This window comes from Etheostoma spectabile, unplaced genomic scaffold, assembly GCF_008692095.1.
Source record: "Etheostoma spectabile isolate EspeVRDwgs_2016 unplaced genomic scaffold, UIUC_Espe_1.0 scaffold00018820, whole genome shotgun sequence".
In the NCBI taxonomy this organism is placed as follows: Eukaryota; Metazoa; Chordata; class Actinopteri; order Perciformes; family Percidae; genus Etheostoma; species Etheostoma spectabile.
Window position 1 is genome coordinate 1 of NW_022604495.1, and position 52,484 is coordinate 52,484.

The 52,484-nt window shown below is 41.7% G+C and overlaps 1 protein-coding gene, 1 long non-coding RNA gene, 5 other non-coding genes and 1 pseudogene across 7 annotated transcripts; 6 read left to right on the forward strand and 2 right to left on the reverse strand.

Moving 5' to 3' along the window:
* Positions 1-1,035: 1,035 nt before the first annotated feature.
* On the forward strand, positions 1,036-1,109 carry trnat-agu (transfer RNA threonine (anticodon AGU)). The gene has a single exon. It is a non-coding gene; the product is annotated as a tRNA-Thr (tRNA).
* An 803-nt stretch (positions 1,110-1,912) lies between these two features.
* trnas-cga (transfer RNA serine (anticodon CGA)) lies at positions 1,913-1,994 on the forward strand. Its single transcript has one exon. It is a non-coding gene; the product is annotated as a tRNA-Ser (tRNA).
* A 1,240-nt stretch (positions 1,995-3,234) lies between these two features.
* Positions 3,235-3,308, forward strand: trnat-agu (transfer RNA threonine (anticodon AGU)). Its single transcript has one exon. It is a non-coding gene; the product is annotated as a tRNA-Thr (tRNA).
* A 5,818-nt stretch (positions 3,309-9,126) lies between these two features.
* trnak-cuu (transfer RNA lysine (anticodon CUU)) lies at positions 9,127-9,199 on the reverse strand. Its single transcript has one exon. It is a non-coding gene; the product is annotated as a tRNA-Lys (tRNA).
* A 244-nt stretch (positions 9,200-9,443) lies between these two features.
* LOC116682632 (uncharacterized) lies at positions 9,444-12,660 on the reverse strand. The gene is given in 4 exon segments (XM_032509740.1): positions 9,444-9,721; positions 9,724-9,834; positions 9,837-10,852; positions 12,029-12,660. Coding segments are annotated over 4 exon segments (2,037 nt in total).
* Positions 12,661-14,398: 1,738 nt separating this feature from the next.
* On the forward strand, positions 14,399-17,821 carry LOC116682634 (uncharacterized). Its single transcript, XR_004330455.1, has 4 exons — positions 14,399-14,736; positions 16,185-16,249; positions 16,638-16,797; positions 17,433-17,821. It is a non-coding gene; the product is annotated as an uncharacterized LOC116682634 (long non-coding RNA).
* Positions 17,822-37,087: 19,266 nt separating this feature from the next.
* Positions 37,088-39,941, forward strand: LOC116682633 (uncharacterized; annotated as a pseudogene).
* An 11,367-nt stretch (positions 39,942-51,308) lies between these two features.
* Positions 51,309-51,381, forward strand: trnaa-agc (transfer RNA alanine (anticodon AGC)). Its single transcript has one exon. It is a non-coding gene; the product is annotated as a tRNA-Ala (tRNA).
* Positions 51,382-52,484: the final 1,103 nt, after the last annotated feature.

The window sequence follows — 52,484 nt, forward strand, 5'->3', positions numbered from 1 at the left end:
ATACATAAGTCCAAAGTTGTGACGCCTCTGGTGTGGCAATTAACATACGGTGAAGGTGGGGAGAGCAGAGGACAGGGAAGCATGATTGAAGTCCCAAGAGATGAGGAGAAGGGAATGGGGGTGCTGGTTTTGAAGTTGAGCCACAACAGTATGAATCTGATCTGTAGCAGCAGCAGCGACCGCCGAGGGGGGGATGTACACGGTCACAGCGATAACCTGTGAGAACTCCCTCGGGAGGTAATATGGCCTAATACTGACTGCTAACAGCTCCAAGTCTCTGGTACAGAGTTGCTCCTTCACACTGATGTGTCCCGGGTGGACCCCTATCGTTCACAAACACAGCGATCCCCCCTCCCTTCTTCTTACCGCTCTCCGTTGCTTTCCTGTCCGCTCGTAAAAGTTTAAAACCGTCCAGGGTGACGGGGCGTCGGGAGAAAGTTCACACAGCCAACGTCTCGGTGAAACACATGAGGCTGCATTCCCGGTACTCTCTCTGCAGTCGGGTCAGCGCCGTCAGCTCTTCCATCTTGTTAGACAGAGATCTAACGTTGCCCATGATGACAGACGGTAAACATGGTTTATACCGTCTTTTTTTCCGCTTCACTGCGCCCTGCGCTCACACCCGCTCTGCTCCCTCTCCTTCTTCTCCGTAACTCCTTCGGAATCTCCTGCCGCTCCGCGCAGAGAGGGGGTGTGTGGCGCAGGGCTAACAGCTGATCCCGGGTGTAGAACAATGGGACCGTCGTTGAGTGGGGTGCTTTGTGGATGAGTTTCCATTTGCTGTGCCAAAAGTTCCAAAAACAGCAAGAGACAAGCTACGAACGTAACAATATGAACATCCATAGTGCCCACTTGCTTAAAGTGTCGGTAGTGACAAAGAAAACTAACAAAAAAGACAAAAACACCGTAAAAACACTAAAAAGATGTATCAAACTGCAGAGTACTGTAACAAGCTGCCACTCAGCGGCGCCATTTTGCAACTCCTGAACTGAATGAGAGTAAGTTTGTTGTTTGTTTGTGAGTAGTACTCATGGGGGTGCTGTGGCTTAGCTGGTTAAAGTACCTGTCTAGTAAACAGGAGATCCAGGGTTCAAATCCCTGCAGCACCTTGTTGTTGCAGTCAACCTCTGTTTGCATCCCATCATCATGTCTACCCAATCCCCATGCTACTCATTAAGCCTGGTAGCAAATGAAAAAAGCATGTTACATTTACACAAAAACACTACATCAACACAGACTTAAGATGATACATGAAAACACATGAAATTTAGAGCAATGCAAGTTTAAGTTAGTTCATTCATCAGGTTGTGGTGGTTGTTTATACAAACTACATCCTTTATATCGCGTGGTCATACATGAATTACGAGATCCCGTGGGTCCTTGTGACTTCAGTGGTCCGTCATGGCCTGCAACAAATCCGGACCAGGTGGGTGTTGACAGACTGCGGATCACGGAGCAGACACAAAGCAGAGTGGATCCGCAGTTGGTGGAAGTCGAGGTAAGGCCTCCTGCCCACTGCCTGTGTGATGTGAGCATGGCATTTCTGTTGCGTGGCATTTTCTTGGTCTTTGCACACCAGAAATGTTTCTGATGCGGCGCTGTTACTGCTAGCCTTGTCTGTACACATGTATGTTTCTCATTGACTTGTGATTCAATAACTTGTTAATTGTTAATCTGGACTGGTTCGGAAATAATCAGATCATCTAAAGGGGGTGGATTAACTACCCACATTACACCTGAAATACCCACAAGATTTGAATGATCCTTTGGAACTGAAGTGCTGGGAATCCCATCATTCATTTAGATTTGCCCAAGGTACTTGTGAGATAGGCTCTATCTTTGTCTGATTGGTCTGAATGGAGTCTGTCAGGCCTCAGGGGTTCTCCGCTGTAAAAACAAGAGCTTATTTACAGCTGTGATGGCCGAGTGGTTAAGGCGTTGGACTCGAAATCCAATGGGGTCTCCCTGCGCAGGTTCAAACCCTGCTCACAGCGATTTCTAACTACAGAATAATTAAGAATTCAGGGACATATAGGGGAGGAAGATATTTGAGAAATTACAGTTTATTGGTGGTGCAGATCCCTACGAGTTGGCTCCCTCTTCTTAGATCTATGAAGACACAGTGATTCTTCTTTTAGTTGCATATCGCGATATAGTCAACTTATATAAATAATCAATGTATTAATTTTCATTCCAGCAGCACTGAAGACGTTAAAATCAGGCAGTCAGTGCCCAAAGTGCCTTGGTCGGTAAAGTTCATGTTTATTTCACCTCTGACCTCATTTAGCATCAAACACCTGAAACCCCACCTGACAGTGATGTCACAGGGTCCTGGTGTACACCTGGCCACGTTCAGCCCCAACAAAACAAGGTTTTGAAAGCATTAAAAAATGGGTCCAATCCATTTCCCTTCAGATATGTATTGCCCCTCAACAGGCCACAACTGGGCAAAATTAAATAATGCTTGTTAAGCACTATAGCAAAAATAAATAACAAATATATACACTCTTTGTAGTGCTGATAACTAAAGTATTAACTAATTATCAGGCACTGTTGGATTTGGATCCAGGATCTCCTGTTTACAAGACAGGTGATTTAACCACTAAGCTACAGCGCCTACTAAACGTTTGTCTGTCATGCAAGATTACAATGAGCTAGTGAACAGGGTTCCAACCATCCATCTTTGTCAAGCAGCTCCAGCAGGGGACCCCAAACTTCCCTTTTCCGAGCAACTGGGTGATCTCGAGGCGTTCCCAGGCCAGGTTGGAGATATAATCCCTCCACCTAGTCCTGGGTCTTACCCAAGACCTCCAGGTGGACGTGCCTGGACTACCTCCCTAGGGAGGCCCCCACGAGGCATCTTGGCCTGGTCACCATTTCTCATTTTGTATTGCAGCACACCCAGCTGCTAGAGTTCTCAACGATCTGGAAGAGTGCTGGGCCCTGAAACGTCCCCCCCAGTCTGGTTCAAATGGTGACTGGTCCACCTGGTGGACTGAGCTTCACTGTCTCTAGTTTAATGTTTGTGTTTGTTGTTGTTTAAACAAGTATAATATTACTGAAATGTAATTGGTAATATGTTATATTACTGTGTTAAAGCAAAAAGGAATACATTACTTTATTTGCGTTACTTTTGTAACCCGTTACTCCCAATACTGCCAGTCAGTATACTGTATGTTTAGCTTATTCTAGGTAAAAGAGAAATTAAGACTTAACATTACACCTATTCATGGAGGTGCTGTGGCTTAGTTGGTTAAAGTGCCTGTCTAGTAAACAGGAGATCCTGGGTTCAATTCCCAGCAGCACCTTGTTGTTGCCGAGATTACTTCAGTTTGCATACCATCATCATGTCCACCCAATCCCCCGGCTACAGATCACTTTGCATTCAGTCTCGTAATCACCATAAAAATTAGGTATCACTGAAATTTGAACTTGTGTTGCTGCAGTCAGAGTATACAGTGCTCATCCTGAGTGGGCCAGTATAGTGCATCAGAACTGCTTGTTGAATGGTCTATTAGCTTTGAAACCCCCCTTTCCCCACAGCTTTCAATTGTAAATTGTGCACTCTTGGGGTCATAGCATGGATCAGGAACCAAAACGGACACACCTGGACTCAATGTGGGCGTTGGCCGGCAATATTTGACATGTTCAGACCATGAAGACAGTTATCAGTTAATTTCCCATCTGGCAGGTATACTTGTGGACTCAGTTGGACATTTTGAAGATAATTGCACAATTTTGACCCAACTGTCAGTCTATTGCCCATCTGGCAGGGACATTTCTGGATTCAGGTGGACATTGTGGACAGAAACATTGATGGATCTTGATTCCCACCATGGGATTTAGCCTGTATTGCATTTTGGGGTACAAGGTCAATAAGATGCCATTAACATCCCGCGCAATGTATTGCTATTGTCAAGCAAATTGCCACCCTAGTGACTTTCTTCCATGTCTCCATGAACGCCCATATGTTTGGGCTGACAATTACAAGAGCAGCCGAAAACCCTAGTCGACCCAGTCCAAACCATCGCGGTAAGCCTCACTGGGTGTCCAAACTAAAATGATAAGAGGCAACTTGGTAGACTCCTTACTGATGTTTATATCTGTACTCACAATGCCCTGTTTTTAAAACACCAGAAAATCACAAGTGTTACATGTGAATAATCAATGTGTTAGTAATCAGGAAGCTCACATAAAAGATAGTTGCAAGGTCTACCAAATGTTTAACTTTCCAACCCGTGAGCGGTTGGAACCTAGGTTGCCAACTTCCATCAAAATGTGAATCACAGACCTGGGTAGAAATTCCAGAGCAGAGTGGCGCTTTCTCGCTCAGAATCGTCTGTTCTATTTCCAATCTTGACAGCTAATCACGTTCGGTCATGTCCAATGTGAAATTCACCCCCGTCCAGTCACGTAGCGGGATGACAATGGATCTAGCCAATCATAACGCTGATAAATTGGAAAGATTGGATGACGCACCGTACATGACGCTGACGTCCCAAGCGTCATAGGATGACGTTCACGTACATGACGCCCCCAGCGTGCCTAGTAACGGTTTGTTGTCATCGCACTTAAGCTGACAGTGAGATAAACTTCAATGGTAAGTAACCATTAACATGCGTTTCCTTCTTAAATAGGCCTATACAGTTTATTTAATACCTTCACACAAAGTGTTCTGATAATTTTGCCAGGTGTTACATTGTTATATGGCCGTAGCATTATAGCTAACAATCGCTAATGCTAACTGTAGCGGTAGGCTAGCTAATATGATCATTTGTGTCATGTGAAATGTAAACTAACTGACATTAACGTTACTATTGATAAACGTAACTTGTGAAATATTAATATAAATAGAAAAAGCCATGTAACTACTATGTTGTTACTATTCTTAGTTAACCACCTGCACCTGGGTAAATTGCAATCTGTAGCTAAATTAACTACTGTATTATGGCTAGTTTGTGTCATGTAAACAAACTAATGTTACGATCTACATATTATTCTCAATATTACTGTGAATAGAGAAACAATATGTAGCTAACTTGCTATGACATAGCCTACTCTATGCTAATCATCCAGGTAGATTACTACCCATTTAAAAGTAACTTGATTGATTTTGATAATGCAGCTGTCATACTAGGTGTGCGTTTGTGCTGTAGTGTCACAGTGTATTGTCCAAAGGATGCTCATTGTATATTGTTGTCCATATTCATGTTGCCTTTAGATGAGCAATAAGCCTAAAAGCAACAAGTCCATGGGGGAAGGAGAGTGGATGGCGAGGTTGAGGGCGTATGCCCGCTCAGGGGTTTGGCCTTCTGGAGGCAAAGGACCAGCCCCTAAGCAGCGGAAGTGGCATGACCTCTATCAGAAGGTAAAATATAGCAATATATAATGATAACTTCAAAAAATATACCATACAATAGTGCAGATGCTATGAATAAAACAAATTACTGTACACCCCAGTCTAAACATGGTTGTGATTGTTTCAGATTGAGAAATGTCCCATGCAGGCCCGTGGACAGACCACTCTGTTTGGAGGGTCAGTGGCCTGTAATTGTGGATTTCACTGCACTAAGGTGATCTGTTTTAAATTGATGTATCATTATGTTTAATCTCACATCTCATGTCTGCTGCAGTGTTGTTGCTGTTACATCACGCATCACAATGCTGTTGCTTTAGCAGCCCACCACTCAGCCTCCTGCAGCAGCCTCGCAGTCTGCTGCTCTGGTCTCGACCGCTGGTGCAACGGCTGCTGTGCCACCATCTTTCCGGCAGGTCCAGCTGGTTATATACATATATATATATATATATATATCCCTTCTCCGTCTTCTGTGAGGACTCCCAGTCCCCCTACTAAGTGTGTCAATGGTGAATAATTCATTAAATAACTCTTATTTCATATATATATATATATATATATATATATATATATATATAGTGGTTTTGTGTTTGTTACATAATCAAATTAATATTGTTTGTCTTTTCAGTTCAGGCAAACAGGAGGGACCTCATGGAGGTGCCACTGCTGGACCAGGTGCGCATGGAGCACATCTGGCGTGTGCAGCAACGCCACGTCAAGTGCATCCAGGACCTGCCTGGTGTGCAGCTTCATACAGAGACGAGTACCACCAAGAAGGGGGGTGTTGTCCTGAGTATCGCTGTGCCAGAGGGTCCACGTCTCTGGAATCATTTCATTGACACCTGAACACGTTCATTCCAGGTGGGTGTCTTCCTTACAGTACATCATAAACACCCAGTATAGTCTTTTATGAAAAGAATCATTAGATTGGAAAGCCAGACCTTTTTAATGGACTATTAATATTTTATTTTTTTGTCAGGAACTAGTGCAAATGCGCTGAATTTCCATCTTTACCTCCTGGAAGGCCTGAACAGGTGGAACCAGGATCGGGGGAGTGCGGCGGTGACCAGTAGGCCATCGTCTCTGCTCACCTACGCCGGGCATGTGACCCAGTGCGTCAACAGCAGCAGCTTGAAGGTGTTTGGCCGGCCATTTGTGCCAAACTTCAGGCCACCCTCCAAATACACTGGTATGCTAATGTAATAATAACTGTCTACCTAGTATTTTTGGTTTGTTGGCTTCTAAGTGTTTTAACCGACATTCAAAATAAAAGCTAACTATATACTTAACATGATACATGACATTAACTAATTAATTACGTGTGCATGCTTGGGCACATGTTTATGTTTTCTTTTTAATAGGAGAGCTGCTTGGTGTTGACTACCTGTTAAGTCAGACTGGGCAGCCCCTGCAGGTCAGCCCTGACTCAGAGGAGACAGAAGACATGCTGGAGGATGTGGACGGGGGCGAGGAAGACAATGAAGGCTTTGAGGAAGACCAAACAACTGACCTCACAATGTCAGGTCTCCTTGATGACCTAAGTGTCTCAACACAGCCTGTCTTCTCCATCCTTGCTGCCTCCTCCCTGGCTGCTGCCTCCTCCCTGGCTGCTCCTATCCAGCCTGCCATCTCCTCATGGCTGCGGATGTGTCTGGGGTATGTAAAGCATATTCATTTGCTAATAAATAACATCACTGTTATTTTGTTTTGTCCCAACTTCACTCATCTCAGAATATTCTCATCCTTGTTTCACCAGGCTGTGGATGAGTGGACAGCTTGGCAGAATATCTAGTGGAGCTGCACAACCAGCCCTCTCTAGCCCTCACCAACCAGCAGGTCACGAACTTATATCGTCTTGTTTTTCCTCCTCTGTTCTCTGTCTCAAATGTCCACACTTGACTGTTTTTGTTTTCTCATGTGCGGTTCTTTGTATGTTGTCTTTCTCAGGTGATTTTGTCAATATTGTCGCTCTGTGCCAGAACTTCCTAGACCACGACAAGCAACGGGTTGTCTTTGCTGCCAGACACAAGACTAGGCTGGACACAGGGAGGTTCAAGTCTTCAAAGATGAGGCAGGAGTTCACTCCAGGGGTGGAGAATGTAAAGCGGCATGCCCTCACCATCGCTGCCCCGCTTGCCCAAGGGCCAGATTGCTGCCGCCTGGTGGGAACCATCTTTGTTCGGCTGTGCCATCCACCGCAGTCCCAAGAAGAGATCCAGATGGGACCTTATCCTGGAGGACTACAGACCAGTCAGGCGGCGCATTCTCGCCAACGGGTTAATTAATCAGCAAACCACCATGCAGCTGGTGGACGTGAGCCACACCACCCTAGTGCAGTGGCACAATAAGACGGTGAAGAGGCAAGACAGCATGGTGGTGATGCGGGGTCTGGACCTGCCAAGCCGCTTGTCTGTGGCGGCTGACCCTCTCCCCAGCGCAAATATGCACCCCCTATCTGTCCCCCCCCCCACCTGGCCCGGCTCACCAGTACCACTGTGGGTCAAGCGCAGGTTAAGAGGAAGGCTGCACCCACATTCGCGACACCTGTGGCTGTGAGGCCACGTACTCAGCGGCAGCTCTTCCCGGCTCCGCATCCACCTCCCACGTCAGCTCCACAGCTGATGATGCTGGCTCCAATGAGTACACAGGTGCCTGTCCTGATGTCTGCCCCCCAGGCCCTGGGGTTCAGCCTAAACCCAGGGAGGACTACATCCAATCTCCCATTTGGCAGTGCTGCAGCGTGCCAAACTCCTGCTCTTCCGGCTCCAGTCTGAAAACTGACCCGCAGAGTACTGCACGACACGTGCAAGAAATGCGGGCAGTTCAGGACAGCTGAGACAGGACACAGCCAGTACAAAGGGACTGTGTACTGCCCTTCAGTTGAGGCTGTCCCCAAAGAACAGTGGCTGGAGGACTTTAAAAAAAAAACAATAACATTTATGATAATTGTTTTGTGTTTGTTGTACTTTTTATGGTGTGTTTTAATTAAACCTTTACAAAAATTCTTTATTTATTCCTTTTTTTCTACACTAAAGTGGGTAACAATAATTATAATAATAATAATAATGATAATGGTGATGACAATGATGACAACATGCAGCAACAGTTACTGTATGTAGGATGCTATTCACTTCAGGAAGGTAGGAATAAATAATACAGTGTATCAGTTTTCATTTATAAAAGATGCCCAACAATCCTTGCAATCAGATCAAAACTAAGCCTTTCTGTAAGGTTTGGGGAAGAACTTATCAATAGTTATTTATTTGCAATTATTATTTATTGTATCACTATTTACAACCCAGCCCAGCTTTATAACAGAGTAACACCCCAAATTCTGGAAAGTGATTTCCAAATAAGGCAATAAACAGTTTTTAAACTGGAAAACTGGACAAAAATAAAGAAACTGATGGAATATCTGCCTTGTGGACAATTAAATTACTAAAGAACTGTTCATTTAAAAAGACAGTAGGGGGCAGTAAAATGCCTAGACTGGCGGTATACTTGATGTTCCACAGTTCGACGGTTCGAATCCCAGCCGTGGCTTGCCCACAAAATTTAAAAACATCAGAAAAATTCTTTAATTGTTCACAGGGGCAAAAATACCTTCATGTCTTCAATTTTAGACCATGATCGTAGAATGCAGGCACATTTTAGTCTGGTAAATTACAGGGATTTTACACTGGGATGGAACTGCTAATCTTTCGATTGACAGATGATCTGCCCCCCTATATGGTGCAGAACTCAGGCATTCCCACTCTCTAAAACACCACCACCTAACGTGGGGCTCGAACCCACGACCCTGAGATTAAGAGTCTCATGCTCTACCCACTGAGCTAGTCAGGCACTTCTTAAAATTTGAGTTGCGAGTAAATATCGAGTAAATAAAGTAAATATGATAATCAATCAATCAACATTTATTTATATAGCACTTTACAGCACCAGCAGGTGTCCAAAGTGCTTTACATCATCAAGAAAACAAACACAACATTCACGTGAAATACAAACAAACAAAACAAACAAACAGACAAAGCATAAAAACAGACAGATTAAGTAACCTATAATCATCAGAAAAAGAGTTGTTACACCACTACTGTGTATTAAAAGCCATTCTAAATAAATAAGTTTTAAGTTTTGATTTAAAATGAACAACATCCGTTATAGTGCGAATGTCTGGCGGGAGCTTGTTCCAGAGTTTTGGGCCAGCAACAGCGAAAGCCCGATCGCCCCACTGCTTGTACCTCGACCTCGGGACTTCTAGAGTCCGTAGATTGGAAGACCGCAACAACCGATTTTGCCCACCCAAAGTTAAAAGCTCGGACAAATACTTTGGGGCAAGGCCATTTAGGGCTTTAAAAACAAACAATGCAATTTAAAATCAATTCTAAAACGCACCGGAAGCCAGTGTAGAGTAAAAAGAACGGGAGTGATGTGTGCACTCCGAGAAGTATTTGTGAGAAAGCGAGCAGCGGCATTTTGCAAAGCTGCAGACGTGCGATGGATTTTTGATTTAGGCCACCATAAAGAGCGTTGCAATAATCGAGACGTGAACTATTAAAGGCATGAATAGTCCTTTCCAAATCGTGCCTGTTAAGAAAAGGCTTTACTTTAGCCAGGAGACGAAGTTGGAAAAAGCTTGTTTTGACAACATTGCTTATCTGTTTGTCAAATTTCATGCTACAATTAAATGTCACACCCAGATTTTTTACAGTTTGCTTGGCGCATGAAGTCAGAGCTCCCAGACTTAAAGTTTGATTGTTTGACATGTATTTTGTACTGAAGATAATACATTCGGTCTTGTCATCATTCAGGGTCAGGAAATTGCGAGATAGCCACAACTTGATATCATTAATGCCATTTAGGAGGCAGTTTAGTGCAACACTGTCATTGGGTTGTATAGGCAGATAAATTTGCAGGTCATCTGCATAACAATGAAATGACAGGTTGTGCTTTTCGATTATAGCTCCTAATGGCAACATATATAAAGAGAACAAGATAGGGCCAAGAATTGAACCCTGGGGCACCCCACAATAGAGAGGAGCAGATGAGGAGGAGAAATCACCCATTGTGAAAGAAAAAGTCCTACTTGTCAAATAAGAGCTAAACCATTTAAGTGCAGTGCCTTGAATGCCTACAAAATGCTCAAGGCGTGCAAGAAGGACTACATGGTCCACCGTATCAAAAGCTGCGGTCAAGTCCAACATCACTAGCACAGTAGGATCCCCAGCATCTACAGACAAAGCTATATCACTGTGAACTCTTAGAAGCGCCGACTCAGTGCTATGGCGCGTTTTAAAACCAGACTGAAATTTTTCTAACACTGAGTTCTGTTGTAAAAAGACTTGTAACTGATTAAAAACAATTTTTTCCAACACCTTCGAAAGAAAGGGCAGATGTGAGACTAGTCTAAAATTGGACAACACATTGGGATCAAGATTAGGCTTTTTAAGTAGTGGCCTAACCAACGCATGTTTAAAAGCTTCTGGGACAGAACCAGAACTTAGACAACAGTTAAAAAAGGTAAGTAGACTCGACCCAATGGTGCTAAAAACCTCCTTCACCATCCTGGCAGGAATGATGTCTAAAGCACAATTGGTAGGTTTCAAGTGTTGTACAACCTCAGTGAGCAGCGACAGAGAAACAGGCTTAAATTCCTCAAACACAGCAGAATGCACAGGAACAACAGGTACAGACACATTAAAATCAACACTGGCGTTTTGCCTGACTGAAGCTACTTTATCAATAAAGTAACAGAGAAACTTCTCACACATACTGGTCGAAACCTCTGTCAAAAAAGAGGCGCATGGATTCACAACAGAGTTTATAGTGTTGAATAACACCCTAGGTTCATGGCTGCTGTTAGTTATGACAGATGAGAGATAGTTCATCTTTGCCACCTTTACAGCCTTCTGATACTCTGCAAGACATTCCCTTAACAAGCCCAGAGAAACTTGTAACTTGTCCTTTTTCCACCTCCGTTAAGCTTGTCTGCAGCGTTGCCTAAGGGCCCTCGTGTTGTCGTTTAGCCAGGGGTCTGCTTTAGGTTTGATAGATTTAAAGCGATGAGGGGCAATAGAGTACAGTATTTCCACACTTGTAGAATAGAAAGCTGAGAGAATGCTGTCTGGGGAAGATGGTAAAACCAGACCATTAGTAGCATAAAACTGAGAGACAAAGAATTTTGAAGCAAACTCTGCAGCTGAGGAGGGAGTGATACAGCGACGCCTGGAGACTGAGGATACAGGTTTACTAGGCGGTGGAGGAACGCTGATCTCAAATCTAATGGGGAAGTGATCTGAGATGCCGGAGTCTAAAATGTCAGTGACTGAAACGGAAAGTCCAACAGAGATGATAAGATCCAAGGTATGGCCAAGATTATGTGTTGGCCTATTCACACATTGATTAAGACCAAAAGAGTTTAACAAAGTTTTAAAATCATTAGCCAAAGGGTTTGAGGGGCAACAAACATGAATATTGAAGTCCCCACAAATCAGGAGCTTGTCATATTTTGGAACAACGTCAGCCAGAAATTCAGAAAACTCGCGGATAAAATCCCTGTTGAGTTTTGGTGGGCGATAAATGATTGCACACAAAACAGGGGAATCCAGGTCAGCCACGAACAGTTGAAGCTCAAAGCTAGAACAGCAGGAAACAGGTAGTAATCTGCATCTGTACTCATCCTTGAAGAGTGTGGCCAATCCACCACCTCGGCCTGAAGCTCGCGGGGAGTTGAAAAAAGAGCAACCGGGGGGGAGGAGCTCCGTGAAGGCGCTGTTTTCACCTGGTTTTAGCCAGGTTTCGGTCAGCAGAAAAAAGTCCAGAGCATTGGTAGTAAAAAAGTCACTGAGGATGAAAGTCTTATTTATGACTGATCTGGTGTTGATCAGTGCCATGCGAATTGAACGCCTTCCAGACTGTTTGGAAGCCCGACTAAGTGGGCGGAGATTCCTGTGCACACAGCCGCGGACAGAGAGCTTCACGCTCCGGCAGCGGGGAGGCTGGCACCCGGAGTCAGGCAGATCCGCAGTAGGCCGGAGCCACCGGTAATTGTACGCCAAAGTACGCCGCCGATCGAAGCCCACAAACTCCGTAGAAAACCCGACACCTGAAAGGTCCGGATCGCATGAGGAAAGTGAAGCCAGGTAAGCCACAAGCCTGACACGAACTCCGCCTCTCTTACCGCGTCCCCTGCGGCGATTTTTATTTTTGCGGGGTAGCAAGCAAGGTTGGCGCCGTAGGTAATCCGGTATGGACGCCAGGAAAGGCGGTGGGGACTTTGACTGCTCATCAGAGCCGTGGATCAGCATTTTTTCCGCTGAATTACCTATAGTTACAAGGGTCAAGCGGTCATACACCAGCAGTGGTGACACATTCTGAGTGATAAGTAGTAGGAGCAGGACAATACACAATAATCTCAGCAGAGGTAAACGGCGAGCCACACACAACGGCGCCATTTTGTTCCCTCAACTATATACACAATTAATTAGATCATCTGTTAATTTGGTTGTCACAGAGGCTTTAATGCAAAGTCTATCATTGGTTCTGGCGTTGATCTTGTTGGAGAGACAGGACATGCCAATGGAAAGTTGCTTGTCTTCGTTATGCTTGGTCTGCCGGTCTCCTCCTGTAGGAGCCCAGGATCACTGCCCAGGATCACTGGATTATTGGACACGGTACTGTAAGAAATTCATAACTTAACATCGCATTCGTTCAGATTTCTGAGGAAAAGAAGGCTGAGGGTCGAATTGAGAATGAAGGAAAAGGTTAATGCAACAGCAGTGATGAAAATGATAAGACAAAGACAATCAGACAAAACAAACACAATAACACTGCAGCTGACAGCGGACTGATCCACGCTCCTCCTGACGGAGTCACATGAAAGCAGTCCTGAATATCTGTAAAACACTCTCATTTATGCCGTGTACCTGGGGGCGGTTCCTTTTCACCTGGTGCTTTCAATTCCATTCTCATTGGTCCGCTGTTGTCATGACAACATGCCGTACATCTTTCCTGTGCAATGAGAACTGACCTGCCTTCAAACACTGCACCTTTGGGGGTCGTTTTGGTTACAGAACAGAGGTTCTGTTGTGTAAATGTGAAACTCCAACATCAACATATTCCAATCAACATTGTATTGTTTTAGCCTAGACCAAGACCCCAGGGGACAGGAGACAGAGAGGACCACCTTTTGTTGCATAGCAGGAAGCCCTTTCCATATGTTGAATGCCAGACTTGACCAGATCAACTCTTTACAGTCAGAGAAACGGGGGGGGGGAGGAGGTAAGGAACAAATGGCCATCCTGCCTTCCTCACAGACATATGTATATTAATCCCATCCTGGCTGCATAATACACAGTTTATAACTTTTTATAACTCAACAGTACCAAACACGCTCTGCACCCTGGGGTACTATTGGACTTGTTTTTTGTTTTTTTACCATTGCATACCGACATTGGAGATTGGAAATAAACCTGTTTTACTATCATTCTGGCCTCCGCTTTGTCTGCGTTTTTTTTTTAAATGGCGGGGCGCATGGCTGCCATCACGGTAGCTATAAGCTACCTAAATTAGCCCTCAAAGACAGACCTGGATTGATGCCTGTTTATAAATTGATTTATTGAGTTCATATTTTATGTTAATGATCGATTAAAATCATCTATTAACCTAGCCTTTCCTCATTTTTAATGTGAATTGTACGTATAAGGTGTAAATGTCTAGTGTGTTAGATGCATTTTGGCTGTGTGTAGCCTTTTAACTGTCTAGTAATCTGAGCCACCCCTAGATGGTTGAATTGGTATGATCCAATTTTAGGGGTGGGGTCCAGGCATATAGAGGTAGGCAGTTGAGTGTGTTCTAGAGGAGAGCATGAGGGAAACGGAGGGTATAGGACGTAAGTCTGTCGGATGTTCTCTAGAATGACTTGTCTTAGGTCATTAAGAAACAGTGTCAAGTCAATTCATTTTACTTTTGGTGAAATTGTTTTGTCTTTCATTAATTCCATTCATTTTTGTAAACACTATTTTGCCTTATTGGCTGTACTCTACACTGTAAACCTTTGATGTAAATTTACAGCTAAAATCTCACAGTATTTTACTGTTTTAATATTATACAGGATTATACTGTATGTGGCAATGCATTCTGGGAGAAAATAAATTAACGGTCTAGGACTACAGCAAATATCTGCAGAATGTTGCAGATTACAGATTTACTGTAAATCGCAGTGCATCTCGGGAAAATAAAGAAAAAAGCGGGGATTACAATTTAAAATATTTCAGACAACGACAGGCTCGCGATGCATATCAGTCTCTGGTCTCTGAGGAAAGCGCGTGGACAGCAGCAGTTGCACCAAGAGGACGCGAGTCAGCGGCTTTTTCAACATTTATGTAAGTTTGAAAATATTTTTGTTTGCCTGCATGCCTTGAAATATTAAGAATAGTTTTATCGATTCATTTTTTTTTAGATATTGCAGCAGATCACCCAGTAACAGTAACGTTAAGCTAGCTAGCTAGTAGAGTTAATCATCTGGTGTTCACGGTCGCTAACATTACCACTAACGCCGTTAACGGCTAGTTTATTGTTAATGGTGTGAGTAGTAATGTTAGCTAGCTAACGTTATCACGGTCGCTAACATTACCACTAACGCCGTTAACGGCTAGTTTATTGTTAATGGTGTGAGTAGTAATGTTAGCTAGCTAACGTTATCACGGTCGCTAACATTACCACTAACGCCGTTAACGGCTAGTTTATTGTTAATGGTGTGAGTAGTAATGTTAGCTAGCTAACGTTATCACGGTCGCTAACATTACCACTAACGCCGTTAACGGCTAGTTTATTGTTAATGGTGTGAGTAGTAATGTTAGCTAGCTAACGTTATCACGGTCGCTAACATTACCACTAACGCCGTTAACGGCTAGTTTATTGTTAATGGTGTGAGTAGTAATGTTAGCTAGCTAACGTTATCACGGTCGCTAACTTTACCACTAACGCCGTTAACGGCTAGTTTATTGTTAATGGTGTGAGTAGTAATGTTAGCTAGCTAACGTTATCACGGTCGCTAACATTACCACTAACGCCGTTAACGGCTAGTTTATTGTTAATGGTGTGAGTAGTAATGTTAGCTAGCTAACGTTATCACGGTCGCTAACATTACCACAAACACCGTAAACGTTAAGCTATCTTAACGTTAATGGTGTTAGTACCCTATAGACGTTAACGTTAGTACCCAGTAGAAACATTTTCCTGAAGGAGCCTAAAGTTATACTGTACACGCGTTTTGAAAACTCCTTAACGCAGTGCTGCATCTACCTTAATCTACTGGAACCCTAATCTACTGGAACCTTACAGACTTTGGTGCTCTCATATTTGCTCGGGTTTTCTTATAAAACCATAACTCTAACTAGCTAGATAACAGACTTTTTGTGCAAAAGAAAAGAATGTTATATTGACGTGTTACTCACTTTTAATTTTTAATTTTTTTTAAACGGTTTCATGGTCCATTTTTCAAAGATTTTAGGCGGACTTTTTTATTTCTGCAAATGAACATTGTTTAATCATATTTGCTTTGGTTTACTACTAAAACTATAACTTTAGATAACGGACTTTTTGTGCAACCGAAGATATAATATTGACTTGTTATCTATTTTTCAAACGGTTTATTGTCATTTTTAACTCCGATGCAGCGGCCACGGGTTTGACTCCGAGCTGCGGACCTTTGCTGCATGTCATCCCCCTTCTCTCTCCCCTTTCAATTCTAAGCTGTCCTATCCAAATAAAGGCATAAAATGCTACTATAAGGTAATTATTGCATTTTTGTTATGTTTTTTCTTTGCAGGTGTCTGCCACTCCCGCCATGTTACAGACTGTCCCGCTGCCTGAAAGCTGAGATTAATAGTACCGGTACGTTGTTTGTATAGCAGTCTACTCTGCATTACCTTTTTGAGTTCATTATTATATCATATATTTTATATTACAGTCAATACTACAGAGCATTAACAAAAATATATGTTGGTTGTCATGACCTAACACACCATTTTTTATGGGGGAAAATACACTGATGGAAAGTCATCAGGCTTTGTATTTGTTGGGTATAGCCACAATGCCATAGAAAAAAGGTTTAGTTTTATAATTGTAGAACAATGTATAATTCTACCATAGCCATAAATATGAAGACATTTCACGTGGTTTAAAAAAAATATGGGGATATGTAAATAAATTCAGATCAAATTAATTTACGTACAATGAAATCATATTGTTACCATTTCTATTATATTCCTATTTCTTTTAGGTCCAACTGACTGATCAGCGGGGGGTGTGAGCGTGGAGGGCCAGGTTGTCAGTGAGGGGGGGTCCTTTGAGCTGGGACTTGCTGTTCTAATGTCAACTCACTACAACTTTAACCTGCAATACCAGGACCAGGCTGCATGCTCGTTGGAGTTCATTCAGAGGTAGGAGATTTTCCACACATACTGTATTATACACCGGGATTGACTTTTTATTGATTAAGTGCTCAGAGATTAGAATTTCAGTAGCTAAAGCTTCTAATTTGCTACAAGCATAAACATTGACTAAAATAATTTAAAAAAAACAACTTAGGGGTTTAAAGTAATTTTGCAAAAACCCAGCCTATTGTCACTCGTTACGCCACATAACTACCACCGTCAAGCATCGTTACTGTTTGTGACATTTCAAAATAAAAGAATATTTCCCTCATTAAAGTCTTCTAAAATAATACTGTAACAACACAGCTCTAATGTTCATGAAATGTTACCAACAAATGCAGAAGGAATAAAGTGAACTTAATTGTATTATGCGGTAAAATATCTTTTCCAGAAATTATATACTTCTGGACATTTCTAAATTATTGGTAACTGTATTGTTTATTTCCTTTGGAATGTGTAATTCTACAATGGCATACATTACATACAGTTTTTATTCTTGTTTAGTAGCTGAATACTACTTGTATAAGAAAAATACAAATTAAGCTGTAGTGCCTTTAACACTAAAAGAGGATATATTCTCCTCCAAAATGAACCATTTCTTCATTAACCTATAGCATTTGTGTTGTTCCATTGTCATTTAGGATCTGCATGGGGACTAATCCTGAGAGAGGATCAAAGGCACCCAGCAGAAAAACTGGAAAGATGGTCCAGAAGAAACCTTCAACAGTGAACCCGCATGTCTGCACCCTGATCAGGAAGCTCAACGACTTCAAGTGGGACTTTGTTTGAGTTTCTCTTGTATTGTTTTGTTTAGCTGCAGATATCATTTGTCATTCATCAATTAACAATATCTGCTAGTTTTTGTGTTGTTTAGTTCAGTTCTTGCGGCTGTATGTAGTGTTTTGCCCCATTCAAGTGTTTCATTGATGTTTTAAAGATTTTTGATTTAAACGGTTACTGCATGGGAGCCAAGCAGTTACAAGATGAGTTACTACATTATGATTGATTCTAAAATAAAGAGTTAATTAGATTTTGAATCTTGCTTTTTTCCTTGTTATTTAAGACTAATTATTTATTGCAGTGTTCCCTGAGGTAGCATTTAAAGCTGCAGAATTTATTCTTCTGGATCAGTATACTGAGAATTTCATAACACTATGTTTTTGTGCTGTCAACACAATTGTTGTACATGTACAACAAATTTAATTATATTTATTTACAGTAAATCAAAATAAACATGAAATTATATTTTTAGTGTAATATTGGCAAAGCTGCTGCCAAAAAAAACTGTAAATTCAAATAAAGTAAAACTATGTCTATTTACAGTAAAATACCTGTAATTAAAAATAACAGTATGCATACTGTAAATAAACAGTAGTTTACTGGCGAAGCTGCTGCCAGTATATTACTGTAAATTCAAATACAGTTAGTAACTGTATACCTGTTTACAGTTAAATACTGTAGTTTAAAACCGTATGCCTACTGTAAATTAACAGTAGTTTACTGGTGAAGCTGCTGCCAGTATATTACTGTAAATTCAAATAATACAGTTAGTAACTGTATACCTGTTTACAGTAAAATACCTTAATTTTAAAATACAGTATGCTTACTGTAAATTAACAGTAGTTTACTGGCGAAGCTGCTGCCAGTATATTACTGTAAATTTACGGTGAAAAGTTTTACAGTGTATTATAAATATCCCCTCTTACCAACTGCAACTAGCTCAACTTCTGTCTACATCTACCCACAACATGGACATAGACAGTTTATATTAAAGAATTAATAAAGGGGTAACAGTTCCCTCACTCACCCGGCAAGGGAAGAGTACCATGCTTAAAAAATGAGGTATCTGCAAAGACGAGTAGGCTATAGTCTAGTCCTGCCTACTTCATTTAAACAGCTCCTGAATACCCTAAACACCACAAACACCCTTATGGCCTTTAAGTTGGCTCAATAAAAAGGGTAATAAATGAAAAGAAGAACATCAAATATGGGTTTAACTGCGTGTATTACAAATATAATAAATTAAACATCAGACACACCCACTTAATAAAAACACGTTTAAAGCACTCAAATAATTCCCCCACATTTAACCACGTTTCCCCCCAAAAAAACAAATGTCCCAACAAAATAAATGTCAGTCAGTAATCTTAAATAGTCCGGATCCAGAAACGTAGAAAATAGGGGTGATCCGAGTATCCGGCTGAAACGAGTATCTGGTACGGATAAAGCACTTTTGCCGAGTACAAGTATTATCCGAGTAATATGAGTCAATATCCGTGCTCGGATTGAATAAAACTCCTCAACTGGCCGCGCAGCGTTCTGTGATAATCACAACGCCCCCCCGTCTATAAACCCGCTCGGCTCAATCACCAACCCAGTCTCATATAAAAACGTACACTGACTACGTTGGTCCAATGTGCAATAACGTAGAGGGGTTACAATAATGGTCCTTGAATTGTATGACTGTCACGTTTTTTCTGCCTATTCTTTTTCTACCGTTTCAACCCAATCACACACAGAACACGGAGATCACGGAGAAATGCGCTCTCTCTCTCTCTCTCTCTCTCTCTCTCTCGCTCTCTCTCTCTCTCTCTCCCGCTCCGTCAGGCAGGCAGTCGGGTCTGCGGATCTGTTCCGTTAACGTTTAGGGTTTCTTCAGCTTCAGGTTTGTTTTTAACTTCGGTTTATAGTACTTACAGACTTAGTAACCAGTAGGTTTCTGGTGAACGTGGGGTTGTAGTCCTTACATAGTAACCAGTAGGTTTCTGGTGAACGTGGGGTTTGTAGTCCTTACATAGTAACCAGTAGGTTTCTGGTGAACGTGGGGTTTGTAGTCCTTACATAGTAACCAGTAGGTTTCTGGTGAACGTGGGGTTTGTAGTCCTTACATAGTAACCAGTAGGTTTCTGGTGAACGTGGGGTTTGTAGTCCTTACATAGTAACCAGTAGGTTTCTGGTGAACGTGGGTTTCAGATGTGCTGCTTGGTTTAAATGCAACTCCCGTTTTTTTACTGTCAGCTGCCCCCCGCCCCCTCTCTCTCTGTGTCTCTCTCTTACTCACACACACACACACACACACACACACACACACACACACACACACACACACACACACACACACACACACACATATACCTGGTGTGGAAATAAAAAAAATAAAAAAGAACCAAAAAAAATCACACTGATCATAAAAAATAAAAAGTTAAAAAAAGAAAGTTATACTGAGTATGAAAACTCTTGTTCATTACATTTTACTTCATAATTGCAACTGCATGTGTTGTATTCATTGTTGCAAAACGTTCTGTATATAGTTTGTTTGTTACCATGACAACACCATTGATCTGAAGCTCGATGCTGTCATGTAAATAGTTTTCAAATCAGCAATAAATATAACTATTTTTGATCAACTCATATCAATTGCATGCTTAAATAACATACCGGTTAAAGCCTCGCACATTTCAAGAGAACCTGACCCACTTCCGGGTTAAATCTGACCACTTTCGGTTTAGGCCCCGCCCAGTCCGAGTACGTATATACAGATAATTCATGTGGTAAACAGATACAGATACAGATAATGCTGTACTCGCTCATCCCTAGTAGAAAACAAACCAAACAAAACATGGCAAGAGAAGTGTGGTAACCTAGGGAACCTCGCAACGGTCCATTTAGCATCGCTGCCGTGGATCAGAGGAGAAATCCCAACTGTTAATCCCACGAGAAAATACTTAATCCCGAGGTTGGTGTCGCCTGAAAAACATGCCACACAGAGCCCTCTAAACGGGACCGCTTCGTCCCTTGATCTCCCCAGAGTCCCCTCTTGCTCCCGATCAATCAGCTGATGACCCTCCCCCCTCTACGTCACATCTGTGTGTCCTTTTATACATGCATCAATTAGTAAAAGCATTTTTTTTAAAAGAAGGAAATAATACACCAAATCCAGACCATACACAATCCGGGATACTATACCTCTGATACGACAGTTTATATATTTATCTACATGGGCAAGCAAACAATACACTCATGCATGTTCCCCATACATGAAATAGCCGCTAATGAAGATGGATATGGGCGACAATTACAAAAACAGTTGAATTGAATTCTTTATTTTTCCGCCATCCTCTCCAAAAGTAGAAAAAATAAAAAAGTTTGACCTCCCTCTGGCCTCTCACAGACTGTATATATATTGATAGACAGTGCATCTGGTTTGGCAAAGTGCTGCAAGTGTGGAAGTAACTTCAACGTGCATGTCAAGGCTAAATGTCCCCACCATAAACTGACGGGGCAAACAGTAGCACAACATTATTGGTGCATTATGGTTATTACAGTTAACCAAACGTTGTAAGAAACTTGGTTATACGTGTGTTAATAGTTAGCATTAGATAATGATAAGCATAAGACAATCCCATTTTTGCATTTTGTTGACGCTACTTTAAATTCAGAAAAGTAAATTTTGATTTGCAGAAAATTGTTAACATGTTTAACTATGGTAACATGGTAACTTCAGATACATTTACTTTACAATGGGACTCTTCTTCTACGTAATAACTATGGGACAAAAATATACTTACTGTTAGGTCTGCTGCTGGTAGCGCTCTGTCTCTGCCCCCACCCCCCCCATCCCCTCTGTCTGCCCTTAAATGAGTGAAGCCTGGTCTACGGGAGGCAGGGTTCATGCTGCAGCTCATCATTTCTAATCACCTCTGCTTCAAATACCCGGTCAAACTACCACTCCTTGTCAGATCATGGTCAAGACGACCACGTTAGTCTCTCTACTGGTTTGCACTAGTTTTTGATGAGATCTGCTTGTCCTGATTATTCTTTGTCTGCCACAGTTCCGTGAACCTGACTCTTGCTGCCACTTCACTCCTGCTCTCAACACTAGATCTCTGGATTATTGGACACGGACCATCAGAAACACGGTACCACACACGCTCTGTAGATTAGATTAGATTCAACTTTATTGTCATTACACATGTTCAGGTACAAGGAAACGAAATGCAGTTTAGATAGAGCCTCCGTGCCGCAGCTATTTAAAGCCCCGCCACATGCACTTTGTCATAGACGGCTATCTTTATGAAGAATTCCACTCGGACTCGTAGTGCACCTTGTAGGACTCAGCTTGTAACTGTACAACCGCTGGATGTCTTGCGCATGCTCAACAATGTACCTCTGCTACGGAAGCCTAACTGTGACATATCACTACATCTCCCCCCTCCCAGCAGCGAAACCGCTTGCTTAACCTTATGGGTACTTTACAGAAATACTCAACATTTAGAAAATAGCATCTCTGAACACTAGGACGTTGGAGTAGACTGTCCTCAGTCCGCAGCAACGTAGGGATTATTCTGCCCTCAACAGTTGCTGTTCCTATCAATCCTACAAAACAAACTTTCAGTACAAGCCTTTAGTTAGAAGTAAACTTGCTGATAATACCAACATCTATAACATGTGAATCTTTACTCTTACAGAGTTCCAATGCACTTTCAAATTCCAATTTACTCCTTATCTCTCCTCCTGTCTATATATTTCTTTTTGTTCCTGAACTCTATATGCTTCACATCTAAACACTTGAACTAAACACGTGAAGTAGAAGACTTTGAGTCACTAAGTGTCTCTATATCTCAGAGGAATTCTGACTTTTCTTCCCCTGGATGTAACCTGTGAACCTTCGAGTGTAGTAGGACGCTCCACCTCCGGGTGCAGCAGCCTCTGAACAGGGCTTCTGGTTGTGGAGTCGGAACTGTCCTCAGGTGGAAAGCTACTGGTTGGTTCCACTGGGGAATCAGGTGACTGTAGCTGATCTGGTCGATCGGTGAGCTGTGGCACAGCTTGCAGATGTCTCCGATTCCGTCGTAGCACAGCACCATTATCTGTTTCCACCATTTAAGACCGTGGCTCCTTGCATTTGGCAATAATCTTAGCTGGGGTTTTCCAACCTTTGTCACCATCCAGTTTTATCCTGACATTCTGTCCTGGTTGTAGAGTGGGAAGTGGTTGTGCAGAATAATGGCGATCATGGAAGAACCGATAAGCTGACTTTGTCTGATCGTCCTTTTGCTGTACCAACTCCTTGTCCACCGGAGCAGCTCGCAGTTTGCTCTCAAGCATCGGAAGTGTAGTTCTAATCTCTCTCCCAATCATAAGTAGTGCAGGGCTCATACCTGTAGCGGTACTAGGGGTTGCTCTGTAGCACATCAGAGCCAAATGGGGGTCAGCCTGCTTCAAGATATTCTTCGCAGTCTGAACCGCTCGTTCAGCCGCACCATTCGCCTGAGGGTAATGTGGGCTAGAGGTCGTGTGCACGAATCCATATTCTCTGGCAAACTCTTGGAACTCAGTAGATGTGAACTGAGTGGCATTATCACTGACCAGTTCCAGTGGAATTCCCCACCTCACAAACATGCCCTTGAGTCGACTAATGACATCACGACTAGATATAGAAGTCAGTCGAGCTATTTCAATGTCTCTGGAGTAATAGTCGGTTACGATGAGATAATTCCACCTCTCAAACTCACATAGGTCAGCAGCGATGCGCTGCCAGGGGCCCTCTGGTAGGGTAGAAGTCAGGAGAGGTTCATGCCTCTGGGTTGGTTTGTTTCAATGCAGAATTTGCATGACGACACCGTCTGTTTAATCTCAGCACTGATGCTCGGCCACCACACAGCCATCTTGGCGCGTGCCCGGCACCGTGTTAGTCCTTGGTGTCCTTTATGTAGATCTGACAGCACTTCAGCCCTCTGCGCAGTAGGAATGACCAGCCGGTCCTGATATAACACTAATCCATCCGTTTCTGAGAGATGAGCTCTTGCAGAATAATAACGATGGAGAGAAGGGTTCATCATTGTTTTGGGCGGCCATCCATTCTTGATGAAACTTGTAATCTGCTGCAATTCATAATCATGCTGAGTGGCCAGACGGATCTTAGAGAGTCTTTGGGATGAGACAGGTGCATTTGCTACAACTGACGAAACATGTGCTTGTATCACCTGATCTGTGGTCTCATCACTCACGTGTTTCTGCGGCCTCCTGGATAGAGTGTCGGCCACCACCAACTGCTTGCCTGGGACGTGTACTGCTTCCACGTTGAACCTTAAAAGGCGCATCAGCAGTCTCTGGCACCTTGGAGGGGTTTTGTCCAGGTCGTAAGTATTTATGAGTGGCACAAGTGGTTTGTGGTCTGTTTGCAGAAGGAAACTGTCCATTCCCTGAACGTAGCGTGCAAACCGCTCACACGCCCACACTCCTGCCAAGCACTCCTTCTCGATTTGAGAGTATCTTCTCTCGGCATCCGACAGTGTGAGGGAGCAGAAAGCCACTGGCTTTAAGCCGTCCTCATGTTCTTGTAGTAGAGCTGCCCCTAAGCCGTAGCTACTTGCATCGGCGCTGATGACGGTTTTCCGATTTGCATCATAATATGCAAGAGCTGGGGCTGACACTAGCATGCCTTTAACAGCGATGAACGCCTGTTCTTGGGTGTCGTTCCATACCCACTTGTTCTCACTTCTCAACAGGCTGGTGATTGGGTGTAACTTGGTGGAGAGGCCTGGCAAGAATCTCACCACGTAATTAATCAGACCCAGAACCTGCCGGAGCTCCTCCACATTTGTGGGACTCTGCATCTTGGTGATGGCTTCTACCTTAGTCGGATCTGGTTTGATGCCCTCGGCACTGATGATGTGACCGAAGTATCGAGTTTCTGATTTGCTGAAATGACACTTTGCTCTGTTCAGCTTCAAGCCACTGTTCTTAACAGTCTTCAGAACTGCATTCAGGTGGTTGTCATGTTCCTCCTTGGTCTGTCCATAAACGAGAATGTCATCCATGACGACGACAACCCCTTCATGGTCCTTTAGCAGTGTGGATAACTGTCTTTGAAAAATTTCTGGAGCTGACGTGATTCCAAACGGCAGTCGTCTGAAGCAGAATCTACCGATGGGGGATATAAATGTTGTCAGTCTCCTACTCTTAGCATCCAGAGGAATCTGCCAAAATCCACATGAGGCATCAAGGGTGGAAAACACCTTAGCCCCCGCCAGCTTTGGAGCAATGTCTTCCATAGTTGGTAAGATGTAGCGCTCCCGTTTTCCTGCTTTGTTTAGGCGTTTCAGATCCACACATATTCTTACTTGATCTCTGTTTTTCTTTTCAACAGGAACCATCGGGGCGCACAAATCAGTGGGCTCAGTAACCTCTTCTATGATGCCCAAGTCTAGCATACGCTTCAGTTCTGTTTCAACCTTCGAAAGAAGAGGAAATGGGACACGGCGTGGCGCTGTCAGGCTGTAGGGCTCTGCATCTGCTTTCAGTTCTATTTTAACAGGGTCGCATTTAAGCAGGCCAATTTCCCCAAAGACGTCCCCTAGGAGGTCTGTGTTTATATTGTTGAGCCTTCTGACCAAACCCATCCTCCTGGCAACACTACCTCCCAACAGGTTGTGAGCATAGGGTCCCTTTATGACAGTAACCCAGAACCGGTATTTCTGTCCCTTAAACTGACTTGTGGCCAGAAACTTGCCCACACAGTGGACTTCGCCTCCAGGGCTGGTGACCGGTGGCATTTTACCTGCTGTGACCAATTTTGGGCTCTTTAGCAGTCTGTTAAATGCAGCATGAGACACAACTGTAATGTCTGCACCTGTGTCGATTTTAAATCTGACAGAACAGCCATTTACAGGTAAGTCTACAAGCCACTCATCATCCGAATCTGGCTGCTCAATTATTGCTGCCTTAGTATTAGTTACTGCTCCAAGAAAAAACATGTCGTCCCTCTCGGCTGGGTTGTCAGAAGCTACTGTCACCTCTTTCAGCATTTTAGTTTTGCAGACTACTTCAAAATGTCCAGTTTTATTGCATTTCCGGCACCTCTTGTTCTTCGCTGGGCATGGCTGCATTTTCCCATGTTGTCTATTACACCGAGAGCATGTAAGGAGATATTTGGACTTACCGTGCTCCGGTTTTCTCCGCCATTGTGCATCATTGTTGCTCTTTTTAGTGTGAAAATGCCGTCTTCCTTGACTCATTCCGTCCACAGCATGTTCCACACGCAAACTTGCACTCTGCTGTTTGATTTGCTCACTTTGGCGTGCTATCTGAATAGCTCGTTCAAGCGTGAGGTCTGCCTCCAGCTGTAATTTCTGGGAAACATCTCGATCCAATATACCTATCACGATCCTGTCTCTGATTTGTTCATCTTTAGTGCTTCCGAACTCACAGTATTGTGCTAGCTCATATAAGCTTCTACGAATGCCTCGACTGGCTCTCCGGCTTTCTGTACTCTCTTATGAAAGCAAGCTCTGTCGTGGATAACGTTCCTTTTAGGCACAAAATGGTCGCTAAATTTTGCCATTACCGTCATGTAATCCAGCTCGGGATGAGTCTCTACAGTTTCTTCGTCTGCCGCTTCTTCGACGTTTTCCCTCTCGTACACAAAAGAGTCATAAATAGCCTCTGCCTCTCTCCCCAGGGCATAAAGAAGCGTGTTAACTTTTCTTCTCCGCTCTCTCGGTCCAGCTTGGATGCTACTCTGAAGCGGTCGAAGCGACGGCGCCATAAAGGCCAGTCCGCCAGGCGGGAGAAGTCGAAGGGTTCCGGTGGTCCGAACTTTGCCATATCTCATTCAGTAGGCGTCCTGCATCCCACTTCTGACACCATGTCATAGACGGCTATCTTTTATGAAGAATTACACTCGGACTCGTAGTGCACCTTGTAGGACTCAGCTTTATTACTCAGCTTGTAACTGTACAACCGCTGGATGTCTCGCGCATGCTCAACAATGTACCTCTGCTACGGAAGCCTAACTGTGACATATCACTACACTCACAAACCAGGAGAAGGCTGTAAGAAGAGTTTTCAAATGCCAATATCCTCTGTTGGGAATGCTATTAAGAAATGGCAGTCATCAGGAACAGTGGAAGTTAAAGCAAGATCTGGAAGACCAAGAAAAATATCAGACAGAACCGCTCGCAGGATTTTGAGAAAAGCAAGTCCAGACCCACGTTAGACTGCACGATCCATCCAGAAAGACCTGGAGACACTGGAGTTGTGCTACACCATTCCACTATAAAGAGATACTTCTACAAATACGGTCTTCATGGAAGAGTCATCAGATGAAAACCTCTTCTACGTCCTCACCACAAAAATCAGCGTTTGAAGTTTGCAAATGAACATATAGAAAAGCCTGATGCATTGTGGGAACAAGTTCTGTGGACCAATGAGGTTAAATTAGAAATTTTTGTCCGCAAGGAGCAAAGGTACGTTTGGAGAAGAAAGGGCACAGAATTTACTGAAAAGTTCCTCTTTCCAACTGTTAAGCATGGGTGAATTAATCATGCTTTGGGGTTGTATTGCAGCCAGTGGCACAGGGAACATTTCACGAGTAGAAGGAAAAATTAATTCAATAAAATTTCAGCAAATTTTGGACGCTAACTTGATGCCATCTGTGAAAAAGCATTAGCTCTGCAGGGTGTTTAGCAGACGCCATATTTTTGTTTTCTGTTATTTTTAAAGTGTAAATGATGGAAATAAAATCTAACTTTTTGTGACATATTATACAAATGTCTACTCTGTCATTTGATGCCTTTTTGGAGTTTTTTCCATCTTTTGTTGGCTTCTTTATGCACATTAATACAAATTTTTACCTGGGGTGCCCACATTTTCGAGCCCCACTGTATCTTCTAACCTTTACTTTAAAGTATTTGTATAATATACAGTAAACACAGATCAGATTAAGCTTGTTCACAAGCAGCATATGTGTAACCTTTATTGTTCGTATCTCAAGCATTTTAGGATGACATATCTTTCTTCACCTAGACCGATTTTGGTTTGAGTAATTAGCCAGGCCCCCTCATCCAGTCTCCTGTAATTAAACACAACATAATGAGTCATACTAGTTATTGCATTATTAAATCTTAATAATGTTAAAAAAAATAACTTGAAGTTAGTTCAAATATCTAAACATAAACATGTCAGCAGTTATTAACATTAACAACTGAGAGCTAACCATCCAATCCCATTACTCTTTAATGCTCCCAACATGTTCGACCCGCCAACCTCAAAGCTTGATAAAAGCCCACAAATTCCTTGCGCCCCTCCAGCAGTAAAACAGAGAAGCATGAACAATAAGCTCACTTGAAGCCATAAAAGGTATTTTCTTACACTTCAATCGGACTCTGACTTTGAATTCAAATATTTGGTATTCAAGAAAATTCCGCAACTTATGATGTAGGCCTATCTGTGATTTTACTAGTGGTTTCTCAGAAGTTTCTCACAGAAACTAGCTTGTTCATTGACATACAGTTGCCCACCAAACATCACAAACCTGTTGGGTGGGGCTTTACGTATTTGCTTGTTTGCCATCAAGTGACCTGCATACCAATGACTGTAAAGATTAATATGCACAGTGCATGCTGCTCTAGATTCTCCTGTAGAAAGATAAACACCAGAGTAGGCTAACTCCAGATTATTTAAGCAAAAAACGTCCCTGGGTGGACTTGAACCACCATCCTTTCGGTTAACAGCTGACTGTTCTGACCTATTGCTGCACAGAGACTGCATCTGGCTGAACTTCCATGAGAGGGAGCTCGATCTTTAAGCCACAAGCATTTGCTTTATGGCTTTTTGAGGTTGAGCTGCACATCTAAGCTTATCAGGCTATTTTCCTGTTACTCAGAAATTGGGGAAGCTGACTCATGCAGAAATGTAGAAGCTGGACGTGCAATGTATTGTTCTTCCATGTCAATTGGCCTCTGAATTTTCAAAAAGATTAAAAAAAAAAAAAAAATCTCCCTCCCCCCAAGGTGGCTGCTATCTCCATAGCAACCAGATGTAATGATTTTAAATGGAGACTAACTTTCCCTGGGAGGGGGGGGAGGGAGGAGGTCAATATTAACCTATCAGAGTCTGGGGATAGGAGAACTTTAATTGGCTCTCTGGTTTTTGGCTTTAACCTAAATGCTTTGCATCTACATCCAACTGTCTCTTTGACCCCTTGTCAAGGTAAGAAAGTGCACTCTCATGACCTCTTCAGGCTAGTTACAGCTAGCTAGTTACAGCTAGCTAGTTACAGCTAGCTAGCTACAGTTATCTAGCTGTAACTAGCTAACTGTAACTAGCTAACTGTAACTAGCTGGCTGTAGCTAGCTAGCTGTAACTAGCTAACTGTAAGCTGTACTAGCTAACTAACTGTAACTTGTACATTCAGGCAGATTTTAAGGTTGAACTTTGTTGAAAACAACATAAATGTCCTGTTACTGTAGATGGTGTGATCAGAAATGTCCAGGCCAGAACTGTATACCACTGTATATGTGATGAATGCATTTTATTGTGTCTTTTAAATATGTAATTAGGTTTTCACTGATGTAGTACTTAGCTAAAAAATGATACAGTGTAGTTTGATATAATTATGTTGAATATTTTTAAATTAGTGAGATATTCTTTTATATAAAAGTTGTTTTTATCAATTTATAATGTAACTATCAATATCTAAACAAAACGTTTAAAAGAAATAAACCTGGCTATTCCGTTAGTGTTTAAATATTAATGATGAAATGAATTCGTAAAGTTACATAAACGATAATCTTCTAGTCTGCCCTTGCTAGATATTAGCATGGCAACAGTCTCCACCAATCAGAAATTTCGCTGTCTCACACACACACACACACACACACACACACAATCAGTCACATACACGAACGCACACACGCACACAAACAAACACACTCACTCTCACACACACACACACACACACACACACATTTTCTACTCACTCACACACAAATATGCACACTAAAAGTACTGTTTTTTTAAATGGAGTCTGGTTGGTTTAGTGCTAGCTACGTCGTAGCTGTTTCTGGGGAACAGAAAGACCTTAAATTAAGGTGACCAGATTTCTCAGACAAAATCCGGGGACATTTTCAGCTCAGAAGCGTATTTACCTCCAAAACACGTCATGTTTTTACTTTTGTAAAACTTAAAACGGGGACACTAGACCTAGAGCTGTCCCCCCCCCCCAGGTCTGACGCTAGACCCCCCCCCTGCTGCTACTCCATACTCCATTACACCTCAGAGGGAATGTTTCAAGATAGAAAGTCCTAATACTTCAAGATAAAAAGTCCTAATACTTCAAGATAAAAAGTCTTAATATTTAAAAATAGAAAGTCCTAATAGTCCTGTGATTTCAAGATAGAAAGTCTTAATATGGGGGGGCACGTGACTATGACTGGCTGAGGACGTGTTTTCGCTGAGCTCCCGCTCCCACACAATATTGACTAACTTTCCTGCAACTTTCTACACCCCTCTTAGCTTAAAATAGCAACCACATAAGTGGCAACAAACAATTGAACCTTGCTGGTGATTAACCATGTCGAAACAGACGAAAATTCAGTCACGGAAGTTAACAAATACTCCGGCTGCTAATGCTAGCTCTGCTAGCGACTCTCCATTACAGGACGATGGGCCTCTGCCTAGTGTGGACACCGCGACTCTGATCCGCGAGGTAACCCAAAGTTTTACTAATGCCATGGACGAAAAGCTCTCTAAATTCTCAGAGACTCTAGAAAAAATCTCCTCAACTTTGGAGAACCAGTCCAAACGCATCACCGCGGCGGAGCAGCGAGTTTCGGATGTGGAAGACACGATGGCCGGGCTGGAATTAAGAGTTGCCGAAGCAGAGAAAAAAATTAAGTTAATGGCAGATAGCATAGATGATATGGAGAACCGGAGCAGGCGGGACAATATCCGTGTCCTCAATCTGGAAGAGGGCACGGAGGGGAAACGTCCTATACAGTTCTTTGAATCTTGGCTGCCGACTGTACTCGGCTTGGAGGGTAGCCCCGGTACTAAAAGCCGTATTAAGATCGACCGGGCACATCGCAGTTTGGGACTACGGGGAGCACGTCCACGTCCGGTGATTATTAAGCTCCACAATTCCAGAGACAAACCCAGGATAATGGCAGCACTGAGGGCGAAGCCGAACCTGGAGTACGAAGGCAAAAGGATCTTTATTCACCAAGACCTGTCTACCGCGGTTCGGGAGAGGCGTCGCGCCTTCAACGGCGTGTGTCAAGCCCTCATTGACAAAGGTATCCGTTTCAGCATGCGATTCCCGGCTACACTCACCGTGAACCACAACGGTACGGAGCACAAATTTGAAACACGGACAGCTGCAGAAAACTTTCTCAATACGCTGGAATAGAGTCAGAAGATGACTCCGATCTGTGATTCTCTTCTGCTGGTTCGCTAAGGACTGAGTAAGTTTTATTATACATATACAGAAGACTATATGTTCTAAAACTATTATTACAGCAAACTAAAACAGTTTGCATGAGAATTTAAATGGGTTCAGAGCCGAGTTGGCTCAATTATGTTTCGTCCTCTATTAAGATACGAGGGATTTGACGTTACTGGTAATATTGTTGCTACAGGAGCTTTTTGCTGATCTGACTGATCAGGATAATAAGGTGTTTGCTAACTTTATGTTGTGGGGGTGGGAGTGAGATATGAAAACTGTTTTGTTTTCCAGAAGCGATTACACCTTTCAGCGGCATGTGCTCTTACAATACTCCCCGTTGGGGAGCTCTCTGTTTTTTGTTTTTGTTTTGTTTTGTTTTCTCTCCCAGAGTTCTGACGTTCTCCCATTTGTTAGAGATGGGCATGTTTATCCCAGCACAATGTATCTGCCCAATAAGTGTGACCTGTAATGTGTATGTTTTTTGTTGTTGTTTTTTTCCTTCTATATTATATTTCTCTTGCCCTAAATGGATCACTCTTACTTGCTACTCGATAAGTAATCCACGTCATGAGTAACACAAAAATTATTACACTAAATGTCAAAGGTATCAATCATGTGGTGAAGCGGCGGAAAATTCTTTCCATGCTCAAAAAAGATAAGGTGCAAGTGGCACTATTACAAGAGACCCACCTCACTGATCTGGAACACTTGAAGTTAAAGCGGGACTGGGTCGGTCAAATTTATTATTCTTCATTTAACTCAAAGAGTAGAGGAGTAGCAATACTTATCCATAAAAATCTTACATTTACACTTGATAAAGTCATACAAGATACTGAAGGAAGGTATGTTGCTGTTACTGGATGTCTGTATGGAGAACGTGTTCTTATAGGAAGCGTCTATGCCCCCAATGCATTTGATAGCTCGTTTTATTCTAAATTATTGGCTGACATCTCCTCAATTTGCCCTCCATATGTCATACTTGGAGGAGATTTTAACTGCGTTTTGGCCCCAGAAATGGACCACAGCCCACCTAAAACTTCACCCCCTACCAAAATGGCCCAAGCTACAAAGAGGCTCTGTACAGATCTGGTTTTATTTGATGCATGGAGAGTAATTAACCCACAAGATAAAGACTTCACGTTTTTCTCTCGCCCTCATCATTCTTTTTCTAGAATTGATTATTTTTTTGTCTCGAGGTTAACCCTGGACAAGACTATAAACTGCTCTATTAATCCATGTGCCCTCTCAGACCACTCATCGGTCTCTATAGAACTCAGGCCACCTTACTATAACCCCCTATCTAGACACTGGCGTTTAAATATTTCTCTTTTGAGTGACCCTGCATTTTTAACATATTTGGAATCACAATGGGACCTTTTCATCTCAACAAATGATTCACCTGAGATCTCTGCGTCTACTCTGTGGGAAACAAGCAAGGCCTTCCTGAGAGGAGCCATAATTTCCTATACTGCTGCAAAGAGAAAAAGTATACTGGCAAACCAAATTGAACTTGAGCAACAAATTATAGCTCTGGATAGGGACCTCAAGACCACAGCTTCATTATCTATACTTAAAAAATTAGAAGCAGCCCGCTCTGCCCTAGACCAACTTTTGTCTCAAAAAGCAGAATCTGCCATATTTTTTGCTAAGCATAGATTATTCGAATCTGGCAATAAACCCGGGAGGCTCCTGGCTCGACTAGCCAGGGGCCAGACAGGGCCTCATGTTATACCATCGCTTAGGGACGGTAAAGGCACAGAGCATTTTGAAACCAAAACTATGTGCAAAATTTTTAAGGATTTTTATCAAGAACTATATTCCTCCGAGTGCCAAAACACTTTAGAGCAGAGGAAAAGATTTTTTGATAGAATACATCTTCCCACTCTAACTGAAGATTGTAGAAATGATTTATGTAGACCAATTACAGCACAGGAAGTTACAGAGACCATTAAATCACTACAGAGTGGGAAAGCCCCGGGTCCGGATGGATTCGGGCCTGAATTTTATAAAAAGATGATTAGGCTGGTGGTTGGACCCCTGACTAACATGTTTACTGAATCATTTGAAAGAGGCACGCTTCCTCCAACTTTAAATCTGGCCCACATCTCTTTGATTTTAAAAAAAGATAAGCCTTCTGATTGCTGCAGGTCTTATAGGCCAATAAGTTTGCTTGGTGTTGACTGTAAAATATTATCAAAACTCCTGGCTAGAAGGCTGGAGGAGATGCTACCTGTCCTAGTTAGACCAGATCAGACTGGATTTGTCAAAAATAGATATTCTTTCTCTAATGTTCGAAGGCTCCTAAACATAATACAATTTTCGCATAGTACTGAGAAGAGGGTCCTGGCGGTCTCATTAGACGCCGAAAAAGCGTTTGACCGGGTGGAGTGGGAGTACCTTTTTGATGTTCTTGATAAATTTGGGCTGGGCTCAGATTTTATTCAGTGGGTTAAGCTTCTATACAGGTCTCCTACCGCCCGGGTCTTGGTAAATGGCTCGGTGTCTGATATTTTTCCTTTGAGTAGAGGTACACGTCAGGGTTGTCCCCTCTCACCGCTTTTATTTGCACTTGCTCTCGAACCACTTGCTGAGACTATTAGGAATCACAATGGACTATCCGGTGTAACTTTAGGAGACATTGAATACAAAATATCGCTTTATGCTGATGACATATTACTGTTTATAACCAAACCAGAGAACTCTATACCTGTTCTAGTAGCAATTATAGATCAATTTGGCCAAATTTCAGGGTACAAAATTAACTATGACAAATCAGAGGCCCTGCCACTGGGTAACTTTGGAGACCGTGCATCTCTTGTTAACTTTCCATTTAGATGGTCGAGTGTTGGCTTTGTTTACCTGGGCGTCAGAGTATCGGCTAGGGTTGAAGAATTGTATAAATTGAATTTTAAGCCTACTTTGACAGCAGTTAAATGTGATCTTGAAAGATGGTTCGATCTTCCTCTGTCTTGGATGGGCAGGATTAGCCTGATAAAGATGAACGTGCTTCCCAGAATATTATATCCAATGCAAATGCTACCACTTAGGATCACTAGAAAGGCATTTTTAGGTATAGAAAGAGTTCTCTCAAATTTCATATGGCACGGAAAGAGACCTAGATTAAAGATGAAAACTTTACAACTACCCATTAGCAGAGGGGGTCAAGCCCTTCCCAATTTTTTGTATTATAACTGGGCCTGTCACGCACGCATAATATCAGGCTGGCTCAATCATTTTCTCCATCAGGAGGGAACCTTAGTGGATGCCTGGTGCTGTGCCCCCTTCTCCCCTATCAGTCTTATTTCAATTAACAAAGGTGAAATCATGGCAGAGGTTAAAAATAATCCCATCATGCTTAACACTTTAAAGACTTGGCATGATGTCACTAAACATGTTGGTCGGAGAGGCTTTTCATTAGCGTTACAACCTATAACCCAAAATAAAGCTTTCCCTCCTGGTGTGGGGACAAGTATTTTCAATTTTTGGTACTCAAAGGGGCTACTGTTCGTGGGTAATTTATTTGAAAACAATAATTTTATGTCATTTTCACAACTTCAAAATAAATACCAAATACCACATAACCACTTTTTTGGTTTTCTTCAGATTAGACACTTTGTACAGTCCAATCTTGTACTTTCAACAGACCAGTCAATAGAGAGTCCAATTGATAACCTCCTCCTTACTTTTAATTCAATTGCTTCCAATAACAGGAAATTTATCTCACTTTTCTACGGAAAACTGTACTCTCTTAATTGTGACAATGTTAACAGAAGCAGGGAGTCATGGGAAAGGGATTTGGAGATTGATCTTGACACTGATACCTGGTTAGGTGCATTTGAATCTGTTAAGAAACTGTTTATGTGTAATAGACTTAGAGAAAGTCAGTACAGGATATTACATAGAATGCAGCGCACTCCTCATTTTCTAAACAAGATCAACCCTCAAGTCTCTCCCTTCTGTAGGAAGTGTAAGAAAGAAGTAGGGACCTACTATCACTGTATTTGGCAATGTCCCTTAATACTCAGGTATTGGAGGAATATTTCTCAGGAGCTAAGTTCAATTTTTCACAAAACAGTTAAATCAGAACCAGTCTTGTTCCTTCTGAATCTACATCTAGAGAAGCTCTCTCTATCTGCAGGGCAACTGTTGTTAATGGGTAAACTCTTACTTCTAGCAAGGCGTTGTGTTTTGTTCCAGTGGATTGAGGAAAAACCTCCCTCGGTCACACAGTGGTACAGAGAAATATTTAAGGTTTTTCCTTTGGAACGCCTCAGTGCCATAGTGAGGGGCAATGCCCATTTGTTTTATAATGTTTGGCAACCTTTTCTTGATCACCTCCCTGGTGATCTTGCTGGTCTGTTGCAGGGTGGGAGACCACATTTTGTCTTTACCAGGTCATAAATTCTTTTGAATTTTTTTTTTTTTTTTTTATTTTATTTTATTTTATTTTATTTTTTTTAATGTATGTGTTTTTTTGTAAACGGTGATGTACATTGTGTGATGTAACATGTGATGTGCGGTTTGTGTGTGTGGATAATTTTTCCCCTGTTTTGTATGTTGGTAGTGGCTGGGCGTGTTTGTTTGTGAAAAATCAATAAAATATATATATAAAAAAAAAAAGAAAGTCTTAATATTTCAAGATAGAAAGTCTCAATATTTCATAATGTTGTACTGTTTACTGAACTACTGACAGCTTTTGCTTTACTGCTCAAGGCTTGTTTCTGCAACAGCTCACTGAGAATCAGATACAATAAAAACTATTGAGGACATATTTTCCTTTGACATGATGAAGTATTAAACGAGATCGCTGCAATGTAAGTTAATAGGATAATTGTGCAGCTTGTATTTACGTTCATAAAAGTGCTTGTTTAGCTGCTGACAGACTCAGATTAATATTCTAAGTGTCTGACACCATTATGGAAAGGATTTCTAAGGAGGTTGACCTTTCTGTTAAAGATTAAGATCCTTTTTTAAACATAAAAGTCTGCGAAATTGCGTTCGCTAAACCCACCAGACTCCATGTAAATAATCAGTGATTTTAGCATCGTAAAACACGGCTTCTAAAACCTCTCTGAGCACCGCTGGTTCTGGCTGCCTGGAGCCTGCGTCTGTAGGGGGAGCGACTATCGGCTCTGTTTTGTCAGTATTTTCTTTCTTTCATTCCAATTTCGGGTCTTTCAGTCACAGTGAAAACCGGGGACATTTCCGGGGACAGATCCAGCCGGGGACAGGTCGCCAAAATCGGGGACTGTCCCCGGAAACCGGGGACGTCTGGTCACCCTACCTTAAATAGGTTATAAAAGGTTATCTATCTTGAAGGGTTAAGACACTTAACACTTCACCATTAAAACAAAACTGTATGTATTTAAAAAATTTAGCAAAACTGGGGTGTTTTATTTATATACAGTCTATTAAGGCTCACATCACTAAACCCACCAGACTCCATGTAAATAAATAGTAATTTTAGGATAGTACAACACACTTCATTCAAACGCAACAGAAACCAAATAAAACTATGAAAAGCCATTGTTGGTCTTCTCTACAACTTTCCAAACATGTATAAATCTAGTGTTTGTTGAAATAAACACATACTTTACCGATTTACATGTGAAATTATGTTGGTTCAATACACGCTAAAAGTACTGTTTTTTAAATGGAGTCTGGTTGGTTTAGCGCTAGCTACTTCATAGCGCTTTTTGGTAAACAGAAAGGTCTTAAATAGGTTTTAAAAAGTTATACATCTGTGTATATCTATACCTTTACCTATTCAAATATACACACACACATTCACAATCTATTCGGAACTCTAATTTGCATATTCCAGAACACGTCTTTGTGATGTCACTGACGTTTCCTCATGATGGAACTTGTCATCATAGTCGGTGTTCCGGTCCCTTTACCTTTAGAACACACAGACACACACATACATACACACACACACACACACACACACACACACACACACACACACACACACACACACACACACACACACAGTGGGAAGCTCATTCTTAAGAAACTTAAGTGTTGAAGGGTTGGAGCTACATTCACTCCTTACTCTGAAGTTATCGTGTTGGAACCTTGTTTAACATTATCATGAAGAAAGATTGTGCAAAGACTCTTGTTTCTCCGGCCCTAAGGAGATTCCGAGGTTAGTGTGAGATCAGGGCAAATCCCACTGTGATCTGTACTGTGGAATAATAAAAAAAAACAATTAAAAACATTTAGCGGCTATAATTCACAACAAATTGATGTTTTTCTCATTTGTAGAGCGTTATGTCAGGACGCCAGCGACTGCACGTGATGGACCGACAAGGACAATTAAAAGAAAGGCCAAGAAGACCCTTGGGAAAAAGATAAGGGTCCCTAAAACTGAACACCCAAACACCTCTAGGGGGGATGTCGACGTGAGAGGAGGGAAGAGGACACGACTTGGCCGTGTTAAGCATGACATGGAGACGGCGTCCTGCTCAGCGGACACTGGTAGGCTGGGAGCTGATCATGTGACATTACTGTTGGGAGTGTATACCTCTATCGTTTTACTGAACACGAGGGTCAGGGCAGTCGTGAAATAAGTTCTCAGATCTTTAACTTAACTTAAAGTAAGTCATATATAAGTAAAGGTCCTGCATTCAAACATTTTTAAAGTACAAGAACCTTTAGAATCATACCTAAGTTCAGTATTTGAGTAAAATATCTTAGTTTCTTCTATTGGCTGGGTTCAAATTTAGTGGATTCATTATTACAGAAATGTCCATCAACTGGGAAAGTGGTATGTTGATCTAAATACACTTTGGTTCACCTGAATTACAAAGGAAAACTAATTTGCTTCTCGCTAGTGGTATCTTTGACAATAGTTTTGGATTTTCCGCTCATATAAATACCACTAGAGGACAGTGAGAAATACTGTTGTTGATAACGTCTTGGCAGGCTTTTTAAAAACTTTATACAGAACCAAGCTTACTGTTTCTTAATAATAAGTTAGGCTAAACACAGCTCAACTCCAGCTCCGGCAGCAGAGCATAAAAGATTCATTATGTACCGTTACCGAATGATGGCCTGTTCTGTCATCTACTTATTGTAGTGACTGTGTCTGGGACTTTCAACAAGCGGTTGTTTCCCCAGGTTTTTTCTCATGCAGAAAGCTGCAGTACATCTGTGGAAAATGTGAGCAGGAGAGGTGTTAAGAGGAAGGCCGTCGCCGATGGTGAAGAACCAAGCCGGAAAAAGGGAAAATCCGACCTGAAGGAGACCAAACTAGATTTGTCCGTCGCTGCCTTAACAGGTCAGTAGATAGCGATACATGTAGGGTTTGGCTTTATGTTAGCGTGATTTAAATAAGTTGTAATATTACATAATTGGTGTTCCTCTCAACTGTGTTAAACAAAATGTGCTTGTTTGTCTTTAAAAAAAAATGTAAGGCCAAATACATAGAGCGGGATCAGCTGGGCCTGGGAGGATGTGGATCTGTGTTTGCCGGATATCGCAGAGCAGATGATTTACCTGTAAGTGTTACACACACATTCTTAAACACGGACATAGTATAGTCAGGAAGTGCTAACCAAAGTCCTGTTGGTCCTCATAGGTTGCCATCAAACATGTACCGAAGGACAAAATCCTCTGCAAAGTAGTGGTAAGTGAGCAACACCTACTGCTGTTGAAATCAGCTGTATTCAGCACTGCACTCTCTTACTGAACGCATTATGGATGAATGATTCTATATTATTCTCTAAAACGTTCCTCTCCCTCATCCTCCATTTTGTTGTGATGTTTCAGGACCAGAATGGGAAGCAGCTGTCTGTGGAGGTCGCCGTCATGTTAAAACTTGCGGCTGGAACGAGTGGATCGGTGGGGACGACAGCGCCGGTGGCCCTACTGGACAGGTAGGTATGATTTGGACCAGGAGCTGATCCTGGTGCTGGAGAGACCAGTTCCCTCCAAGGACCTGCTCAGCTACGTCTAGGACAACGGAGGTTCCCTACCGGAGGAACAGGCCAAGGTAAACTACTGGAGGATCCTGTGTCTGTGCGTGTGTGTGGGTGTGTGTGTGTGTATGTATCTGTGTGTGTGTCTGTGTGTGTGTCTGTCTGTGTGTGTGTGTGGGTGTGTGTCCCTGTGTGTGTGTGTGTCTGTGTATGTCGCTGTGTGTGTTTGTCTCTGTGTGTGTGTATGTATCTGTGTGTGTGTATGTATCTGTGTGTGTGTGTGTGTGTGTGTGTGTATGTATCTGTGTGTGTGTGTGTGTGTGTGTCTATGTGTGTGTGTGTGTGTGTGTCGCTGTGTGTGTTTGTCACTGTGTGTGTGTGTTTGTCTCTGTGTGTGTGTGTGTGTGTGTGTATATGTATCTGTGTGTGTATGTATCTGTCTGTGTGTGTGTGTGTGTGTCTCTCTGTGTGTGTGTGTGTGTGTGTGTGTGTGTCCTGTGTGTCTCTGTGTGTCTGTGTGTGTGTCAGGTAAATGCAGTAGTACAGTGTTTTCCTCTGAAGTACAAGTACACAGTAAGTCAGTAGTATACAGTGGAGGTTGTATAATACAGGCCGTCACATCGCCATGGCAACCGTTGCCAGCTGATCTGTATCTTCTCTTTCCGACCACTGCTTTATTTTTACCCTTACACACACACACACACACTAAGACACAGACACAAAGAAACAGACAGACACACACACTATCATACACACACACACACACACCCCCACAATCACACACACACACACACAGACAATCTCTCTCTCTCTCACACACACACATAAAGTAAATAAACTCTTAGGCTACAGTAATGTTAAAAGTGATTCCCAACATGTTGAGAGAAGGTTCCCAACTTTATGTAACAGGTTTGATTTGGACTTGATCAATCTGGACTTGATGCCCTCACCAGCTGCCTATCAGGAACAGCTGCATGTGGAAGAATACGTCATGGTGAGCGCTGATTGGCTGGTACTGGTCCAACATCTACCAACCAGATAGTGGTGTGGGTGGGACATGAAGGGAGACTCAGTGCTGATTGGCTGGTACTGGTCTAACATCTACCAACCAGATAGTGTTGTGGGCGGGACATGAAGTGAGACTCAGTGCTGATTGGCTGGTACTGGTCTAACATCTACCAACCACATAGGTTATAATTTATTATTATAATAATTTTGTTATATTTCCATTTTAATGTCCTTTATTCAGATTAATCAGAAACATGTTACAGACCCACATATGTGTTGTTTATAATAATTACTCAGAAATCACAATCATTATTAATAAAGTTTGTTACCCAGGCAATAGATTATATATATATATATGGTACTTTCCGGTTATCTCGACCTCATCAAAACAATATGACCTCATTTTTTTAAAAATCCTTTTATTGTCCAATAGCAGGCGGCAGAATATTGTTATTGTCCAATAGCAGGCGGCCAATAATTCTTCACGTCACCCAGAATAGCATCGAACGGATTCTTTTCGCTGATACCGGTTCTCCACATGAACTCGGCCAAGTAAGACTTCAGGAAGTGACGATCTGTGCCTCTGTGCTTCTTATTCCTCCACTTTGCTGATCCCCACATCCTTTCCACGGTCTGAGTGTGTGCGCCTGTCTCGGGATTCACAAAGTTGTAACGATGGTTGACTTTGAAGTGCTCAAATCCAGCCCGCTCCAGTTCTTGTGTCTTGTAGGCCTTCCAGCTGTCTGAGTAGATGATGGTCCCCTCGGCAATGTTCTCCTTGATTGCAGTCAGCAGAGTAGGCGCACTTCGATCCGGCACTTCGATGAGAAAGCATTCCTTGGTTTCGCGGCATATCCCTCCGAAGATCCATTGTTGAGGTAGCACCCGGCCGGCATTGTTCTTGCGCTTGGTGAAAAGTGACTCATCAATTTCCACGATCATCCCCTCGCCGCCAATTTGTCCTCGATCCTTCGCCAGTAAAGTCTCCACGCAGACTTGTCTCAGATAGTTACTCCAGTCTGTTGTTGTGTCCTTGTTGATCCCAAGCTCCCTATTGCACAGCTTCCCCGATGTCATTTCCCAGGCCCAGATGTAGATGAAACGCGCGACAGTAACGAATGGAGGACGAGATTGAGCGAACCAGTTGCCGTTGCGAATATTGATCTTCTGACAGCAGGCCCTGAGTGTGCACTTCCAGAAGATTTCTTTGCCAAAGTACAGCTTCATGAGATGGTCGTTCTTGCATCTTCGTTCTTTTGGGAGTAGAACACGATCTTGAAAGAATTTCACAGCTTCCTCCTCAGTAGTTGGCAGGCTAAAGAGGTTCATCTTTCTAGCCGGGAATGAGATAACGGTCGAGATAACGGGCGAGATAACGGGCGAGATAACGGGCGGAAAAATGATAACGGTCGAGATAACGGGCGGATAAATGAGGTCGAGATAACCGGAAAGTACCATATATATATATATCAACATGTGTCTTTTCTTACAAAGACGTAACCACAGGCTTCCTGAGCACAGACTCACTGGTACATCTGGTTTAGAGCCCGACCGATATATCGGCGGTCCGATATTAGGCATTTGTTGATCTGACGGTATCGGCATCTATAATGGCCAATAAAAAAAAATAATAATATGCATTCATCTGAATCAGTTATGATGACAAATAATTTTTTCTGACAAATTAATATTTAATTAATAAAAACGCAATGTGAACCATGTTATGAGCATTGATGTTGCATAGTTTCTCCACCAGAGGGCGCTCTACAACGTCCTTGTTTGTTATGGTTTGGTTTTTAAGTATTATTTTATAGCAGTAATCTGTTTTCCTGTGTTTAATTCTTAGCCTGGTTCTGTCATGTCTTGTGATTACTGTATGGTATTTTTGGTCTTGTCTTGTATATGTTCTGTTTCCTGTTTTATTTTGAAGTCTGGGTCTCTGTCCAAATTCCATTCCAAAACAAATGGAATTCTGATTAGTTATGTTGTCAGTTCAGAAGCCAGCCACAGGGTGCTGCAGTTGCCTAGCAACGGTGCTAGGCAACTGGTTGTTCTGTGACATCAGATTCTAAAACAGCTTTGATCTTTTTTGATGTGATGTCATAGACCCACAGGATTTTTTTTTTTTGATCTCACACAGTATTGGTACGGAAAAAGACACAACACAGTTGATTTGAACAATTATCATGTCTGGACCAGAAATATCACAGACAGAGAATATGCTTGAGGTTACAGGAGATCCTGTTCGCCCACTGATTGAATCCTTTTTTAAAAGGATAACACCGGAACAGTGGGAATCGTTGAAATCCTGCACCCCCGATGATGCCACTAAAATTATGGTGGCCGACCTTCTTTTGGACATAATAACATTGTTGTCAAAAGTCTGCTTGGTGAATCTTAGGAGCAGAAATGCAGCGGCGTCTGAGGAGTGGCTGGTTTCTGAGGAGCGTGTAACGTCCAGTCTGGGCGACGTACTCTTTCGGAGTTTTGCCGGGGCTCTGAACGATGAGGACCAAGTCGAGTGTGTCAGCTCACGGCGCTTGACAGGTTTGGTTGGTAAAGAGGTTGCAGAAAGTGTCAAATCTGCTCTCTCCACTACTATGTGCACTACAGAGCCTGTGATAATTCAGCACATCACTCCCCCTCGCAGGCTTAATGCTATGGTTGGTCATGTCTGCAAAATGGTAAAAGCTTTCACAGCCAAGATAAAAACTTTGTGCTCGGCCCAAACCTGTGTGGCAACAAAGAGTCATACCATAACAGAACAGATGCCCTTCCAGGGAGAAGTGACAGAAGGTATGGAGACGGAAGACACTGACAACTGCATCCAATCACCAGTTACAGCTGTGGAACCAGAATTCCCGCAGATCATCTCATCAGACGACAGTGTGATTGAGATTCCAATATTGACGTCTGTCGAAAGTATAATCAGGATGGAGGTGATAACGATTTTGGATCAAGTGCCGGATTTTAAGTATCAGCCAATTCAATCTGAATGCTCTCGGGAGATTGAAGAGGTTGCAGAAGACATCGCTCGGTCAATAAGTCAAATTAAGAGTTTGGACGGGGCAGAAGCTGCCAGTCCACAGTACCAACAGAAGTTCAAGCTGTTTGTAGAAGCGATAGCGAGTAAGATCAAGTCTTTTTTCACAATGCGCTTGGCCAAAGCTTGGTATTATCGTATATTGGAGGCGCTCAAGGCCAAATTCCCCAAGCAATCAAACGCTGAAAGCGAGCACTCAAGACAGACAGCCATGGAGAAATTTGACTCTCTGCTTCAGACTGAGGATAATAACAAATCACAGCGTGGGAATGTGGTTAATGTGATTCAGAAGTTTGAGAATATGACCCCCAGAAAAAGCATGACATTCACACAGAAATTTACTGATCTCCTCTATAGGGACATCACACGTGGAATCGCGCCCAATTTGATCACAGAACCAATGAGAGGGAAGTCATGCAGTGATGTGGTTGTTCCTGATTCACATGCTGACATGTACGCTGAAATTCGAAACAAAGTGGGGAATTTCATGGGACTGATGGGGTGGTGGCTGAAAACTCAGATCAGCAGCCACGCTGATAGGGTGGCATTCAAAATATTAAAAGAAGAGTCACTGGCAGCACCGCAGCTACCGAAGGTCAACATCCCAGAGAAGCCCGTGGAAGCTGCTCCAGCTCCTGGCTCGGTCTGTGAGGAGACATGTGCCGTACCTGCACCGGATGCACACAGGAAAGCATTCATCCAGATATTCTCAGCGAAGCTGGTTTCTCGGATATACAGGAAAACAAAAGTGAACTGGTCTATTGGAAACCCAGAGGACTACGTTAACCATCTGTTCAATAGAACATGGGCCGACGTCAAGGGTGTAGATTTTGATATTACCCAAAAAACGATTAAAAACCTTGACAAGGCCATTTTCCAAGATTTGTGTAAGAAATGCGGCTGTGCGGAGAAGGTGCTGATCTCCATGCGTCTAAAAGATCCAGCACTGGAAAGATGTATTGCCTACTCTGTCAAAGAATACCTGATGACACCACCAACCAGACATAAGGATGTTAGAAGAGACCAAAAGAAGCTCTTGGCCAGATTCCGCGCAGCCATCAGCAACCAGTACAATGAGTTCCCAACAATCCAGACTCTGGGACACCAAGAGGTGCAAGATGTCCACAAAGAGATCCTCACCCACCCAGAGGTGGAGACTCTGAGACACCAAGAGGTGGAAGATGTCCATGAAGAACAACAACAGACAGCTTCTTCTGAAAAACAGAAGAAGCCTTCTCGATGGGAGACATTCAACAATTCTAAATTTGCGAGAGATTTACTGCCGCCATGCTGCTTCTTGGTCTTATTTCTGGTTCCATTTTGCTGCTGTTTTTAGCAGCCCGTTGGGTGCTAACTCTAGCAGGAGGATAACACGGTGTAGACAACACCGATTGGTTTCATTTTTCTCTCTACTGACAGACCTCCTAATGTTCAAACAACAGAGCTACGTGTTGAAATTGACTGGAATTCTCCTTCAACAAGCCAGGAGTAAAGCTGTTCACCTCCAACCTACTTTACTTTCTGCGTTACGCATCTGCTCCCTCTGCCAAGCACCCTATCACTCCAAATCCCCTGCGTGAAAACAAGAAGAAGGATGAGGAGTGAAACACTGACACACACACACACACACACACACACACACACACACAGAGTAATAGGCTGAAGTGCAGTGGGAAGGTGCAGTGTAAAGTCATCAGACAGCTGGTTTCTGTCTTTCAGGACTTTATACATTCCCACTGTGTCTGCTTGGGTTTAATCTGGGTGATCCAGTTTCCTCCCACTAACGTTAAGAAGTACTTGTGTGTAGGAATACCTTCAATAGATTCTTTGAAAATACCTTCTGTATAGTTGTATTTCTGTAGAAACTGTCTTTTTCTGAGCCATTTTATCTCATATTTTGTTACTTTTATCGCAAAATAAATACTTTTAAATCCAAAAACATTGTTCCACTGACTTGACAATAGCTTGGAAGTAGAGTTCGGCAATATTTTGATACTATATCGATATTGAGATATGAAACTAGATATCGTCTTAGATTTTGGATATTGTAATATTGTAATATGACATAAGTGTTGTCTTTTCTTGGTTTTAATGGCTGCATTACAGTAAAGTGATGTCCTTTTCTGAACTTACCAGACTGTTGTAACTGTTCTATTATTTACCTTTACACACTTATTCATTCCTCCTCTCTAAGCGTAGCTCCCATGGCGCCATTTTAATGCTAAGGCGCCATCCCCTGGTGTTAGCATCCCATTGACTCCCATTAATTTTGGTACCACTTAGACAGTAAATAACTTTACATCTGAAGCGTCTAAAGACTCTATTTATCCCTTGTTTATTTCTAAAGAAATATGACAATTTATAAAAGGCTCCATTACCTTGTAGCTCACGTTATGGCGCCGTAGCAGATGTTTTTGTAAAAATAGGCTAACAATTGTGTCATAACCATGGGACTTGTCAGGAGAAGCTCGCAGTTTGGACTTCCATCAGCTGTTTATTATTGCTAATGTTAACTAGCATTGTAGTTAGCAGTAATTAGCCTGTGCCTATGTTAATGTTAACTAGCATGTTAGCAGTAATTAGCCTGTGCCTATGTTAATGTTACCTAACATATTAGTTAGCAGTAATTAGCCTGTACCTATGTTAATGTTAACTAGCATGTTAGCAGTAGCCTGTGCCTATGTTAATGTTACCTAGCATATTAGTTAGCAGTAATTAGCCTGTGCCTATGTTAATGTAAACTAGAATGCTAATTAGCTGTAATTAGCCTGTGCCTATAATAATGTTAACTAGCATGTTAGTTAGCAGTAATTAGCCTGTGCCTATACTAATGTTAACTAGCATGTTAGTTAGCAGTAATTAGCCTGTGCCTATGTTAATGTTACCTAGCATATTAGTTAGCAGTAATTAGCCTGTGCCTATGTTAATGTAAACTAGCATGCTAATTAGCTGTAATGAGCCTGTGCCTATACTAATGTTAACTAGCATGTTAGTTAGCAGTAATTACCCTGTACCTATGTTAATGTTACCTAGCATGTTAGTTAGCAGTAATTAGCCTGTGCCTATGTTAATGTTACCTAGCATATTAGTTAGCAGTAATTAGCCTGTGCCTATGTTAATGTAAACTAGCATGCTAATTAGCTGTAATTAGCCTGTGCCTATACTAGTGTTAACTAGCATGTTAGTTAGCAGTAATTAGCCTGTGCCTATACTAATGTTAACTAGCATGTCAGTTAGCAGTAATTAGCCTGTGCCTATGTTAATGTTACCTATCATATTAGTTAGCAGTAATTAGCCTGTGCCTATGTTAATGTTAACTAGCATGTTAGCAGTAGCCTGTGCCTATGTTAATGTTACCTAGCATATTAGTTAGCAGTAATTAGCCTGTGCCTATGTTAATGTTACCTATCATATTAGTTAGCAGTAATTCGCCTGTGCCTATGTTAATGTTAACTAGCATGTTAGCAGTAGCCTGTGCCTATGTTAAAGTTTCCTAGCATATTAGTTAGCAGTAATTAGCCTGTGCCTATGTTAATGTAAACTAGCATGCTAATTAGCTGTAATTAGCCTGTGCCTATACTAATGTTAACTAGCATGTTAGTTAGCAGTAATTAGCCTGTGCCTATGTTAATGTTACCTATCATATTAGTTAGCAGTAATTAGCCTGTACCTATGTTAATGTTACTAGCATGTTAGCAGTAGCCTGTGCCTATGTTAATGTTACCTAGCATATTAGTTAGCAGTAATTAGCCTGTGCCTATGTTAATGTAAACTAGTATGCTAATTAGCTGTAATTAGCCTGTGCCTATACTAATGTTAACTAGCATGTAAGTTAGCAGTAATTAGCCTGTGCCTATACTAATGTTAACTAGCATGTTAGTTAGCAGTAATTAGCCTGTGCCTATGTTAATGTAAACTAGCATGCTAATTAGCTGTAATGAGCCTGTGCCTATACTATGTTAACTAGCATGTTAGTTAGCAGTAATTAGCCTGTACCTATGTTAATGTTACCTAGCATGTTAGTTAGCAGTAATTAGCCTGTGCCTATGTTAATGTTACCTAGCATATTAGTTAGCAGTAATTAGCCTGTGCCTATGTTAATGTAAACTAGCATGCTAATTAGCTGTAATTAGCCTGTGCCTATACTAATGTTAACTAGCATGTTAGTTAGCAGTAATTAGCCTGTGCCTATACTAATGTTAACTAGCATGTCAGTTAGCAGTAATTAGCCTGTGCCTATGTTAATGTTACCTATCATATTAGTTAGCAGTAATTAGCCTGTGCCTATGTTAATGTTAACTAGCATGTTAGCAGTAGCCTGTGCCTATGTTAATGTTACCTAGCATATTAGTTAGCAGTAATTAGCCTGTGCCTATGTTAATGTTACCTATGATATTAGTTAGCAGTAATTCGCCTGTGCCTATGTTAATGTTAACTAGCATGTTAGCAGTAGCCTGTGCCTATGTTAAAGTTTCCTAGCATATTAGTTAGCAGTAATTAACCTGTGCCTATGTTAATGTAAACTAGCATGCTAATTAGCTGTAATTAGCCTGTGCCTATACTAATGTTAACTAGCATGTTAGTTAGCAGTAATTAGCCTGTGCCTATGTTAATGTTACCTATCATATTAGTTAGCAGTAATTAGCCTGTACCTATGTTAATGTTAACTAGCATGTTAGCAGTAGCCTGTGCCTATGTTAATGTTACCTAGCATATTAGTTAGCAGTAATTAGCCTGTGCCTATGTTAATGTAAACTAGTATGCTAATTAGCTGTAATTAGCCTGTGCCTATACTAATGTTAACTAGCATGTAAGTTAGCAGTAATTAGCCTGTGCCTATACTAATGTTAACTAGCATGTTAGTTAGCAGTAATTAGCCTGTGCCTATGTTAATGTAAACTAGCATGCTAATTAGCTGTAATGAGCCTGTGCCTATACTAATGTTAACTAGCATGTTAGTTAGCAGTAATTAGCCTGTACCTATGTTAATGTTACCTAGCATGTTAGTTAGCAGTAATTAGCCTGTGCCTATGTTAATGTTACCTAGCATATTAGTTAGCAGTAATTAGCCTGTGCCTATGTTAATGTAAACTAGCATGCTAATTAGCTGTAATTAGCCTGTGCCTATACTAATGTTAACTAGCATGTTAGTTAGCAGTAATTAGCCTGTGCCTATACTAATGTTAACTAGCATGTCAGTTAGCAGTAATTAGCCTGTGCCTATGTTAATGTTACCTATCATATTAGTTAGCAGTAATTAGCCTGTGCCTATGTTAATGTTAACTAGCATGTTAGCAGTAGCCTGTGCCTATGTTAATGTTACCTAGCATATTAGTTAGCAGTAATTAGCCTGTGCCTATGTTAATGTTACCTATCATATTAGTTAGCAGTAATTCGCCTGTGCCTATGTTAATGTTAACTAGCATGTTAGCAGTAGCCTGTGCCTATGTTAAAGTTTCCTAGAATATTAGTTAGCAGTAATTAGCCTGTGCCTATGTTAATGTAAACTAGCATGCTAATTAGCTGTAATTAGCCTGTGCCTATACTAATGTTACTAGCATGTTAGTTAGCAGTAATTAGCCTGTGCCTATGTTAATGTTACCTATCATATTAGTTAGCAGTAATTAGCGTGTACCTATGTTAATGTTAACTAGCATGCTAGCAGTAGCCTGTGCCTATGTTAATGTTACCTAGCATATTAGTTAGCAGTAATTAGCCTGTGCCTATGTTAATGTAAACTAGTATGCTAATTAGCTGTAATTAGCCTGTGCCTATACTAATGTTAACTAGCATGTAAGTTAGCAGTAATTAGCCTGTGCCTATACTAATGTTAACTAGCATGTTAGTTAGCAGTACTTAGCCTGTGCCTATGTTAATGGTAACTAGCATTTAGTTAGCAGTAATTAGCCTGTGCCTATGTTAATGTTAACTAGCATGTTAGTTAGCAGTATTAGCCTGTGCCTACACTAATGTTAACTAGCATGTTAGTTAGCAGTAATTAGCCTGTGCCTATGTTAATGTTAACTAGCATGTTAGTTAGCAGTAATTAGCCTGTGCGTATGTTAATGGTAACTGGCATGTTAGTTAGCAGTAATTAGCCTGTGCCTATGTTAATGGTAACTAGCATGTTAGTTAGCAGTAATTAGCCTGTGCCTATGTTAATGGTAACTAGCATGTTAGTTGGCAGTAATTAGCCTGTGCCTATGTTAATGGTAACTAGCATGTTAGTTGGCAGTAATTAGCCAGTGCCTAAGGTGAACAGATTTCTCAGACAAAATCCGGGGACATTTTTAGCTCAGAAGCATAAATACCTCCAAAACAGGTCATGCTTTGTAAAACTTAAACGGGGACACTGCCCCAGGGGCATCACAAGATCTAGAGCTGCACTGGAGCACAAGCCCCCCCTAGGGGGGTTCATGGGCATGCTTCCCTGCAAGAAATGTTAATAATAATAATATATAATACATTTTATTTATAGGTGCTTTTCTCCGCACTCAAGGATGCCGCACAGGGTATTCATATATTAAAAACAGCAAAACAAATACTATACATAATAAACAAAACAGCAAAACAAATACTATACAACAAAAACAACGTAAAGGCAGAGCAATAGACATCTTAGTGGAGTAGGCAGTTTTAAACAGATGTGTTTTATGTTAGGAGTTTAATGGGGGGATGAATCAATGTTTCTGAGTTGGTGGTGGTAATGAGTTCCAGAGATGGGGGGCAGAGCGGTGGTGCTGAGACGGGCGGAGGGGCAGAGAGGTTTATGGAGGAAGAGGATCTGAGCGAACGGGAGGGAGTGGGACGCTGGAGGAGATCAGACAGATATGGGGGGCTAAGTTGTGGATGGCCTTGAATGCTAACAGGGAGTACTTTGAATTGGATACGGAACTGGACCAGGAGCCATTGGTGCTGGTGGAGGACATGAGTGATGTGGGACCTGGGATCTCCAGCAGGTATTATGGTAGAGTCTTTAAAAGAGCTGCAAAGATATTACCTCCTGTGGTAATCTGACTGGTAGGGTTATGGAGCGTAGTGGTAGACTAAGACCTCCTGTGACACAAACTAAGTGGTATGCTCTCTCTTTTATACCTCAGGCTATCAGACAGCACAACAACCTACCTACATATTTTAAAGGTTTTTGTTGTACCGTATGGTACAATAGTATATTTATTGTGCTGTATTTATGCTCCGGTTTTTAGGGTGTTACAGTAAAGAAGATGTTCACAAGTTCAGCCCAGGTAAATGCTCAGCCCACTTTCACACAGACCTAAACCTACTCACTTAATGCTGGTTACAATATTTGAAATTTTTCATAAAGTATTGACATTTTTCAATAAAGTATTGGCTTTTTCCTCCAAAAGTTTTGTTTGATTAACATTTACCCTGGACCCGAGACAGCACCTCTGATTCATAGTTGAATCATTTAATAACCATAAAAGATAGAAAATTACCGATTATTGCGGCTAAAAGCTAACGAGTAACGGTTGCGGAGGTCTCTTCCGGGTCTTTCTAGCCTCTACAGGTGATTTTCTATCCAGCCTGGAACTTGTGCCCTTTTTCAGGGTCATTGAGCATTAAATCCAAACGGTTACATCCAAAATTCTCCACTTTATGTCCATAATTCATTTCTGCTGTTAGCTCCGGGCTCCGTGTCCCCCCTGTGTGTGTTGAAGTGTAGGCAAGCAGCATGCCCATAAAGGAGACAACATAACCAAAGAGTTCAGTGGGAAAGATAGTGATCCGGGATTCCCCCCAGTAAAACTAGTCTAGCATGTGAGCAAAGATACGTGGTGGACAACATAGATAGCATGTGAGAGGTAGCGGGATCAATGCCCGCATTCTCCAGAGGACTTTAGATTCTTCTTGTTTTACAACAACAACTATAAATTTGGACTTTTTACGACATACTATACTACGACTTTTTAGGAATATTTCGACATACTATACTATGACATTTTAGGACATTTTATGAATATTTTGTCATACTATACTATGACTTTTATGAATTTTTTGACATATTATACTATGAATTTTTTTGAATATTTTGTCATACTATACCTTTCATGAATTATTTGACATATTATGCTATGAATTGTTATAATTTTTTTGACATACTATACTATGAATTTTTATACATATTTCGACATACTACAGGATGACTTTTTATGTATTTTTAGACATACTAAACAATGACTTTTTAAGAATTTTTGACATACTATGACTTTTTATGACTTTTTATGAATTTTTGACATAGTACACTATGACTTATGAATTTTTCGACATACTATACGATGACTTTTTATAAAAAGGGGAATTAGCTCAAATGGTAGAGCGCTTGCTTAGCATGCGAGAGGTAGCGGGATCAATGCCCGCATTCTCCAGAGGACTTTAGATTCTTCTTGCTTTACAACAAGAACTATAAATTTGGACCTTTTACGACATACTATACTATGACTTTTTAGGAATATTTCGACATACTATACTATGACTTTTTATGACATTTTATGAATATTTTGTCACACTACACTACGACTTTTTAGGAATATTTCGGGATACTATACTGTGACTTTTTATGAATTTTTTGACAACTATACTATGAATTTTTATAAATATTTCGACATACTACAGTGTGACTTTTTTTTGACATACTAAACAATGACTTTTATGAATATTTCGACATACTATGACTTTTTACAACTATTTTTAATAATTCTTTGACATATTATACTATGACTTTTTATGACATTTTATGAATATTTTGTCAAACTATACTATGACTTTTACAAATTTTTGACATATTTTCAGAATTTTTTGACATACAAAACTATGACTTTTTATGAATTTTTGACATATTTGATCTGTCCCCGTCTTCTCCCTCTGATCTGTCCCCGTCTTCTCCCTCTGATCTGTCCCCATCTTCTCCCACAGATCTGTCCCCGTCTTCTCCCTCTGATCTGTCCCCATCTCCTCCCACAGATCTGTCCCCGTCTTCTCCCTCTGATGTTCCTTCTTAAATCTTTGTGGGGTTTTCCCAAAAAAATTTTTTGCACTTCACTTTTCACATTTGTTGACATTTTTGTCTCTTTTTTACACTTAAAAAAAATTCTTTTACCAAATTGTTTTCTCCAAATGCTATAAAATTGACTAAAAACTCCCAAATCCAATGAAAGTGTTAACCCAAATTTCTGATAGGGAAACCTCTTTGAGGTACAGGAAGCCCGTGTAAAGACCTGGAGTGATGTGATCCAGTCTCTTGGTCTTAGTGAGGACTCGAGCAGCAGCGTTCTGAATCAGCTGCAGCTGTCTGATTGATTTTTTAGGGAGACCTGTAAAGACCCCGTTACAGTAGTCAAGTCTACTGAAGATGAAAGCATGGACCAGTTTTTCCAAGTCCTGTTGACACATCAGTCCTTTAACCCTTGATATGTTCTTTAGGTGATAGTAGGCTGACTTTGTAATTGTCTTAATGTGGCTGTTAAAGTTC